The sequence below is a fragment of the Eulemur rufifrons genome, chromosome 14 (assembly GCF_041146395.1).
Source record: "Eulemur rufifrons isolate Redbay chromosome 14, OSU_ERuf_1, whole genome shotgun sequence".
In the NCBI taxonomy this organism is placed as follows: Eukaryota; Metazoa; Chordata; class Mammalia; order Primates; family Lemuridae; genus Eulemur; species Eulemur rufifrons.
In genome coordinates, this window is record NC_090996.1 from 763,852 (window position 1) to 824,405 (window position 60,554).

The following is a 60,554-nucleotide window of genomic DNA, read 5'->3' on the forward strand; positions in this document are numbered from 1 at the left end:
AGAAGGGTCCCTGGGACCATCGTGAACAGAGGATGGAAGGGATGGGTCAGAAAACCAAGAAGGAAGTCTCAGCAGGCCTCTGGTGAGGTGTGAAGACGGCCTCAAGAGAAGGAAGGGACCCAAGAGGCATTGGAAGAAGAACCAGCTGGACTGAGTGCCTGGGGACTGAGGACAGGGAGAGACTGGGGCTTCCTGATGGCTCTAAGGTTTTGCCTGAGCCACCAGATGTGCGACGCTACGCCCCTCTGCTGAGGCCCGGACAACAGGAGCGGAGCAGATTTGGGTTTGTGGCTTCCCTGCTCCTTTCCAAACTAGATTCAAACTCCCCAGCCCTGCGCTGCCCGGCTCCAACCCCTCCTTCCGCCTCATGCCACACTGCTCTCATCAAACCAGACACAGCACGCCACCCCTTTGAACAGCCTTTTTACCAGTATTTTTTCAAACTGTAAAAGTAGTAGATATTTATTGTATAAAATTTGGAAAAGACAAGAAAGTATAAACAAAATAAAAACCACATATAAACCCACCAACTTAGAGATAATAACCACAGCTAATTTGGGGTGTTTCCTTTTTTTTCCTGTTATATATGTTTTTGAATTTTTGTTGCAAAACTAGAATCATAGGTATTTACAGATTAGTAACTTACTCTTTCCCCCACTTAACATTATATTGTTGGCATTTTCCAAAGTCATTACACAGTTTTTGAAAACATGATTTTTAGTGATGGTAAGTACAAAAACTGACAAGTACAATAACTGATATATTTGGCCCTATCATCATATGTTACATTTCCTTATTGTTTCTCTGTCTCCTTTGTTTTTGGTCTTACCATATCTACGTAGCTTCCTTTGCTTTGCTTTTCCCTTTAGAGAATGGAAAAGCATCTATTCCTCACTTGCTCAAAAAGGATTCCACACTGAACTGCTCTGCTTTGCTTGTCAGGTTTTTGCACCTGCCCTCCCCACTGCCAGGGGTGCCGTTCGCTTTCCCGAGCCTTCAGATCTCTGAAGCGTCCTCTCATTCATTCACTCAAATGCATATTCACTGAGGACCTGCGGCAGGCCAGGCGTGATAGCCCCCAGGAGTAAAGCAGTGGGTGTGACAAAGGCCCAGGACAAATGGCAAACTCAGGTGAAGCCTCAGACCTTTGTCCAGGGGCAGCATTTCACTGTCTTCCTTTGGTGCACTCATAAAATTCTGTTTGTGCCTCTATTTTTAACACTTAACAAGATATTTTGATACTTTCTGGACTCTGGAAGCTCTGTTGGGTGCCTTACCACCCCTACCCTACTGCCTTCGGGATTTGCCCGGGAAACCAGTCATGGTTCAGAAATGACTGCATCTATCCATCGAGCGGCGGAGCTGATGACCTTGGAGTTCAGTGGCAGTGTTTTCTAAACTTGAAATTGGGGCACTTGGTTTGACAAATCCAAGACAACAGTTGCAGAATCTCTAACAGACTTTTGCAACTCACTTCTGTCGTTCCCGGGCTACAGTTAGTCCAAACAGCACCTTGTGAGAAGTAGCAAAGGGTGCCTAGACACAGCCCCATGGGTGCTCAGCGTAGTGAGGGGGACGGGGGGAGGCTGGGTTCCATCTGGCTCAGCCCTTCCCCCCAGAGCAGGCCACTTTCTGCCCTCCTCTCCCCTCCCCACCTGGCCCTTGCCCATCTCCCACCCAGGCCACAAGGCAGTCACACACACGTGGGTCCCATGTCTCTTTTTGTAGGTCAGTCTGTCAGTTCTCAGCCACTGCACCCTCTGACTCAACAACTTCCTCTTTGCAAATTTCCTCTTTGCCCTGGGGAAACATCAACCCTGTGCTTCCTTGGGCAGCAGCCTAGGCTGTTCTCAGGGGAGCACGGCTGGGTCTGGCCCCCTCCTCTCCACCCCAGACCCACAGGGGAAGTCCCTGCTCCCACTGAACGAACTCACTGTCACTGATTCCCCTGGAGAAGGGAAGGTGCTCAGCCCCTGAGTGAAGAGGAGACACACGAAGACTAAACACACCACAGGGCGAAAGCGTCAGTGAGACCAGTGGTTTTGCAGCCCCAGTTCCCACCACTGGGCAGACTCCTCTCCGCGTGCGCCTGTGTGGTGTCCACACGGCATGTATGGAGGGAGGGAGCCTCTGAGGAAGCGACACAGTGGCTGAGCTGAAGACCTGGGCCTTGGGTCGCACGTGTCTCTCTATCAGGACGGGCATTCTTTACTGGGCCACAGACGGAGGTAAATTTTCTGCTGTGTCTACCCCATCTGAGCAAAGATGAGGACACGTATGTTCTCAGGAGTCCTGTGTCCCCCACCCTCAGGCCGGCATCTCCGCAGTCCCTGCACCCCTTCCTGCCCCTCGCTCACACCGTCTGTTCTCACTACTGCCCTTCGCAAACGTCGCCAAATCCTCACTTCTTACCCACAAACTGCACCCGTGGACGGTGGAGGGACTCTGAGAACTACAGGTGGCCAGAAACTCTTCTCACCTTCGCCCTTGGGAGGAGAAATAGCAAAGCCTCTGGCTGCCTCGGGCCATAGGTGGGGAGAGTGTGGAGGCTTAGGCGTGGGCCAGCCTAGAGTCCAGGTGCTCTGGGAAAGGCCACAGGCCCAGCCTGGAGCACCAGGTGAGCCAAAGGAGGTTCTGGGCTGCCCCAGGGGACAGCCCTTCTAACTGCGGGGCCCAGCGCGCTTCAGAAAGTTCATAGAAAGTTAGTGATAGGTGGGAGTTTGCTGGGTTGTCATTTCTCCTTCTTTCCAGACTCTGATACCCCTGGGGATCCTCCGAGAAATCACAGGTCAAGTGAGTCTGGCATTATGGGGTCCCGGCAGCTGGTTGCAAGGATTAGAAAGATGGAGAGAAGGTGATGGGGAGAAGCAGCGGCTGCTGGGGAAGGTTCTTGCATTCGGTCCGCAGATGGCCAGCGGCGCGGGCAGGGCGAGGCAGGCGAGGCAGACGCAGAGCGCAGGAGCCAAGGAGCCGCCGGGCGGCCGCGGGGAAGCGCTGGGCGCCGGAGGGACGCGGACAGGGCCGCTCCTGCTCCTCACGAGCACGGCCGCGCTTCCGGCCCATCAGAAGTGCGGTCCTCCCCGGCCCCGTCCTCACTGCCCACCAGCGGCTCTTCCTCCCCTCTTAGGCGGGGGCCTGACTCAGACTGCAGCTCCTCCAGTGCCAAGGAGCCCTGGCGAGACTTCCGTCTGCCGAAGAAAGTGGTGAGCGTGGGCCGCGGGCCGGACTCCTCCCCATTGGGGACCCCGGGGCCCTTGTCCTCCCCGGGCCCTCCCGCTGTCGCTGTCACGGCTCCCTCCTCGGGGACGCGGGCTGGCCCAGCCCAGGCATCTACCACCCCATTGCGCTTTCTGCCCGCGCTTAGCTTCAGGGCCCCTGTGCGCCGCTTCTGCCGGTGGCGCCACAGCAGGAGCAGAGCTATGAAGGCTACGACCATCAGCAGGGCCATGAGCACAGGCACAAGCAGCATGCCCTTCGACCCCCCATGTGGGTTTGGGGAGGGCATGATGACAGGAGTAACCACTGTGGATATTTTTACACTGGAGATGGAGGAGTCACTGGCCCCGTTGGAGGTCTCCAGAGAGCTAGTTGCCGTGGTGACAGGGGGTCCACTGGCCCCGTTGGAGGTCTCCAGAGAGCTAGTGGCCAGGGTGACAGGGGGTCCACTGGCCCCGTTGGAGGTCTCCAGAGAGCTAGTTGCCGTGGTGACAGGGGGTCCACTGGCCCCGTTGGAGGTCTCCAGAGAGCTAGTGGCCAGGGTGACAGGGGGTCCACTGGCCCCGTTGGAGGTCTCCAGAGAGCTAGTTGCCATGGTGACAGGGGGTCCACTGGCCCCGTTGGAGGTCTCCAGAGAGCTAGTTGCCATGGTGACAGGGGGTCCACTGGCCCCGTTGGAGGTCTCCAGAGAGCTAGTGGCCAGGGTGACAGGGGGTCCACTGGCCCTACTGGAGGTCTCCAGAGAGCTAGTGGCCGTGGTGACAGGGGGTCCACTGGCCCCATTGGAAGTCTCCAGAGAACTAGTGGCCGTGGTGACAGGGGGTCCGCTGGCCCCACTGGAGGTCTCCAGAGAGCTAGCAGTCATGATTCCACTGGTCACATTGTGGGATATTGCTGTGGGAACAGCAGGGTCACTGGTTGCATTTGAGGTTTCCAAGAGCATTGATGACTTCTTGGGGGAGACTTCCTGGGAGACTGTTGGCTCAGACACAGGGGGGTCAGTGCTGGCACCAGCGGGAGTCCCAAGAGGGGACACCTCACTGGCAGTGGGAGTTGGAGGTGGGCTTGAGACCTGGTCCCCAGTGCTGTCATCCTTGGGGTCCTTTGTCGTCAAGCTGATGGACATCGCTGAGTTGAGGTTCAGGGCCTCGGAGTTACGTGAGACCGAAGAGGACCCTCCGGGGCTGGGCGGCTGCAAAGTCGTGTGGTTGCCCAGAGCCTCTGGGCTCACCACCAGGGCCCAGAAGAGGAGAAGCAGGGCCATTTCCAGAGCAAGGCACACGCAGAGTTGGGCCCTGAGGTGAGAGGGGCTTGGAGAAACGGAACACCGGGGAGCTGAGGGAGGACCCAGCCAGGCCCTCCCTCCTGCCCACTTCCCTGCCAACGGCCAGGCCCGGCTTGTGGTTTAACGGCTTTTTCCACCCTTGCTTTTATCATTATCAGAAATAACAAGGGAGCAGATGCTGGAAGCTGCCCCATCAGCCCCATCCCGGGGCCCCCACGAGCCTAGGCAGTTCGGACTCCAGCAACAGCCACCCCCTCCCACCCTGCCCTGATCCTGTGCAGCCCTGTGGCCCCTGGTCCTCTTTTCCCATCACCTGTCAGGGTCTTTTCAAGCCATAGGCACATTCCCAGGTCCACTGAGGCCCCTGCCCCACCAGGCCACCCCACCAGGTCACACCCCCTTACCGGCTCAGTTGATTAGGGCACAGGTCTGGGGCCAGGCCACTCCAACTCCTCCTGAGGCTGGGGCAGGACTGGGGCAGACCGGGCCCCAAGGGGAAAGGAAGTGGGGCCCTGGCTCCACCCACCCCACCCTGCATCCTGCCCCACCCACCCTGCTCCTGCAGCTGCTATGTGAGGACAGCACCCTCACCTGCTCCTTCTGGGGTCTGGCATGGGGCTGGGGGGCTCTGGGGCTCACTGAGGTAGGAGGGATGTGCGGGGTCTGGCATGGGATTCCTGGGTCTTAGCTGGGGGATAGGATAGCAAGGGATGATGCCGGGGCAGGCTGGAGTCAGAGCCAGGGTGACGGGAATATGCACTTGAGAACTCAGGGTGCAGAGGAGGGTGATTTCCTTTCCATTTGTGGTCTCCGAGCTGTTAGGCCAAGACCTGGGTGGCACCATTTCCTGTCCCAAGAGCTCCCAGGAAGTAGCAGGGCAGGGGGAAGCCCCCGAGCCTGGCTGAGGCCGTGAGAGCCTTTGCAGGCGGGGGAGCTCTGGACTGCATCACAGAAGCTGTGGGTCCCCACGACGGCCCTCAGCAGCACGCTTGACTAAACCGAGGTGGTCACTAAGCACTGGGTAGGATATGATCCCATTTTTGTAGAAGACTCGTAAAGATGCGGGAATCTAGATGGAAAATAGGGAAGATGTCTGCTGAGGGGTTAACCAAATAGTCTTTGGACAGATTAATAAGGAAAACGCCCATCTATTGCTTGGCCCAGCAGCCGCCTGAGATCCCCACCCCTCACGGAGGACCCACATGAGCATATCACTAACCTAACATCTGGCACATCAGCATAACACTAATCCTATTGCCTTGTGCAGACACTAACCTTATTACCTGGCGGGCACTGTCACCTGAGACCCCCCTCCCCTTGGATCACCCCAACTTAATAAAAATGGGAAAAATTAGGTAGAGGGGGCTCAGAATTTGGTGGCGAGACCCCCCTGAGCCCGCTGGCGAATAAACCTTGATTCTCCGACTCCCCGTGGGCCGCTTGGTTTGTCCTCGGGACCACCCGCTGTAACACTTGCCGTAGCAAGATGAGAGCAGGGAATTCTTTATTTCCCTCTGTGAATGATTTCTGTTTCCTGACTTTCCTGTAATTAGTATGCTTTAACTCTTGGGATATGTATTTTTTGGTCTTTGCCTTTTTTGGGAAAAAAAAAAAAAATCAGGCTGGGTGCAGTGGCTCACGCCTGTAATCCTAGCACTCTGGGAGGCCGAGGCGGGAGGATCGCTCAAGGTCAGGAGTTCAGACCAGCCTGAGCAAGAGCGAGACCTCGTCTCTACTAAAAATAGAAAACTTAGCTGGGTGTGGTGAGGGGTGCTTATAGTCCCAGCTACTCAGCAGGCCGAGGCAAGAGGACCTCTCAAGCCCAGGAGTTCAAGTTCAGCTCAAGCAACATAGCCAGACCTCATCCTAAAATAAATTTTAGGCCGGGCGCGGTGGCTCATGCCTGTAATCCTAGCACTCTGGGAGGCCGAGGTGGGCGGATCGTTTGAGCTCAGGAGTTCGAGACCAGCCTGAGCAAGAGCGAGACCCCACCTCTACTAAAAATAGAAAGAAATTATATGGACAGCTAAAAATATATATAGAAAAAATTAGCCGGGCATGGTGGCGCATGCCTGTAGTCCCAGCTACTCGGGAGGCTGAGACAGGAGGATCGCTTGAGCTCAGGAGTTTGAGGTTGCTGTGAGCTAGGCTGATGCCACGGCACTCACTCTAGCCTGGGCAACAGAGTGAGACTCTGTCTCAAAATAAATAAATAAATAAATAAATAAAATAAAATAAATTTAAAAAAATTTTTTAAAACCAAAACTGATTTTTATATTGTAAAAGCAACTCATGTGCATAATAGAAAATTATATCAGTTTCATGGCAGTCTGGGACTGTATCGTACTTAGAAGCTGACAAGTTAGTCTGACCCAAAGACACGAGACTCCTGGGTCAGAGACATAGGAATCCATCACTCACCGCACAGCAAGCAACAAGAGCATGAGGTTCGCATCAGTTCTCCTTACCCCCCAGTTCCACAGGAGCTACACAGAAGGGCCCAGACTGATGCCAGGCACACAGTGGGCTTGCACTGCAGCCGAGGAACACTGAGCCTGGGGGCAGCTGGCAGCAGGCAAGCTTGCTGTGTTCGGAAGGGAGGCACCCCGTCATCCGCCAGGGTGGCTGCTCACAGCAAACACAACACTGAGAAATGGCTTAAGTAAAGAGTAGTTAGTCAGGTCCTGGCATTCTTGGCACACCCAGCAAGAATGTGCAGGGATGCTCAGGGGTGCCCACGGTGGGCTGCTTCTCCAACAGTCAGCAGAGAGCAAATGAAAAGGCTCCGTACCTCCGTGCCCACCACCACCAGACAAATACTCCCAACAGCGCCTGTTTGCACAAGCACGTATCATGTGTTTCATTGTATACTCTCTTCTGCACTTTTCTTTTGATACTCAACAATATTTTGGGGACATGTTTCCATATGAATAAAATAGCCGCACTGAATGTTTAGATTGTTTCTAATATTTCATTATCACTAATACTGCTGCAGTAAATATCTTTGTTTATTTTTCTGTAATTGTCACATATTTTTTCTCTTTTAATAAGAAAGGGATAGAGGGAGAGAAAGAGGAAGGAGGAAAAAGAAAAGAAAAGAAAAAAGGATCCATTCCACTGTCAGACATCTAAATTGTTTCAACCTTTTGCTATTGAAAATAGAAAAGCAAGAATAATTGGCTGCAAAGTTAGTGGAGGTTAAATTGTTTTTTAATTCTAGAAAATAGACAAAAATATTGAAAGACTGCACAAGATTCCCAGCCTTTAAAAAAATTCCCAAGGCGGTGGCCGGGCGCGGTGGCTCACGCCTGTAATCCTAGCACTCTGGGAGGCCGAGGCGGGTGGATTGCTCAAGGTCAAGAGTTCGAGACCAGCCTGAGCGAGACCCCGTCTCTACTAAAAATAGAAAGACATTATATGGACACCTAAAAATCTATATAGAAAAAATTAGCCGGGCATAGTGGCGCATGCCTGTAGTCCCAGCTACTCGGGAGGCTGAGGCAGTAGGATCGCTTAAGCCCAGGAGTTTGAGGTTGCTGTGAGCTAAGCTGACGCCACGGCACTCACTCTAGCCTGGGCAACGAAGTGAGACTCTGTCTCAACAAAAAAAAAAAAAAAAAAAAAAAAAAAAAAAAATTCCCAAGGCGAAATTCATTTTCGACAAAATTGTCATTTTGACCGAATTGTTTCTTTTTTTAACTTTTCTTTCTTTCTTTTTTTTTTTTTTTGAGACAGAGTCTTGCTCTGTTGCCCTGGCAAGAGTGCCGTGGCGTCAGCCTAGCTCACAGCAACCTCAAACTCCTGGGCTCAAGCGATCCTCCTGCCTCAGCCTCCTGAGTAGCTGGGAGCACAGGTGTGTGCCACCACGGCTGGCTATTCCAGATCTTAAAAGAGTAAAGAGATATGGGGTCTTGGATTGGGAAAAAAATATGCTATTAAGGACACCACTGGGGCCAGTAGATCGTTTGAGCACAGGAGTTTGAGACCAGCCTGAGCAAGAGCGAGACCCCGTCTCTACTAAAAATAGAAAGAAATTATATGGACAGCTAAAAATATATAGAAAAAAATTAGCCGGGCATGGTGGTGCATGCCTGTAGTCCCAGCTACTAGGAAGGCTGAGGCAGGAGGATCGCTTGAGCCGAGGAGTTTGAGGTTGCTGTGAGCTAGGCTGACGCCACGGCACTCACTCTAGCCAGGGCAACAGAGGGAGACTCTGTCTCAAAAATAAATAAATAAATAAAATAAAATAAAGGACACCATTGGGATAATTAGCAAAATTTGAATATAGACTATAAAGTAGATAATAATAGCATTAACCTTTCTGAGTTTGATAAGTATATTATGGTCATGAAAGAGAATGTCCTTGTTCTTCAGAAATACCTGTTTGAAATAGGCAGAAGAAAAGGGTTACAAACTTCCTCTTAAGAAGTTCCACACACTCAAAAATAGTAACAGTAAAAATAATAATATAGGCGATAAAAAATAAAGCATATGTGGCAAGATGTTAATAGGTTGTGAAGCGTCTACAGATGTTCGTTGTATCATTCTTGCAACTTCTCTGAATTTTGAATTTTTCAAAACAAAACAACATACTGAAAAATAGAAAGAACTAGAATCTGACCCCTCTTCTCCCCTACCTCACTGCTACCGGCCCCCCGCCCCCCCGGGCCCAAGCCTCCAAGTTCCCTGGCCTAGACCGTGGGATAGTCTCGTCCGCCTCTGGCTGTTTTCCAGGGAGGAGCCAGAGGGACCCAGGTGAAACATCCATCCCGCCCCCCTCTGCTCTGAACCCTGAGGCAGCCGACTCAGGGTCGACCACACCTGATCTGCCCTGCAGACCTCTCTTACCAACGCTGCCTCTGCCCCGCCACCCAGGGCCCTTTTTGTTCCCGCAGACGGCAAGCCTGGGGCCTTTGCACTGTCTGTCGTGCCTGCCCACCCCAGGCTCTTCCCCCAGATACCTGCAAGACTCCCTTTCTCATAGTCTTTGCCGGAATGTCACCTTCTCAGAATGTCTTTGCCTGGCCACCCTATTTCAACTTGCACCCCCTCCCCAGGCCTGCACCCCTACCCCGCTCCTGCTTTCTCTCTGTAGCACCTCTCACTTTCCGATGTACTGTGCGACTGACTCCTCCTCTGTTCTTTCTCCCCACTCTGGCATGGCCTCATGGCTGTGCACATCCGCTCACACTGTGCCCACGGCACCTGGAAAGTGCTTGGTACACAGTGGGCTCTGTGAACGAAAATAAAATTTTAAAGCTCACCCCCGCACAGGCTGACGGAATGGACCCCCTCGTGGCCAAAGGAATATCCTAAAACTAAATTGCCTGCCAGCAGGAGGGAGGTCAGACGTGCCTCATCATGCCCCCGTCCCTTCTGGGGGACATCCTTTGTAACCCATTGACAGGCCTGAGGGTTTGCGAGACACACCTGCAGGTCCTCAGTTTACACAACAAATCTATGTCGGTGGCTCATCTCTGATAAACAGCTCCTTGTCTTAAAACATTCCAAGCCTTTAGACAAAGCTTCCGGTCTTTAACCCATTACAAGCCAAAGAATCTTTAAACCCACCTATATAACCTGTAAGCCCCTCCCCACCTCCCACCCCCGCCTTAGAGACGGCCCACCTTTTCGGGCCAAACCAACGTAGGCCTTCCACATATTGATTTATGACTTTACTTGTAACCCCTGCCTCCCTGAAAAGTATAAAAGCAAACTGTGACCCAGCCACAGCAAGGCCACTTGCTCAAGGCTTCTTGGGCATGGCTCTGGGTCATGGTCCTCATATTTGGCTCAGAGTAAATCTCTTTAAAATTATAGAGTTTGGGGCAGGGCGCGGTGGCTCACGCCTGTAATCCTAGCACTCTGGGAGGCTGAGGCGGGAGGATCGCTCCAGGTCAGGAGTTCGAGGCCAGCCTGAGCAAGAGCGAGACCCCATCTCTACTAAAAATAGAAAGAAAGTAGCTGGACAGCTAAAAATATGTAGAAAAAAATTATCCGGGCATGGTGGCGTGTACCTGTAGTCCCAAGTACTGGGGAGGCTGGGACTCCAGCCCTGGCTCAGACTCTGTCTCAAAAAAAAAAAAAAAAAAAAAAAAAAATTACAGAGTTTGGGTTGTTTTCCCCCGTTAACAGCGCTCTGTGATGTTTATTGGCTGAAGACTTCTCAGGCTGAAGAACTGAGTGGGCAAAGGCGAGGAGGCGGGGGGGGGGACCACAGGCGGGCAGTGGGAGGCTGGGGTGCCTGCACTGCGAAGGCCCTGCCCAGCCGGCCTTGAGGAGGTCACCAGAGGTCTGCCTGTCTCTACTGAAATGACAGCCCTGCCCTCCCCAGGGCCCAGGTGCCTGCAGGCAGGTCTTCGAGGGGCCTGTTCCTAGCCAGACACCAAGGCCACCAGGAGCTGAGGGAAGCCTAGGGCCAGGGAGGCCACGGAAGAGGGGTCAGGCAGCACAGTGTGACTCCGGGTGCATCACCTACTCTGTGTGGCCTGGAGTCAAGCATGTAATCTCTCTGCCTCAGTTTCTTCATCTGTAAAATAGGCGTATTAATACTATTTTTAAAGTTCTTGGGTGAATTAAAGTAGACAGGGTGGGGGATCCTCAGTAAGAGCCTGATACGACCGGCTGCTGTCCCGAGACAGGGGCTGCTGTGGGGAACGGCACAGGTCTGCTCCATCCAAGCCCCCATTAAAAAGCCTGCCAGGGAAGCTCAGCGCCAACAGGGAATTTGTTTGTTCCAGCCAACACACAGCGGACCCATTTCTTAGAGCATTTACTACAAAAGCCTTACAAATATAAATACGCATGTCTTGCAACCAGCAGCAGCTCTCTAGGACGCAGAGCCATTCTCTGAGAGTTGCCTGGGGGAGTCGGGGAACAGAGCCCTAACTTCCCTGGCTGCCAGCCAGCGGTGGCCTCTCCCTGCACACTGAGCAACCCTTGTCCTTTTGCCCTTCTCCGACCCTTCTGGCCCAGCTCCCCGCTCCCTCATGCGCTCTTTAAAAGGCTCAAACCAGCCCTGCATAAACCAGGACAGAGCTCGCTCTTTCCCCACCTTTGGTGGTTACTGAATAAAATCTTGTCACCACTTTAACTATGTCTGCTCACCTCTGACGCTGTCAATGCCCTTTCTGATCCTCCGGGGCCTGGGGCCCTTTCTTCCACCCACAACCCTCGCAGGGAACAAGACTGACAAGTCATGCAGTCCTTGTCCCCTGGGGAACAGCCATCTGGTCAGAAAGATGTTTAGGGACTAACTTAGTCAATGACAACTACTGGGAGGTGGCGGCGCCTGAAGTCCCAGCTGCAGGGGAGGCTGCAGTGAGCTAGATCAGGCCACTGCTCTCCAGCCTGGGTGACAGAGCAAGATCCTGTCTCCAACAAATAAACAAAGTAAAATTAAATTAAAATTAAAAAGAATTGTTTCTTAACTTTTATCAAAGTAATACATATTATAGGCACAGAAGGGTTTACCATAAATAGTAATAATCCGCTCCCTTCCCCTCGAGTCATGGTCTCAAAAGAAACCATTTTAACTTTGTCTGGTCTCAGTTCTTCCGGAGGGTCCACATTCCTAAGCACTGTGCTAATTCTGCTGTTGCCGCCTGCCATCCTCTCAGATGAGCATGTGACCCGCGGCCCTGCCCCAGCCAGGTCCCACCTCCTGGGCCAGTTAAATCCCTCTCTTTGAGGCCCTTTGTAACTGGGACAAAAGTTGCTTTTGTAATTTTAAATAGTACCTCTCTGTGATCATTTTTGATATCAGTTATCAGACCCAGCGGGACACAGTGGGTTAGCGAGCAGACTCAGGCCAGACTTCCCGGGGCCAGGCGGGGCTCAGCGTGGGACCTTGGGGGACAGTACAACCTTTCTGTGCTCCTCTCCGTTAGCTCCTCTGTGAGAAAGGGATTGGGATAACAACCCCTGTCTGGCACCGTTACTGTGGGGATTCAATGAGTTAGGGAGACCTTGGAACAGTGCCCAGCACCCCTGAGTGCCGGGTAAATACTGCCTTGATAAATTCTTGTCACTTTGTGACAACATTGGCATTCTCTTGCTCCTATTGTCTAGAGCCACACTATCCAATATAGCAGCCACTGGCCACAGGAGGCTATATTCATTTACATGAATTAAAATTAAATAAGATTCAAAACTCAGTTCCTCACCTGCAACTAGCCAGCCGCATTTCAAGCACTCAAAAAACCACATGTGGCTAGTGGCTGCCGTACTGAATAGCACAGAATATTGCCATAATCTCAGATATTTGAGATCAACGCTATCTGGTCCAGAGTTTGAATCTAAAAACTATTAATTTTCTCTGCTTTTTAAGAGAATGTAAATATTACTTAGTGCACAGCCAATAATTTCCTATGATTACCTATCCTTTGTTATATAGCTTTTAATTTTTCTTAGAGTTCTAACGGATTTTCCTAATTCCTTGCCTGGGGATTGCCTACCTTCTCCCCTGCTACACAGCTTCGTCTTGGGACCAGCAGATATTTCTCTTCTGGGTGGGATCTCCTATTTCCTGTACCCAACGTCCTCCTCTTTCATGGCTGCCCCTCTCGACTTTGCTGAAGCATATTCTCAAGTTGCTCCCTAAGAAAGTGACCTCCCTAAGAAGAAGGTAAATTTTCTAAGTAATCTTACACCTAAATATGTCTTTATTTTATTTTCACACTTGATATAAAAGTCCAGCCTTCAAGTTAAAAAGCCCTAATCCAGCACTGAAAGCTCCTATTCGCCTTTTATTGGCTCACTCTGAAGTATGAACGGACTTTAAAGAAATACCAGTCACAGAGAGAGCTTGCGACACGAAAGGGAAGCACACAGATAACCCAAGCCCATCGCCCACGCTTTCTCCGTCCGTCCCAGCAGACCCCAATTCATGGAGGGGCCTCCCTCCAGACGCATCAGGGACTCCGACCCCTCCTTCAGCTCCAGGAGAAAGTCTGCCCCTGGCCCGTGACTGCATCAGGAAAGGGCATGTGTTCCAAGTCCGGCCACTGAGATGCCAGGAAGGGAGCTTTCTCAGGAAGGCTTCTTCTTGCTTTTACTTTATTTTATTTTTGAGACAGAGTCTTTCTCTGTCACCCTGGGTAGAGTGCACTGCATAGTTCACTGCAGCCTCACATCATAGTTCACTGCAGCCTCACACTCCTGGGCTCAAGCCATCCTCCTGCCTCAGCCTCCTGAGTAGCTGAGACTACAGGTGAGCACCACCACACCCAGCTAATTTTTCTATTTTTTGTAGAGATGGGATCTCGCTCTTGCTCAGGCTGGTCTCAAACTCCTAGGTTCAAGCAATCCTCCTGCCTCAGCCTCCCTGAGTGCTAGGATTGCAAGCGTGAGCCACTGCTCCAAGCCCTTCCTTACTGTTAAAAAGAGAACCAGGGGCAGTGACTTTTCCCTCCCACCAGTCATGATTAAGGACAAATTCCACAACTCTGAGAGGAACTGGCCCCAGGATAACGAAAACATTGCAGGGTTCTGGGCAGGCAGAGACGCACAGCAAGGGATCACTGAGGCCTCCAAAAAGTTTCTTATAAGTTGGATTTTTAGTTATTTATAGCCAGAAGCATATAAGTAGATAAAAAATGAAAAGGAATCCTGGAGGAATCAGAATTTGTCTAAATAAAAAGAAATAAAAATCTGATATTCTTAGAGAAATTTGAGAAGATGCTGCTTCCTTAAAATAAAAATAGGGTGTTATGAAAAAGAAATAATTAGAGGCCAGGCGTGGTGGCTCACGCCTGTAATCCTAGCACCCTGGGAGGCTGAGGCAGCAGGATCGCTCAAGGTCAGGAGTTCCAGACCAGCCTGAGCAAGAGTGAGACCCCGTCTCTACTAAAAATAGAAAGAAATGATCTGGACAGCTAAAAATATATATAGAAAAAAATTATTCAGGCATGGTGCCACATGCCTGTAGTCCCAGCTACTCGGGAGGCTGAGGCGGGAGGATCGCTTAAGCGCAGGAGTCTGAGGTTGCTGTGAGCTAGGCTGACGCCACGGCACTCACTCTAGCTGGGCAACAGAGCGAGACTCTGTCTCAAAAAAAAAAAAAAAAAAAAAAGAAATAATTAGAGCGAAAGACTGAATTCTTAGAAATTAAAACCGTGATACTGAATTACTAACAACATTGGAATAAAAAGCCAAGGAACTATCCCAGAAAATAGAACCCTAGAAAAGTACAGGGGTGGGGGAGAAAGTCCGAGAGACAGCAGTTCTGCGCTGCCGTAACAGGGATCGGATGATGCGGCGGCCTAAAGAACAAGGCAGATTATTTCTCTCTAACGGACAAGCCCACGTTAAGTGCTGGTGGTTGGGAAGGAGGCTCTGCTCCTCACATCATTCAGGGGCCCAGGTCCCTTCCCAGTCACTGCTCCGCCATCTACTAGGGCACCATTGTCATCTGGATGTTTGAGTCTGTTCTCTGGAGTTCTAACTAGCAGAAAGGGAAAAGAGCATGGAGCTGGCTCACCTTCTTAAGACCTAAGACATGAAATCACACATATCACTTCCATCACATTCTATTGGTGAAAACTTAGTCATATGATCATGCCTGGCTGCAAAGGAGGCTGGGAAATGCAGTGCAGCCATGTTCCCGGGGGAGAAGGGATCATTGGATTTCGGGGGACAAAAAGTAGTCCTCACCAGAGAGACACAGTGGATCAACCCAAGAGGCCAAAGGCCAACCAATAAGAGTGCCAAGAAGAGAGAACCATTAAAATGGAAGGAGGAGAATGAGCAGAGAAATATCATATGACAACTTCACTCAGCTGAAAAACATCCATCCTCAGGCGGAAAAGCCCACCTAGTGTCTGCCCAGTGAAAGAAGGCCCATGTCCCCACACGTCCGAACCCCGAAGATATCAAGTACAACCGACTTCTTTCCTAAGGAACAGGAAGCAGCTGGTGATGAGGTTTACATAAACCAAGGAAAAAATTCCGAAGCCTCAGAAAGGCCTGATAGAGTCACCAGCTCCTCCTTTGGCTCTGAGCTCCCTGGGGCTGGTCCTAAGAGGAAACACTTGCATGAATTCTTAAGTCAAAAAGGAAGGAACACAGTAGTTCCTCAGAGAAGTCCGATGTTTTCCTGGCACTCACTTCTAAAACTAATTTTCATATGACATACGTCATGCTGGTCGATGTCGTGGATGTGACGGCAGAGGCAACGCGCCAGTCACGAGCAGGGGCCTGGCGTTGCAGCCAGACTGGCCTGAAGGCAGACACCACTCATTAACCGTGTGCCCTCGGACGTTTCCAAGTCTCGGTTTTCCTCACCTTTAAAATGGGAATAGAGTACCTACCTCACAATAGTATTAATTTGTTCATTTATCCCACAAACATTGTTGAACACCAACCATGTGTCAGGCATAGGAATATGATGATGAGTGAAATAAAGTCCCAGTCACCTGTCCTCCTGGACGTGACCTTCTCCAGACTGAGGCAGACTCTAAACAAACATGCTGCAGGTATTATGGAGGAACACAGGCAGTAAAGGGGGAGAGGGACTACTTTCTACAAGCAGGCCTCTCAGAGGTGACATCTGAGCAGAGCCCTGAGGGAAGTGAGGGAGGGAACCATGCAATACCTGGGGAGGGAATTCCAGAGGAGGCCAAAGCCAATTCTCAGGCCCTAAAACTGAATCATGTTGGTGTGTTCTGGGCACCCCGAGGAGCAGATGTGAAGGGGAGAGGGTGGGAGGGGAAGTCAGGGAGGAAAGCGGGCCATCGGGCATGGCCTTAGGTCATCCTGGGGCCTTTACTCCAAGTCAGTGGAGGGCTTCGACTTTGAAAGGCTCCCTCTGGCTGCTCTGGGGGTGACAGACTGAGGGGCAAGTGTGGAAGCAGAGAGGGCAATGAGGAGGCCACCAATCCAAGCCAGGGGACGGGGGACCAGGTCTGTACCAGGTGATAGTGGGGAAAGAGGTCAGAAGCCGAGCATCCTCTGAAGGTGGAGCTAACGGGATTTCTTAACAGACTGGATCCTAGAGTGAGAGAGGGGATCAAGGACAACACCAAGGTTTTGGCCAGGCCAACTGTAAGACTAGAACTGTCATTTTCTGACATGGGAAGGCTGGGGAAGGAGCAGGTTTGGGGGAGAAGATAAAGAGTTCACTGGGGACATCAACATTTGGATGGTGCTCAAAGCCAAGAGTCTGGACAAGCTCACCTCAAGGGTGAGTGTGGATTAAGAGACGACATGTGAGATGGGTGCTACCCCCTTACGGAGAGGGCAACGGCCATGCAGAGAGGTTAAGTGTCTTGCCCAAAGTCACATAGTTGGTTAGGGGTATATTTGTTTTTGTTTTTTCTTTCTTTTTTTTTTTTTTTGAGACAGAGTCTCACTTTGTTGCCTGGGCTAGAGTGCCGTGGCGTCAGCCTAGCTCACAGCAACCTCAAACTCCTGAGCTCAAGGGATTCTCCTGCCTCAGCCTCCTGAGTAGTTGGGACTACAGGCATGCACCACCATGCCCGGCTAATTTTTTCTATATATATTTTTAGCTGTCCATATAATTTCTTTCTATTTTTAGTAGAGATGGGGTCTTGCTCTTGCTCAGGCTGGTCTCGAACTCCTGAGCTCAAACGATCCGCCCACCTCGGCCTCCCAGAGTGCTAGGATTACAGGCGTGAGCCACCACGCCCGGCCTGTTTTTTCTTTTGAGACAGAGTCTCACTCTGTTGCCCAGGCTAGAGTGCCGTGGCATCAGCCTAGCTCACAGCAACCTCAAACTCCTGGGCTCAAGCAATCCTCCTGCCTCAGCCTCCCGAGTAAGTAGCTGGGACTACAGGCATGCGCCACCATGCCAGGCTAATTTTTTCTATATATTTTTAGTTGTTCAGCTAATTTCTTTCTACTTTTAGTAGAGATGGGGGGTCTCACTCTTGCTCAGGCTGGACTGGAACTCCTGACCTCAAGCGATCCTCCTGCCTCAGCCTCCCAAAGTGCTAGGATTACAGGTGTGAGCCACGGCGCCTGGCCAGTAAGGGGTATATTTGGAATCAGAATTCAAAACTAGGTGCAGCCGGGTGCAATGGCTCACGCCTGTAATCCTAGCACTTTGGGTAGGCCCAGGCGAGAGGATCACTTGAGCTCGAGTTCAAGACCAGCGTTTTTCTTTTTCTCTATAAAAAGATAAAAAAATAAAAAATAAACTAGGTGCTAGTTCAAACCCTTTGTATTCCATTAGAGTCATCTATTTAGGTTTCTGTTGATCTGATTTGACCCACAGCTGTAATTTAGAATAGTGAGAGGGCTTAACTAGGGAGCACTCAGCCCTGAAGATCTAGGTTGTTTCTCAGCTGGGCTTTTGAGAAGAGCTGGAGAATCAGGAGTCCAGGACGTGCGCCTGGGGGTCTGATGGGATTCCAGCATCCCAAGTCAGGGCTGATCGGTGTGCCTGGCAAAGCCACAGGTGGTGGCAGTCATCACAGATTTCCAAAGCCAGAGGCCGTGGCCAGCCAGGTATCGGCCAGAGCACACACAGCTCTAGGCCTGTCCCAGCCCCTGACCAACTGACGGAGCACCCAGCATCGCACCGCAGGGCCTTCCTCCAGTCCTCCAGTGCCAAGATAGGTGTCCCCGACTGCTCCTCCTTGTCCCAGCTCTAAACTGAAGGCAGTGGTGCTGCCTTCTCCAGGACAGTTATGAAGTTAAATGAGAAAATATCAGTAAAACTCCCCCAAACCTGCTCCTCCCCAGCACAGAGGTTTTGTTTTTGTTTTCTTTTCCTGCCTCAGCCTTTAAGAACTCAGCAAAGATCCCCGAGAAGGGCACTCGAGGGGTCCCACCTGCCCCTGCATCTTTCTGTTCAGTTTCTGTTCAGTTCGATGTGTTCCACCTAGGAAGTGGTTTCAGATAGGGCTCCTCAGAGCACTGGGGTTTAGAGGTGGTGCTTTGGGGTTGTCACCCTGGGCTGGTTGCCATCCGCCCCCACCCCCTGGACCCATTCTCTTCCCTCCTCTCTGCCCTGGAGGCTCCCTTGCCTTCCGGCTTCCCCTTGGGTTCAGCTAAAGGGAGGAGCGGCTGGTTTACATATTTCGGAGTCCAGTTGAAACTGTCATTGATCCTCAACTATTCTAACAGGTATTCAAGACATAACGTCTAACCCTTATACACTGCTGATGGGAATGTGAAATTGGGCAGCCACTTTGGAAAACAGTCTGGCAGTTCCTCGAAATGCTAAACATAGAATTACCATATGTTCCAGAAATTTCTTTCTTTTTTTTTTTTTGAGACAGAGTCTCACTCTGTTGCCCAGGCTAGAGTGCCATGGCGTCAGCCTAGCTCACAGCAACCTCAAACTCCTGGGCTTAAGCGATCCTCCTGCCTCAGCCTCCCAAGTAGCTGGGACTACAGGCATGCGCCACCATGCCCGGCTAATTTTTTCTATATATTTTTAGTTGTCCATATAATTTCTTTCTATTTTTAATAGAGATGGGGTCTCGCTCTTGCTCAGGCTGGTCTCGAACTCCTGAGCTCAAACGATCCGCCCGCCTCGGCCTCCCAGAGTGCTAGGATTACAGGCGTGAGCCACTGTGCCCAGCCAGATAGCAGCATTATTTATAATTTCCAAAAGTAGACACAATCCATGTGTAAATCAGCTGATGAGTGATAAACAAAATATGGCACATCCATAGCATGGATACTATTCAGCCATCAAAAAGAATGAAGCACTGGTACATGCTACAGCATGGATGAAGCTTAAAAGTATCACGCTAAGCACACTGTATGAGACCTGGAAAAAATGATTATGCTATAAAACAAGCAAGTCACAAAGGACCACATAAGTATATGATTCCATTTGTATAAAATGTCCAGAAAAAAAGCAAATCCATAGAAATAGAAATAGAAATAGATTGGTCATTTTTCTAGGGACTAGGAAGGTGAAGGGAGGAATGGATATAGGGTTTCTTTTTAAGGTAATAAAAATGTTCTAAAATTGATTGTGGCAATGGTTGTACCACTCTCAATATACTAAAACTCATTGAATTGTACACCTTGAATGTGTGAATTGTATGGTACATACATTATATAACTCAATAAAATTATAAAAAAGACAATGTCTGACAGTGATGAATTTTTAAATAGCAGTATGTTATTAGAAACACGGAGGTAAATACCAGCAGAAACAGCTAAAAAGAGTTCAGAGTTGTTGTCTAAGAAGAGAGACCTGGGGCTGGGCGCTGTGGCTCAAGCCTGCAACCCCAGTGCTTTGGGAGGCTGGGTTGGAAGGGTCACTTGAGCCCAGGAACTTGAGACCAGCCTGGGCAACATACTGAGGCCCCATCTCTACAAAAAGTAAGAAAAATAGGCCCAGCGAGGTGGCTCACACTTTTAATCCTAGCACTCTGGGAGACGGAGACAGGAGGATTGCTTGAGGTCAGGAGTTTGAGACCAGCCACAGCAAGAGCAAGACCCCATCTCTACTAAAAATACAAAAATTAGCTGGATGTCGTGGCACATGCCTGTAGTCCCAGGTACGGGGGAGGCTGAGGCAGAAGGATCGCTTGAGCCCAGCAGTTTGAGGTTGCAGTGAGCTATGATGACACCACTGCACTCTACCTGGGGCAACAGTGCAAGACTCTGTCTCAAAAAAAGAAAAAAAAAGAAAAGAAAAATTAGCCAGACATGGTGATGTGGGCCTGTAGACCCAGCCAATTTGGAGGCTGAGGCAGGAGGATCACTTGAACCCAGAAGTTTGAGGCTGCAGTGAGCTAGATCAGGCCATTACACTCCAGCCTGGGTGACACAGTGAGACCCTGTCTCTAAAAAAAGAGAAAAAGAAGGTACATAGTATCAACTGCCTGAGTTTAGAGACCTGTGTAACTGTGTAACTCAAGACAATGATTTTCTTTTTCTTTTTTATTATTGTTTTTTTCTGTACCACAAGTCATCAGGCAAAGGACATTTTCATGTAAACAGCCTAATGTGAGTCAGCAGTCTGCCTCATTTCCACTGAGGGACAAACACAGTGCTCCGTGAGCCTAAGGACCAAATAAATCTTCACGGGAGAGGACGGGAGGAGGTCCGGGAGAGCTCCGTGGAGGGGTCTGGAACCAGCGTTCCGGGAGGAGGGAACCACCCCAACAAAAGAGGGAGACGGAAAAGCACCAGTAGTGTCTGGCCTGGCCCGGGGTTGAGGGGGCGGGGTAAGGGGGAGAAGGCGGGAAACAGGCTGGCTCAGAGCTCATGGCATTCGGGACCAGAAGAGGTTTGCTGAGAACCCTGATGGCAATTCTCAATTTGTCATGGTCCCCTGGACCCCAGTTCTGAGCTTCTTCCCTTGTGTGGTTGTCTGTCTGCTAAGACTGTGGGGCTCTAAGCAGACGGGGCCTCTGCCCCAGACCACTCTCTGCCAGCCTCTGCCACCCAGGAGCCCTTTCTAAACCCCTCTCAACAAGTATTTGTTGAGTACCCACCAGGCACCGGGCATGTACGCAGCGCTGGAGACACGCAGTCTCCCGTGGTTCCCATCTCACGGCCATCACTAAGAGTTAGGACAGGGGCGCACAAGGACCCAGGGGGCCACGTAACAGGAGCCCCTACCCAAATCTGGGTGTCAGGAAAGGCTTCCTGGAGGAACTAACGCCTGTGCAGGCGCCTGCAGGACGAACAGAAGTCAGCCGGGCAGACGGAAGAGGGAAAAGGACTCCGGGAGGAGGGAAGGGGGCAGCCGAGGCCTGGGATGAAGAGGCTGCTGGAAAGCTCAGTGGGGCTGGAGCGTGGGGTGTTGGGAGATGGCCCGAGACGTGAACGCAGGCCTGTAAACTCTTGTTAGGAGAGGTGATCGCAAACCTGCCAAGCTTCCTACTCTGTCTCAGCCACACTGGAGCTTGCAAAGACCAGCACCTCTGTGACGGCTCCACGGGAGTCAAGCCTTGTGGGTACACACCAGCACAGCGGTCCCAGTTGTTCAAATGCTGAAATAGCTCCGCACCTCTTGGCAAATAGCCGCTGGCCCAAGTGACCCTCCAGGCCTCGGCCTTCCCTCTGGCCACTCCTTCAGGGAACCCCAGGAGGCCCCATGTTCCGGCACTAAAGGGTTCACACCTGCACAACAGTAGTACCCCCTCGTATTATCACGAGGACTAAGGGAAGGAAAACTTAGCCTAGTGCTGAAGCGCACGTTAGCCATGCTTAGTAAGCGTTAGGTATTATGATCACCACCACAGCAACCTCAGGAACAGTCAGACCAAAGCCCATTCCCCAGAGACAAACCTCCAGGAGCCCCTGGTAGATGTCATGTGTCCTGTCTCCTTGTGGATACCAGATTAGTTGGTGGCAGTGGGGTCACAGGGAGCCCAGGGCCATGCCATTCAAGGCCAGGCCCATCGACTGCCGGGGCGCACGTTGCAGGACTGCTCGTGAACGCGGAGAGCGGCGCCCCCTCCTGGCCGCCATGGAGAACTGCAGGGAGATTTGGGGAAAACCGGAAGCGCCCCCCACAGCGGGGCACAAGGTGGCGCTGGGTTGGGGCACAGCATACTGTAAGCAGGAAGTCTAAGGGGGGCCTCCGACCAGGATGGAGTAACAGGGCCCAGATATACCCATCGTCATCGTCAACAACTGAAAAGACGTCCAAAATCTCAGCCTTTCAGACACTGGCCATCAGCAGCGCTGGGCCCTGAGCCCTGAGAAGAGAGAAACAAAGGAGACCAGCCCGGCTCTGCCCAGCTTCCTCGCTGGAGAGAATTTCTAGGCCATGGCACAGGAAGAGGGAACTCAAACAGGGTCCAGCAGTCTCCCTGAGTTGCGGAGACAGAGGTCAGGTTTCGGGAGGCCAAGGCAGGTAGGATTCACAGGACAGAGTCGTGAGTAAGGCGCAGAGAGAGAACGCTACACGCCTGCAGGGGTGCCACAGCCGCTGGCTGAGTGCTGATAGCACGTGTGTGAGGCTGGGAACGAACCGCCCAAGAGCAGGCAGAACAATCCCCAGGGCTCACACAGGGCAGGACTAGCTTGTGGTCCACCAGCCAGAGTGGAAAGACCACCAAACGCACAGGCATCTCGTGGAGGACCCAGAGCCCGCTGCTCAGGAGTGGGGCCAAATTTACTCGAGACTAAAGGCGAGTCTGGTCCTGCGTAACAAGTTTAAAAGCAAGCCCTGAAAAGATCAAATTATTTCCAAGGCATTAAGATCCCCCATACTCCTCAGCCAAGTAACCTAACTGCTTCTCAGAACAAAGCTCAAAAATATTTAAAGAAGGATTGGCTGACCTCCTCACTCTCGGCAGATCCTCTCCCCCAAAAGCACCTACGAAGCAGGACAAAATGGACGAACACATTTCAGGGCTCTGAAAATTGACCAAAGGCATACAACAGTCTGAGAAGCACATGCACCTGAAAGCTGTCTGCGTCAGACAGTGGGAGTGTGTGGTGTCCTCGCCTGGGTCTGCTCCCATTTCCCCTCTTCCAGGTGGGTAGGAGCAGAGGTTCTGCCAAGGTGGGGCAGGCCTTGAGGACCAGCAGCTTCCCTGCTTAAAGGGGGCTCGTTCAATTCGGAGAAGCAGCCGACGCCCATGCCCAGCCACATCAGTGGAAGTGCCGATCTGAGTGGCAAGTGAGTAGAAAGACCAGTGGCTCTACTGGCCTGATGCAGTTGCAGTTGAGGAAAGCATATTCCTAGCCGAAGCCGTGTGCACTTGCAGGAGAAAGCAAAGAGAGCCCAGCTATCCACACACCCTTGGCTGGCCCTGAGGCTGCCTGCACAGAGGGGATCCCAAAGGGCCCAGTGGAAAGTAAAGCCCAGCAGACTTGAAGACGGCCCGAACTTTGTGCTCTCCCACCCACACACGGATCGCACTGGCTCACGGTGACCGATAATCGGCTGAGCTAATGCTACACACACACAGGGGTATTCCTAGAAGTTCAAATTTAAAAAGAATTTTTTTAAATGGGCAGAGACATTAGTGGCCACACACCATGGCAAATTAGTAAACAAACACCAAGCAATGACAACAACCACCTTTGAGGGGCATCAGAATCCAGTCTGAACTCAAGGGAACAAAAGTAATCAGTAGAAACTGTCTCTGGTCTCTGATCATCCCCAGATGTTGCATATAGCAGACAAAGACTTCGAAGCAGCTATTAAAAATATGTTCACAGAACTAGGATAAACCATGTTTATTATTTAGACTCAAAGGAAAGCATGATAAAATGAATCAAAAACAGATAATCTTGATAGGAGGATAGAAATTATTTTTTTAAAAGGAATGAAATTCTAATACATGCTACAATGGATGAACCTTGAAAACATTAAGTGAAATAAGCCAAACATAAAAGGACAAATATTATATGATTTTACTTATATGAGATACCTGGAATAGGCAATTTCTATAGAGACAGAATAGAATAGAGATTACCAGAAGCTGAGGAGAGGGAAGAATACGGAGTCACTGTTTAACAGGTAGAGTTTCTCTTTGAAATGATGAAAAAGTGGTTCTGGAAATGGATAGTGATAATGGTTGCACAATATTGTGAATGTAGTTAATGCCACCGAATTGTACACTTAAAAATAGTTTAAATGGTAAACAAAAGAAAGAGAGAGAGAGTGGGAAAAGGGAGGGAGACTCCAGAGTTGAAAAGTACGGTATCTAAAATGAAAAATTCACTACAGGGGCTTAACAACAGGTTTGAGGTGACAGAAGGCAGAATTAGTGAACTTGAAGATCAATAGAAACTATCCAATCTGAAGAAGAAAGGGCAAAGGGCAAAGAGCAGTGAATAAAGACTCAGAGAGCTGTTGGACACCACCACCAGCGTCACAGGAGTCCCAGGAGGAAAGGAAAGAGAGAAAAGGGCAGAAAAACATCTTTGATGAAATAATGTTAAAAAACGTCCCAAATTTGATTTTTAAAAAATTAATCAACACATCCAGCCGGGCGCGGTGGCTCACGCCTGTAATCCTAGCACTCTGGGAGGCTGAGGCAGGTGGATCGTTTGAGCTCAGGAGTTCGAGACCAGTCTGAGCAAGAGTGAGACCCCATCTCTACTAAAAATAGAAAGAAATTAGCTGGACAACTAAAAATATTTAGAAAAAATTAGCCGGGCATGGTGGCGCATGCCTGTAGTCCCAGCTACTCGGGAGGCTGAGGCAGGAGGATCGCTTGAGCCCAGGAGTTTGAGGTTGCTGTGAGCTAGGCTGATGCCACGGCACTCTAGCCCGGGCAACAGGGTGACACTCTGTCTCAAAATAAATAAATAAATAAATAATAATCTACACATCCAAGGAACTCAATGAATACCACACAGGATAAAAACAAAGAGATCTATTGCCATAGTCAAACTGTTGAGAGACAAAAAGAGAATCATAAAAGCCACAAGCAGGAGGCAGATTTATGTATAGGGAAGCATCCGTGTGGACATGCAGCCGGTTCTTATCTGACGTGGAGGCCAGGAGGCAGGAGGAGGGCACATTCAAAGTGCACCAAACAAATTGAAAATAAAATTAGGAAAGCAATTTCCTGAACAACTTTGTGCCAATAAATTCAACAACATAGACGAAATGGAAAAATTCCTTAGAAATAATAAACTACCAAAGTGTACTCAAGAAGAAAACTTGAATAGTCTTATATATAATTGTGAAATTGAATTTGTAGTTAAAACTCTCCTGCAGGATTAATTTGACCTCTGTGCCTAAAATAAAAGGTTTTTCTTTTTCACTCTCCGAGGTGCTCTTTTATCAAACAAATTTTTTTTTTTGTCTTTTAATTAGCCAACTTTAAAATATTTGGAAGCAGAAAGGATTCACTCTCAGATTTCTCATAATTGCTTTGCTGGCAACCTTGGTAAAGTCAATTGAACTCCTTCATGTTCCCGTAAACTGGAGATAATAAATAGAAATATTAAGGGAAAAAAACTTTTCTATGAAAAAAAACTCTAGGTACAGATAGTTCCACTGGTAAATTCTACCAAACATTTAAGGAAGAAATAATATCAATTCTACATAATTTTAACATTATCCCAATCAAATCCCAGCAGGGAGTCTAGAGAAATTGACAAGCTGATTCTAAAATTTATATGGAAATGCCAAGGACATACAATAGCTGAAACAATTTTTTAAAAAGAAGAAAAAAGTTAGAGGATGTGCAGTACCTGATGTCAAGACTCACTAAAAGCTACAGTTGTCAAGACAGTACGGTGTTGGTGTAGAGATAAACATGCAAAAATCAATGGAATAGAATAAATAATCCAGAAATAGATGAAGATATATATACAGTTGTCAAGACAGTATGGTATTGGTGTAGAGATAAACATGCAAAAATAAATGGAATAGAATAAATAATCCAGAAATAGATGAAGATATATATGATCAATTGATGTTTGCCAAAGGTGCCAAGGCAATTTGATGGGGAAAGAATAATCTTCTGAACAAATGGTGCTAGAACAATTGGATAGCCATATGCAAAAGTGATTCATACACAAAAGTTAACTGAAATGTAACATAGACCTAAATGTTAAGAGTGAAAACTACAAAACTTCTAGAAGAAAACATAGGAAATCTTGGTGACCCAGGGTTTGACAAAGATTTCTTAAATGGGACACAAAAACCAAAACTGTAAAAGAAAACAATCAACGAGTTGAATTTTAACAAAATGTAAAACTTTTGATCCCCAAAAGACACTGATAAAAAAAAATGAAAAACCATCGACTAAGAGAAAATATTTGCAAAACAGTATCTGACAAAGGACTCGTATCTGGAATATATAAAGGTCTCTTACAACTGATCAAGAAGAAGACAAACAACCCAACTTTTAAAATAGGCAAAAAATATAAACACAAACTTCACCAGAAATTCTGACTGGACGTTAGAGTCACAAAGACGTGGGTTAAAATCCTCCCTTTACCGCTCTCAGGCTGTGACATTGGACAGGTCACCTCATCTTACCTCTGTGCACCTCATTTTTCTCATCAGCAAAATGGAGGAAACATGTAACTAATTAGGTAGTCAGGAAGATTAAACATAATATTCTGAACTTAGTCAAGTACTTAATAAATGCCAGACGGCCTCCTCTTCCTTTGTCAAACAGAGGTGGGTTTGGAGGCTAAGCCTGTGGAGGGCGGGGCCAGGTAAGAAGCCACAGCGTCCAAAGCCAGAGAGCAGATGCTCAAATTGTGTCCAAGGGAGTACGAAGTGGTTGAGACAGAAAAATGTGTACAAAACAGGGCACTGGAGCTGTAGGGCCTAAAGCCACTGAGGAGCTGCAGGGCAGAGATATATGGGGCAGGTAGGGGTTGGAGAACCAGGAAAGTGAGAACAAGTATGATAGCATCAGAACAGGAAAACCAGAGCCTACCCAAGCCAATCTCAAACAGCACCAGCATCTGTGCTGGCTTTATTTTTTTTTCTTTAGAGACAGTATCTTGCTATGTTGCCTAGGCTAGTCTTGAACTCCTGGGCTCAAGTGATCCCCCTATGTCAGCCTCCCAAATAGCTGGGACTATAGGAGCTTGCCACCACACCCAACTCGCTGGCTTTTATAGGCCAGTCCCATGCAGTGTTTGCACGGGTAGCTAGGGGCTTATGCAAAGGGGGGCTGGGCCAGACAGGCCTCCTGGGGAACAGGGGCCTGGTGGGGACAGGGTGGCAGCAGCCCCCAGCCAGCTGGCTGGAGACGTATGGTGGGCTGGCCCCCAGAAGGGGGCTGAAGGTGGCTGGGAGCTGCTGAACCCACCACTGAAGAGCACACTCCGAGACTGGGGGATGGCCAAAAAGGACCAAGGGGAGCCTAGTCTCCATGAGGAGTCCAGAAGTGGCTAACTGACTCCATAGAGCACGATCTCCACCCTTGGGCCCCGTGCAAAACATCTGCTTCTTTAGCCAGGTGTGGTGGGGCGCACCTGTGGTCCCAGCTTCTCAGGAGGCAGAGGCAGGAGGATCGCTTGAGCCTAGGAGTCCTAGGCTGCAGCGAGCTATGGCTGCACCACTGCACTCCAGCCCGGGGAAAGAGAAAGACCCTGTCTATAATTAAAAAAACAAAATCTCCTGAATGCATCCTTGACCTTCAGGAAAAGCTGGGCATTTGCAGGTCTCTAGTGCAGATCTGGTCGGGAGCAGAGCAGAGGGCAAGCTGCGCAGGCTCAGGCTGCCCCACTGCCCGGGAGCCTGGGTTCAGTGACTATGCAGTCGGTCAAGCCAGCTGGGTGGCTGTTCTGGATCTGGGCAACTGGGCCACCACCCACAGAAAGGAGTGGCAGATGTGTCAGAGGCATGAAGAGCCCCTAACTTCTCGGGTTTGGTGGGGCCTGACCTTGCGCTTATTTTAACCCCCTTCCACAGTCCTTGTCTACACCCTGGCCCTCCACCAGGAGTGCCCAGACTCACCTTCCTGCACCAACGCCTGCTGCTCCTCTGGAAAATGGCCTGGCCAAAGGCAAGAGGCTGCATTTCAAAGGGCCAGGTGTCCCAAATGCAGTGATGTCATCTGCAGCTTTGACTTTGAGCCCTTCCTATAAATTCTCCATGCCTCAGTGATACCCCTGAGCTAGAATGACCCTAATGACCCCTGGCCCTACCCCTGGAGACACTCTGGGGTCTAGACACCTGTACCTCCACTCTCAATACACACCTGTAGGCTGCCCATTCAGGCCACACCCCGCCTCCTTCTGGGGCTGCAAAGACAACCAGCCCACAGAGCCCCCCTCTCAGGTCTGGCGCAGGAAGGGGCCGGCCCAGAGGACCAGGAAAGAGTTGGCCACTCCCTTACGCATTTCCAGCCCTGAACCCGTCTCAGGCTGCCGGGCAGACAGACAGGGAGAAGCTGCTGCAGCGGCTGGGTCGGACGCCTGTGGGCCGGATACCGCGGACGAAGCACCGAGCAAGCCAGGAAGTGGGAAGTGGGAATCACGGGCCTCCGAGGAAAGCGAGGCCTAGAGCCAGGTCACAGCAGGCACACGGATTGGGCTTTCCCAGACAGAAAAGAGAGGAAGGCATCACCGGCCAGGCCTGGAGACGTGAAGTGCTCGCCCTGCTCGGGAGCAGGCTGGGGCCTGCGGTGCGAGCCGAAAAGGCAGAGGGAAGCAGAGGCGGACGTGGGCCGAGGGGCTGCTGAGCCGGGCGGTGGAAGACCTTCCCAGTCAGCGTCGAGGCTTTGAATTTTATGTTGAGGGAAACAGGGAGCTATTGAAAGTTGTAAGTGAAAAGCAAGGGACACTCTGTGGTCCTCCTCCCTGAAACCCATAACCCAAATCTAATCATGAGAAAAATATCAAACAAACCCAAATTTTAGGAGTAGTCTACAAAATACCTAAGCAGCACTCCTCAGCACTGTCAAGGTCAGCAAAAACAAGCCAAGTCTGGGAAACTGTCAGACAGAGGAAACTAAGGAGACGTGACAACTAAATGTCGTGTGGTATCCCACAAGGAATCCTGGAGCAGAAAAAGGATATTAGGGAAAAACTAGTAAAATCCAAATAAAGTGTGAAGCTAATGGTAACGTACCATGCACCCAGGCAACGCGCTATGATCAACACGAAAAAGAATGACGTCCTGTTCCGTGCTACATCAATGAAGCTTGAAAACATTGTGCTAAGTGGGAGAAGCCAGACACAAAATACCACGTTATTAACACATGATTCTATTAACTGAAATGCCCAGAATAGGCAAATCCAGAGATAGGAAGTTGACGAGTGGCTGCCAAGGCCAGGGCTGAGGAGGCAGAGGAATGACGGGGAGGGACTACCAACGGCTCAGGTCTCTTTTATGGTAGGAATAAAAGGGTTTAAAATTAGATTATAGTGATGGTTGCAAACCCCTGTGGATATACTAGAAACCACTGAAGTGTACACTCTCAATAGGTGAGTTAAATCTCAATAAAGCTGCTAAAAAATGAAAGCCAGGAATGTTGGCTCACGCCTGTAATCCCAGCACTTTGGGAGGGCGAGGCAGGATTGCTTGAGGCTGGAGTTCAAGACCAGCCTGGGCAAGAGCGAGACCCCCATCTCTACTAAAAAAAATAGAAAGAAATTATCTGGCCAACTAAAATATATATAGAAAAATTAGCCGGGCATGGTGGCGCATGCCTGTAGTCCCAGCTACTCGGGAGGCTGAGGCAGGAGGATCGCTTGAGCCCAGGAGCTTGAGGTTGCTGTGAGCTAGGCTGACGCCACGGCACTCACTCTAGCCCGGGCAACAAAGCAAGACTCTGTCTCAAAAAATAAATAAATAAATAAATAAATATTTAGCCTGGCCTGGTGGTGCATGCCTGTAGTCCCAGCTACTCTGGAGGCTGAGGTGGGAGGATCGCTTGAGCCCAGGCATTTGAGGCTGCAGTGAGCTATGGTTGTGCCACTGCACTCCAGCCTGAATGACAGAGTGAGACCCTGTCTCTAAAAAAACAGCAGCATTGGTTCGTGAGTTGTGACTAATGAGCCACTGTAAGATGTCAACAACAGGGAAAGCTGGGTAAACTCTACTTTTGTAAATTTTCCTTATAGAAAGCTTACTCAAAAATTACATTAAACATATATAAATTACATATATAAAAAATATATATATTATACAGTTTTTTAAAAAAGTGCTAAAAAGACCACCTTGGCAAGAGGCTGTTGCAATCTTAAGTCCTGACAGGGACTTGAAATAGGGACGTGGCCACGGGTAGAACTTAGCGACCACGTGGGTGGTGGTTTTCGAGGCGACAGGCATTCAGCTGGATGGGTGTTAGTTGCCTGCTGGCACTGTAATGACTCACCACAAACTTAGAGGCTTAAAACCACACAAATGTATTATCTTATCTTGGTTCTAGAGGTCAGAAGTCCAGCATGGTTTCCACCGGGCTAAAGTCCTGTCAGTGGGGCTGCATTTCCCCATAGAGGCTCTGGAGATGAAGCTGTTGCCATTTCTAGCTTCTACCGGCCACCTGCCTGCCCTGGCCCCGGGCCCTTCCGCCTGCACAGCCCGCAGCGCAGCACCTCGCCCATCTCGCTCACCCTCCCAGCCCCTCTTTCGCTGACAAGGGCCCTCGTGATCATACCGGGTCCACTCAAAATCCCTCATCACAGCCGCTCTCCCGCTGGCCAAGTAAGGCAACATTCACCAGCACAGGGGGTGATCAGTGAGGGGCACTCAGGAGGCTGGGAGAAGTGAGGTCAGCTTTGGATGGGGGGAGCTGCCCCTTGGCTTCCTTCGTCAAACACTAACACCTCCCAAGAGACGGTCACGGGGATGTAAAGGTGGATTTCACTGGTCTCAAGACAGTTGCTTTTCATTTCTGAAATTAACATGCATCTTTTAATGGCATTGTACAAGTGTAACTGGCAGGCTCTTTCTTTCTTAGTGACACATAAAGTAAGGTATCTTACCACCGATGACTTCTTGGAGTCAAGGAAATTCCAGTCTGGGCTGGCACTAGAGTGGGCCTCACCAGAGCGCCAGGTACCCCCACCCCAGCCCTCCACTTTCCTAGTTCCTAGCCTGCGGATCCCACACGTCCTGAGGCTCTGATGCTCAGAACCCCTGTAACTGACTGACTCCACCAGAGCCACACACATGCTCAGCTCTGTGACCACAGCAGGGCCCAGGACCACCCCTCTCCCCAGGAGATTCCAGGGGGGAGCCAAGATGGAAGTGTACGGAACAACCCAACTAGGGGCCAGGGAGGACAGGCCTAAGGCAGCACCGGTGGGTGCTAGGCCCAGGCTAGACGATTACACCTCTCTCTCCCATGCCCCATCCACTACACTCTGCATTCCTAGAAGGGGACCAGCCCAGTTACCTCAGTTTCCTCAAGGCACTAACCCTGTGCCAGGCACGCTGTGAGAGCCCAGGGAATGTAAGCTGCAGGGCCTTAAAGGACAGGCAGAAAAAGCTTTGTGCCAAGAAAGGTCTGGGAAAGAAGCCCACTGGCTCTGGGCCAGCCCTCTGATTCACTGTGTGACCTTCAGAGAGTCACTGGCCCTCTCTGTGCCTGACTGGCACCTTACCTAAACTGGCTCTCGGAATCTTGGGACTGGAAGTTCTTGGCCCACCCATCCCACCATTTCTATCCACCATCTAGGGAGCTTCCTGCTCACCCCCAACAGGGTTCCAAAGTCTTCTAGATGTCCAGCCCTTCCAGGCCTAAAATCTCCACTTTTGGGGCTCTATCCCCTGGTGGCTGCAAGGACAAAGAATCGGAGGTCCTGAAAACCAAAGACCTGAGAACAGCAAAACAAGAACCCCCAGAGAAGACTGGACAATAGAATGTGAGTGAAGGGATGTCTCATGGTGGGCAGAGTCCAGGTGGCAAGGCCACAGGACACCTGACAGGCTCTACCCCTAACAGTGGTAAACAAAGGTGAGGTGGTTCAAACGCTGGAGAGACACTCCCAAGGAGAAACTTCATGGGAGAAGACACTCAAGGACCGAGGCAAGTCCAAAGGAGCTGTGGCGAAGGCCCTTTGCTTCTGGCCATCAGCACAGCCAAGTCCCTAATACACAACTAGAGGCTTTTATTGGGAAAGGGAAGTTGACTGAAAAGTGGCCTCCAACATCCTCACTGCCTGAGGCAGCTGGGGCCTCCTCCACAAAGTCCAGGAAAGAAGGGGCCACCAAATTGGGCCTCCAGCAGGCTCAGGTGTAGAGGTCAAAGTCAATGCGTTTGGAGTTGTAGAACTGACCACCAGGGGGGTCCAGCTTCCGGCAATAAACACCATCTGGGAAGTAGCCTTCACTCACCCAGGTCTGCAGGAAGAGAGGGCAGAACTGGGTAAGAAATGGTAGCAGCAGGGGAAGGGAGGGACCAGGCAGAAGGAGAAAGGGGCTTACCTGCATCTGGGCGCTGGTGAAGGGCCCGTACAGCTCAGCATCCCCTGTGTTCTCCCACTTATATTCCCACATCACATCCACCAGACCATCTCCTGGCGACTCTGCTTCTAAAATAACAGGCAAAGCCACCTGGGCCTCAAGTGCCCTGCCTCCTGCCCTCTATGCCCCTCCTCTGCCCTCCAAGCTCACCTCCTCTTTGGGCATGGGCTGCGGTCTCCAGCTCCCCCTCTGCCACTTCCTCAGCGAACATGTCCAGGGAAGGTGGGGGTGTGGGGTCCTGGGGTCCCTGGGTCCGGCACCCCAAACCCTTCAGCCGCATGGCTAACCGTTCCCTTGTTTCTTGGTATACGCCAAGGTTGCCCCGGGCCACCATCTGGTCAGCCAACCCGGAGAGCCGGTCCAGGCGCTGGGGGGAACTGGGCCGCCCAGGCCCCTTGCTACCCTCTTTGCCTCCTCCTCGGGCCCCCAGCCGCCTCAGTGCCCCAGCCACTGTTTCCCGAGGCAGGAGGAGCTCCAGAAGTCCTTCCAGGAGGGCTTGGGCACTCATTGGTGTCTGGCCCAAGCTGTCCTCCTCCTCCTCCGAGTCTGAGGCCTGACGCTGATCAGGTGGCCGCTCCCTGATCTTCACCTGTAATGGGAAAACAGGGAGTTATTTCCTACAAACTGCCATGGGTGCGTAGGCCCAGCATTTGCCACCCCCAGGCTCCAGCCATGCCAGTCCCTGGGCCACACCCAGTCAATGTTGTCCAGCCAGCTGTCTCGAATCTGAGCATCCCGGTTCAGGAAATAGTTGCCATCAGCATCAAAGTGGCCCTCCTCCATCTCTTCCTGCAGGTTGAAGGGTGTGATCCGTACACCCCCCTCGCTGGGGAGAGTGGCTGCTTCCTGACCTGCACCAAAGATACAGTTGCCCCATGCTAGGCATGCAAAAAAAAAAAAAAAAAGGCAAGGGATCTCCCTTGCTCCACACCCCCACAAGTCCCTACTTATCCCTCCAGCAGCGTCAATTCTTGGGTATAGCTCACCCTCTACATCCTCTGAGGCCAGGATGTCATATTTGCTGGACCCCTCATCATCATCATCTTCCTCATCGCTGTCCAAAGAGTGTTTGCCTTTGAAGCGACTCCCAGGACCTCCTGCCCCAGCCACAGGGTCCACCAGCTGTGAGCAGAAACCAGACAGTCAAGAAATGCAGGTTACTGGCTACTTTCCAAAATACTCCAGGATCTGGACCCAAATTGAAAATCCTCCAAACCCATTCCTCAGAGAACCTGGAAAAACTAACCCTTTCTTTGCGCCCCAGCTTCACTCCTCTTCAAGCTTCTAGGTCCTCTCTTTCCCCCACCCCTCCCCAGGATGTGGGTGTTTGGCCCCCTCACCTCCTTCTTGGGGACGCTGATTTCATCCTCATCATCTTCATCTCCCACACCTTGGAAGGTCACTTTCCTCTTTGGCATGATGGGACACGGAAGTCTTCCTCCAGCTGAACCGTGGAAAAGGATGCAGAGGAAGGGAGCTGGGTGAGAAGGGGACTCGCCGCCAGAGGACCTCCTGAACAACAAACATTTCTCCTGGTATGTGTCCCGTACAGTTTGGGAGGGGAGGGATCACAGAAGCAGGGGCTGAAAGGGGAGCTGGCAGCCAGGAGGCCCCGGGACTCGGTTTGGCATCCGAGTTAATGGAAGGGTGGACGCGCGGAGGATTCCCCCCCGCCGTGGACCCTATGGATACCCCAACCCTGAACGAAAGGAGAGAGGCTCCGCCACGCGATCACTCCCATACCCAGCCCCCGCAGAATGGGCGCGTTGGGGCTCGGTGGGTTGACACCCGTTCCCCAACCACTATCTTCCTCAGAGACCCGCGGGGTCCAGCGTGGACCCAGGAGCTGGCTCCCTGGCCGTCCCGCTCTTTCCTGCCCCGAACTCCCAATTCTGCCTAGTGACCCCCCAACTGTCCCGGGATGTGTGTACAAATGAAGGGGCGATAGAGCCCCAAGGATTTGGCCAGTGCCCCCCGCGCGCGCTCACCTGGGGATCCAGAGAAGGCAGAAGAAGAAAAAGTGAGAGGTTTTCGCTAGGGTTACATCCGGGGCACCCGGCCGCCATCACCCGGAAGAGGACTGCGGAAAGCCCTAGGGAAGGCCGGAAGTGGCTTCACTCCGGTTAGAAGACTAACTGGATGAGCGGGCGGAAGTACACGAAGAGAAAGGGAAGACACCACCCTTCTCTTTCCCGCCAGAAGTGACGTCAGTCGCGTGGGGTGACAATGGTGAGGAGGGGACGGGACGTATTAACGCTTAGACTCTGATCCGGCCTGAGGGATGGCGGGACGTGGTTTCGATTCCCTCGTACAGCAGTAGAGGCTCTGGGGGAAAAGTGGAGCGCACTCTACTTAAAGGGGCACCCAGGATCAGGATGGAGGGGGAAAATCCGAGCAGGGCCAGGGCGTTCTGCCCGTTTCCCTTTCCTGGGTCCGAGTCACCCTTCCCCCAGGACCGGCCAAGGGCTCTGCGCCCCCTACCATCTCATTAGAAATTCTACCTTCCCGTTCCTAACGCCTGGTTGTCAGCCTTCCCAGTCTGAGAGGTGCTCTTCTCCCTGAGGGCCCGCCACGGCTCTGAGGCGCGTTCAGAACCCAGCTCCCTTTAGGACCCAGGGGAAGTCATTTGCCCTACGCCCTTGGGCGGGTTCCTGGGCGAAAGAGGTAAGAGCCATCACAGAAGAGATGACATTGGCACCAGTGACCAGTACCCAGGCCAGAAGCCCCTTGTGCCCTGCTCTCAGGTAGGCCTGGAAAAGGGCAACGGTGCCTCTCTCAAACCACAGCTGCAGGATGAAGCCCCCACTTAGCAAACAGGGACCAGCAACGCCTGCCTGGGTAATGGAATCTACCCCAACCAGAGGTGGGTTGAAAGGAGGTGTGAGGGGTTGGTCCCTGTGTTGTGGGGACTAGACAGACCTCTAGCTCTTGAGGACACACAGACCCCGAATCCCCTTAGGCCAAGACTGTGCCCAGGCAGAGCCTGCTGGAGCCAGAAGAGGGCAGCATGGGAGTCCCCGCCCCCCAACTAACTGGACCACTTCTCTCTCCCCTCTGGGTCTCCTCCTATATTGGACCACCATGAAACTGCACCTGTACTCAGTTTCTTACATGGGCACAGAAGACAAGCACCAGACCAGAAGGGTATCTTGTTAAAGAAGGGGCCCCAAACACCAGCACCACTAATTCATTCTCTGGGGAACCTCCTCTTCCACGTGGAACACCAGGCAGAACACACAGCCCTGGGCCTCATTTTGTTGAACTGCCAGGTGGAGCGACACCTTAAGGCCACAGAAACTTATGCCTTTACCATTCCTGGGGTGGAGGGCACAGCCTACAAGCTGGCTGCAGAAAAACAGGAGGAGCTGGGAGCTGGCTGGGGTGAGCTGGAGGCAGCTGGCTGTGCTGCTACCTCCCGCCCCCAGGCCCACTGCCAGGAGCTGTGCCAGGCAGCTGGCCAAGAGCCCAGCTCAACCCCAAAGGACTGTGGCTTTTTAGCCACTTTCAGTACCCCCACCAGCTTCCAGGAGTTGCATGAGCACTTTGGGAAGGAGATCCAGGTGCTGCAGGTGGTACACAGAAAGCTCCAGGCCAGTGACAGTGGAGGCCGCAGATCCCAGCCAAAGCTGGAGCAGGAGCTCAACCAGTGTTTGTTGGTGAGTGACCAAGAGATGGACCAAAGACCAAGAGGCACCTACTCACCAAGCTCAGCAGACTGCTTCAATAGAGACCCAGGCCCTGGCTCTCTCCCTCCCTCTCTAATCCTTGCCCCAACCCCCTCATCAAATAACAAGGCAGGAGACCAAGGGTCCAGGTACACAGCAGGTTCTTTTCCGGTTCCTCAAAGCGCCTCATGGGCTGGGGCAGAGAGAGAAGAGAATGTAAACATTGGGTTCCACCCCCAGAGCTCAAGGAAAGACCCTTTACCCAGATAGGGGCTGGAGGGAACAAGGTGAAAGGTGGGGGTCCTGGTGAGACAAAGCAAGGGGAGGCCTGAGAATGAATACAGAGCAAGGTGGGTGAGGAAAAGGGAGGGAAGGAGGACAGTGGGGGAAGAGAAGTTGGGGACATTTCCTATTCCAGTGCATGTCCCCTTAAATAAACCGGAGTACAGGAGCATTGTGGAAGGAGAACCAAAGGACAGAAGACAGAGCAAGCACCCCGACCCCGGGCCAACCTGGTCCTCTGTACATAATTACAACACACAGATGTCCAGAAGTAGAGCAAGGAGAGCCTGAGCCTCCAGCCAGGACGGTGGGGAGACAGGCAGGGCTGAAGAAGGGAAAAGGAACCTAGCTCCACCTCGCGGGTAAGGGAGCCACTGGAGTGTAGGAATCTGAGAACTGCTGACTCCCATCGCCAAGAGTCACCCCTGTGGTGACAAGAGGCCAGTCAGGACAGCACCTGGGAGGGGACCCCAGAGGAAACTGGGGCAGGAGTGACAGAGACCCCAGCTGGGCCTAACTGGAAGTGAGAGGCTCCAGACTTGTTCACAGCTGCCCTGCGCACTGTGGCTGTCCTGGCTGTGTAGGGATCAGCAGCTGGCAAGGAGACAGGGAAAGCCACTTTCCTCAGAAGGAGGGACAGCCTGTCGAGGGAGCTGGGGACAGCACCCCAGGCCAGACCTGCTCTTGGCCGAGGGAAATGGGGGGGGCCATGCAGTCCAGCCCCAGGGCAGAGGTCAAAAGTAAGCGTCCTGTCGGGCCTCAGCTGCCGAGGACCTGTCCCCGCCATCGTGGGGGCCTGGGGGCCCATCTGCCTTTCGACGAAGCGAAAGCTTGCGGCCTTGAGCCTTCTTCTCCTGCTTCTGCCGCTCCTTCTCCTGCTTCTGCTGTTCTTTTTCCTGCTTCTCCCGCTCCTTCTCCTGCCTCTCCCTCTCTTTCTCCTGTTTCTGCCGCTCCTTCTCCCGTTCCTTTTCCTGTTTCTGCCGCTCCTTCTCCCGTTCCTTTTCCTGTTTCTGCCGCTCCTTCTCCTGCCTCCTAGCCTCCTTGCTGGGACCCAAGGGGGTGCTGTTGCCAGTAGGCGAGGGAAGGGATGGGTGCAGTCCCTCAGCGGTGACTACAGACCCTGGGGCAGGCCCAGCACTGGCCCTGCGTGCCAGAGGGGGTGGGGAGGGGGCCCCTCCAGCTGCCCGGGAGCCTCGGCTCTTGAGGCCAGGGAGGCTGAGGAGGCTGGAGGAGGGGCCCAGGGGTGGCTGCTGCCGCCGACGCTCCTCATGAATGGCCCGGGAGCCATGTAGTCGCCGTGAAGGCCGATACTGCAGCTCCCCCCGGGTTTCCCGCCACTTCTTGAGCTGGGCTGCATTCTCCCGCTCAATCAGTGCTTCTGTCACTGGGAGATTGGTCACCTGGACAAAGAGGAAATTGGTACCAGAATGAAAATGAGGGTAGGAATGGGCTGAGGCGGGGAGTGGGTATGCTGAGGCCCAAGGCCTACCTCATGCACCAGGAAATCCTCCTGCATGCACTGCTGGGGCAGGTTGCGCAGCTGCTCCATGGTCTCATACATGCCTTGGCAGGAGCGCAGCTTCTCCACCGAGCCCAGCGTGTGTCGCAGCAGCACCAGGGCCACCCGGAAGATGATCTTAACGCCTGCAGGGTTGGAGAGAAAAGAGAATGGGGCAACCAGGCCCAGGATCTCAGCCTGTCCCATTTAGGATGGACTCACAGCCCCAATCCCTACTATCTGCTGCCAACCTTACAGATGAAGCAACTGAGGCACCAGGAAGAAAATGAATTGCTGTGGGTCTCGGGTTCCTGGGAGGGAGAGCAGGCTCTAAGCTGGTGGCAGAACCAAGACCAGGCCTCAGTTTCTCCAGCCCCCAGGCTGCATACAGTGATGCCTCAGCCCAAAAGTACCTTTCGTCAAAGGACACCAGAAATGTGACAGGACCCTCTGGCAGCCACCATGGAAACCCTAGCCCCTCATGGCTTGGATGGCCACAGAAATACCTTCGCAGAAAAACATGTCCCAGACACGCAGCACTGAAGCCCAGGGCAGGGTACGGGCGAAGATGCACATGAACCATTCTGTCATGTAGAGCACGGGGTCAATGCGCTGTCGCCGCAGGTGCCGATGTGCCAGTGGGGAGGCTCGGCGCAAGAGCGCAAAAAAGATTTCTCCATCCAGCTGAATGGCCTCCTGGAGGTGGAATGAGCCATGAGAAGAGGGCTCAGTCCACTGTGGCCCTTGGGGTTCAAGCAGCTCTGACAGGGGATCTTCACCTCAATGGGGAGAGGCCCAGAGGAGAGGGACAGAAGGGCCAGCATCCTCCCTGCAGCCGTAGGGGAAAGTCACAGCCCCAGACACACCCAGCCTCCAGACACTCACCAGCCCTGCGCTGTAGTAACCTGGGAGGTACTTGTCGCAGATCTGCACCAGGCACCAAAAGGCTTGCTGAGAAAGGCAAGAATGAGGAGGGTCATTCCCATGAGCACACCCACGTGCTGATACCGCTCCCTGCTTACATCCCACCCCTGCCCGACCGGGACCACCTGTGCTGACCTCGGCAGGCATGTGCATGAGCAGCACCGCAGCCACCGGGGCCTGGGCCTGGCAGTAGCCCTCATCAGGCCGGTAGATGGTGTAGGCCTTCAGGATTCGATATAGGTCCTGTTGCCTGTGGGGAGTGCAGAAGACCGTGAGGGCAATCGCAGGAGCTGGGTGCTCTGACCCAAATCAGACCTGCCCGGACTCCTCCTTGCCCACATCCAGTTCCAGGTTCACCTCAGGGCTTTACCCCCACACTCCTCCATCCCCCTTCCCAGTCCTGCCTTTCAAGCTTCAGCCAGAGGTTCAGCATAGGTGGGGCATTCCAGGCTCAGGCCTCCCGCCCTTGGCTGCACACCCCGCATGCTCCCTACCATTCCCAGCACAGGCTGCGCCCTCTCCCTCCCTCTGCAATCATCCCATAAACCTTCAAGGTCATTTTCTCCAGGAAGCTGTCCACAGCCACAGCATCGGCCCTTCTCTAGCACTGAATGTGTTTATCACCCCAGAGCAGGAGCTCTCCCGGGACAGGGCCTGCCTTATCTTTCTCACTGGATTGCATGAGTTCTCCCCAGCACGTCCAGAGGATCCTGCTTATTGGTGAAGGCCTGGAAGCCAGCTGTGCCTCAGAGCTTCCTCCTGTCTCTACATCCAAAAGAACAAAGTCTCTGCCCTAGACCTACTCCTCTTTCTTGAGGCTGCCCCTTCACTGTGGCTGGGACTTCCATCCACTCACCCCACATCAGAAAAAAGCACCTTCCTCACTCCAAGCTCAAGAGATGCTGCATCCTGAATTCGATTTCCCATTCCTCTGTCCACCTCCGCAGCCACTTTGCAGCTCAGACCTCCATCCCTTGCCCAGAGAAAAGTCATGACCTCCCAGATCTCTCACTGCCTCCAGCCTTGCACAGTCCTGACCACTGCCTATAACTCTTCCCAAAACCCAGTCATTCAAGTGTGGTCTTCATTTGTATTTTATCTGCATACCACCCTTACTGTTATTTACTTTATATATTTTCTCCACCTTGCAAAACCATCCATGAAATGACAGGTTTGATATGCTGGTTATTTTACCTAATACATATTAAAATAAACACATAACTTCCACGAGCTCCCACGCTGCATCCGCCCACCTGCTTGCGTCTGCGTCCCTGCTTCTCCCCTGTTGCTGCGGGTGAACTGTCTGTGATCCTAGCCAAGCACAGCTCTTAACTTGGGCCCTGGATCCCATCCCCTCTCACCTACACAGGCCCTCACTCCAGCAACCCTCCCGTCCCTCCTGCATCATCAGTTCTCTCTCTCTCTCTCTTAGATCATTCCTATCATACTCACATGCTGCTTTTTCTTCTAGCTTAAGAAAAGTCTCTTGACCCCACTGTGCCCTCCAAATACCACACCATTTCTTTCCTCGCCTATTCAGCGAACCTCCTCCAGAGCAGACTCAATTTCCTTCCTGCCATTCTCCAGTTGCTTTCACCCACTGCTCCACACAGAACTGTGTTTAACCACGTCGCTAAGGACCTCGCAGCGTTCAATCCAGAGGTCGGTGTTCCAGCCTGACTTTACTTGACCCATCTGCAGCATTCCACATAGCGGACCCCTGAAGCCCCTCTTCACTTGTTTCTAGGACCACACTCTCCTTGTTGTCCCCCCCACCTCTAGCTTCTCATTCCAGTCTCTTTTACCGGTTCATTCTCAAAATGTTGGAGCTGCAGGCTCAATCCCCAGACATCCCTTGGGATCTACCTCTGCTGCCCTGGTGACCTCGTCCAGTCCCATGGGTGAGATTTGTAGAGATTATGTATAATCTACAACTCTACAACTCTTATAATAACTCTATAAGCTGACACATCTCAATTTCCAGTTTATCTCGTTTAAACTTCTCCCTATACACCCAACTTACTCACATCTCCATCTGGATGTCCAATAAGCATTTTAAACTTAATATTCTGAAACAGAGCTCCTCATATGCCCCCAAACCTACCTTTCCCTGTTTCCTCCATCCATATCAGTAAATAGCAACTCTATTCTACTAGTTTCTCAAGCCAAAAAGCTTACCAGTTATCCTTAACTCCTCTTTCCTCTACTCTCACACTCCAGGTCTAATCCATTAGCAAATCCCTTTGACTCCACCTTCAAAATATACCCAGAATCCAACTTCTCCCCATTATTGCCACTGCTACCATGCTGCTCTATCTGTCATTATTTCTCTCCTGGATTATGGAAAAAGTCTCCTAACCAGTCTGTGTCTGCCCTTGTCTCCCTATAGTCTGTTCTCAGCACAGCCAGAATGATCCTTTTAAAACATAAGTCAGTGCCTGTAATCCTAGCACTCTGGGAGGCCAAGGCGGGAGGATCGCTCCAGGTCAGGAGTTCGAGACCAGCCTGAGCAAGAGCGAGACCCCCGTCTCTACTAAATATAGAAAGAAATTAGCTGGACAACTAAAAATATATATAGAAAAAAAATTAGCCAGGCATGGTGGCACATGCCTGTAGTCCCAGCTACTTGGGAGGCTGAGGCAGGAGGATTGCTTAAGCCCAGGAGTTTGAGGTTGCTGTGAGCTAGGCTGACGCCACGGCACTCTAGCCTGGGCAACAGAGTGAGACTCTGTCTCAAAAAAAAAAAAAAAGAAAGAAAAAGAAAAAAAAAAACATAAGTCAGATCAGGTCACTTGTAACCCACTCCCACTCACATTCTCTATTCCCCTTTCCTGCTTTAAACTCCTGTTCAATACCACCATTTCACGTACAACATTCCTTTATCTGGTTTACTGTTTATCCCCACTAAAATATAATAAACCCATAAGGACAGGAGTTTTTGTCTTTTTGTTCACTGTTGTCATCTGTGACAGGACAGTGCCTAGCAGACAACAGGTGGGTGCTCGATAGATATTTGCTAAAGGATGAACTTATTGATGAAAAATGTCCATCTGAGAACCACCTAAGATCCTCCTGCATACTACTAGGGAACAGTATATATACACCGTATCTTGAGGAGGCTTGGCCTACGGAACAAAAATCCAAGAGCCTTGGCACAGCATTTAAGGGCCTTGGTGATCTGGCCCCAAACTTCTATTCCAGCCTCAGCTCCACCCAACCCCCACTTGCCCAGACACAGCACACATAACCCCCAGGCAAGAGAACCCTGTCCCTGTTCTCACTCCCATCTACCCTGCAGAACCCACTGCAGCCTCTTCAATGAGCCCTCGATGTGTCCCCACACATGTCCCCAGAGGCGAGTCTCCCTCCCAGCACAGCTCCTTTGACATGACTTCACACTTAATCCACTGCAGATCACTCTTCAAGAAGTAAGTCCTAGAGGGCAAGAACTGCTTCCAACCAGCCTGTGTCCACCTGGAGCCTTCAACCAAAGTTTGCTGACTGGCCCCCGTGGCCAGGCCACCTTACCCATGCCCCCCTCGAGCAGCAAACATCTCGTGGAAAGGGAACTGGCGGTGCAGATCCTTCTCAATCACATCCAGCCACTTGGGGTCCCCAGGAGCCCGTTCCAGCTCCTGCAGTGGGACAGCGGGGATTACCTCACGATCTGGGGGAACTGACACCCCTCACACAAACAGGGCCACATGTCCCCACACCCTGAAGCTGCACGCACCTCAAACTTGCCCGGGTTCTGCTCCAGGAGTTCCTTGCTATTAGACAGGTACTGCCAGGCCTTGGCTCTGAGGGAGGAAGGGATCCCCTTCCGGCAGCGCAGCTTCACCTAAGGCAAAGTAGCAGGCAGGGGGACAGCTTCAAGGGCTGGCACAGCCTCCAAGCTTCCCCTAGCAGTCCTCAGGCTCCCCCGGCCATTCCTCCCACATCCCATGGGCTTGACTCCACTGGACCTGGCCTGACCTTTTATCTTCAAAGCTACTCCTCCCCCAGGGCCCGAGTACCACCTATCCAGTGTGGCCCAGAAGGCAGATGTTATGTTTCTTGGGCTTCCCTGGAGCACATGCTGCCCTTCCCCCTTTGTGCATTGCCCTGCCCACCATTCAGCCCTCTCAAACCTTCTGGAAACGCCGTGACAGCCACTTATCCCAGTTACCGAACATCTCCAGCCATTTGAGCTCCCGCTGCCGAGCCACATCCACGGGAATGGAGCTCTCTCTGCAGGATAAGGGGAGCATGGAAGGGGTCAGTAGCCGTAGTGTAAAACATGGACTGCTAGGGGAACTGAGGCAAGCCACCTCCCCAGGCTCGAATGAGAAAATGGGTATTTTGTGAGCTAGCAAACATCAGAATTTCTGGACCACTTGGCCATCCAAGGTCCTACTTCACCTTCCTTCCCTGTTGGCTCTCTATACAGAAGTCATATTTAAATCCCACTTCAGACATATCCAAATTTGAGGAGACAGTACAGAATATTTAAGAGCCACATTTTACATTAGACCTGGATCCAAGTCCTAGCTTTACCATTTATTCATTGTGTGATCTTGGGCAATTTTTCAAAGCCCCAGATGCCTCATTTGTAAGGTGTCGAGAACAGCAGTATCTACCTGAAGGGGTTAGTTGAGAAGTTATATGAAATAACACGTAACAGGGGACCCAGTAAGTAATAACAATTATCATTCATAAAATAAAATACAAAATAAATGTACTTCTCTGTCTCCTTAGAAGAAACTGTCTGAGTTCTGTTCTATCAAACTCTTGAGATCCCTTGGGCCATCTGCAATTTCCTCTACCTCCTCCCTGAAATCACCCCAGGTTCCCAGGCAGATGAAGTTCTCCTTGCCTCATCTGCACAATGCTCTGTCAGAGCTTCCCACCCAAGGTGCCCCGTCAGTCTTGACACAGTTACTTGTAGGAGCCAGTACTAGAAGATGAGTGGAATGGAAGAGCAAGCTTGGGTCTTAGAAATCAGACAGACCTGGCTGGGCATGGTGGCTCACGCCTGTAATGCTAGCACTTTAGGAGGCTGAGGTGGGAGGACAGCTTGAGCCTAGGAGTTTGAGACCAGCCTGAGCAACACAGTGAGACCCCATCTCTACAAAAAATAGAAAACTTAGCCTGGTGTGGTGACATGTGCCTGTAGTCCCAGCTACTCAGGAGGCTGAGGCAGGAGGATTGCTTGGGCCCAGGAGTTTGAGGCTGCAGTGAGCTACGATGACACCACTGCACTCTAGCCCAAGCAACAGAGCGAGACCCTGTCTCAAAAAAATAAAAGAAAAAAATGGCCAGGCATGGTGGCCTGTAATCATAGCACTTTGGGAGGATCACTTGAGCCCAGGAGTTTGGGACCAGCTTGAGCAACATGGTGAGACTCCCATCTCTACAAAAAATAGAAAAATTAGCTGAATGTGGTGGTGCAAGCCTGTAGTCCCAGCTACTTGGAGGCTGAGGCAAGAGGATCACTTGAGGCCAGGAGTTTGAGGCTGCAGTGAGCTCTGATGACACCACCACACTCTAGCCAGGGTGACAAGAAAGAAAAGGAAAGAAAGAAAGAGAAGAAAGAAAAGGAGAAGAAGGAACGAAAAGAAAGGAAGGAAGGAAGGAAGGAAAAGAAAAGGAAGAAAAGAAAGAAAGGAAAGAAAAGAAAAGAGAAAGACAAGAAAAGAAATTAGACAGACCTAAACTCAAATTCCAGTTTCTATCCCTTAGAAGCTGGAAAGTCTTGCCAAGTGATGACCCGAGTCTCTTCCTCAGCTATAGAGAAACATGCCACCACCTACATCACCAAGTTATGTGAGAACTATTGAGAAATTGCATATAAAGACTGCATACAAAGAAATGTTAATTTCTTTTATCCCAAAAGCTCCTTAGACTGAGAGACCATCTCTCAATCTGTATCATAAGTCAGTTCCAAGCTCTACTAAGAGCTGGGAAGAGTAAGATATCATTCCTCCCCTCAAGAAGGTCACAGTCAAAGAAGGGAGATAACTGCAATAAGGTGTGGGACATACAATGACAAAGATACACAGAAAAAGTGCCTAATTGAAATAGGGGCAGTGGTTATCAGGGAAGGCTTTCTGGAGGAGGAGACATCTAAGGTAAGCCATGAAGAATTGAGTAGAATTTAGCAAACAAAGAAGGGGGAGAAGAGCATTCCTAGCAGGTGGGACAGCCTGAATAGGAAGGGGGAGAGGCTACAACTTAGTTCAGCAGGACCACAGCACAAAGTGCATGGTATGATGAGGAATGGTGGGAAAGACCTGGAAGGCTGGCAGAGTTGGAGAATAGGGAGCCTGTGTGTGGGCCAAAGAACTTGGACTTTATCATGTAGACAGTGGGGAGCCGCTAAGAGCTTTTAAGGTAACTTCAGAGGTACATAAGAGGGACTCTCTAAAATCAAATTCAACCCAAGTTCCTTAGGACAGCCTGGTATTGAGGAGAGAACCATTGGTCACACAGATCCAGATTATTTGAGGGCAGCAAGTCACTCAACTGCTCTGTTTCCTCGTCTATAAACTGAGTACAACAGTGCATCTTCACGCATGGCAAAGCACCAGGGTCAAACTGGTTTATAAACCTTATAAACCCTGCCTGTAAAACTGTCTCACAGGGCTTCCCCCACCTCAACACACAGCTATGACTAAATCCTACATATTCTTCATGATTCAGATCAGCTTCACCTGAATTCCCAGACTGGGGGAAAAGATCCCTTTCCTGGGTGCTCACAACACCCTCTGAAGTCTAGGCTAAACCTAACATATTGTATTGAAACCAACTGTTGAAGTGTTTGTCTCTGTCTCTCTAGGTGATGAGCTCCTTGAAAAGACTATTTGATCTCTAGTACGCAGTGTAAGGCCTCGCACCTGGGGTTTCAGGCAGTGCTGTAGGCTCAACTGACCAGCAGGTTAAAGGGGCACGGGAACAACCGGCAAGATCCAGAGAGAGGGAAGGAAGAAGTCAGAGGCGATCACACCCCACCTCAGGAGTGACTCAGGCCCCTCGGAGGGAACTAGGAAAGAGTAAGCCCAGCGGGGGAGATGAGGAAATGGGGAAGAGGCCTCCCCCACCCCCTTTCCTTCAGTGAAAATGCAAGACTGCCCTCTCTGTTTCACAGAGGGGCTCTGTCTTCAAAGTCCCCCTCCCAACAACCAGACTTCCCTACCTCACCACTCCATCCATCAGACCTAGGGCTACAGAGGGGAGGTGTCTGTGTCCCTTCTAGACTCTCTGCCCCTAAGGGACCGATGGTCTCTACCTGAATCCCTGTCCATTCAACACTCCGGAATATCTATGGGGCCTGTAGCTGGAGTTCCACATCAAGGAGCTGGGACGACCTTAGGTATCATCTCATTCAGTCTTTCACTTCAGGGCCAGGCACAGTGGCTCATGCCTATAACCCTAGCACTTTAGGAAGCCAAGGTGGAAGGATCACTTGAGCTCAGGAGATCGAGACCAGCCTGAGCAAGAGTGAGACCCTGTCTCTACTAAAACTAGAAAAATTAGCCGGCGTGCAAGCCTGTGGTCCCAGCTACTCGGGAGGCTGAGGCAGGAGGATCGCTTGAGCCCAGGAGTTTGAGGTTGCAGTGAACTAGGCTGACACCACTGCATTCTAGCAGGGGTCAAAGAGTGAGACTTTGTCTCAAAAAAAAAAAAAAAAAAATCCTTTACTTCAGAGGAAACTGAGGCATGGAAATGGGGAAGCCACTAGCTCAAGGGCACACAACATACCAACGGCAATGTCTAAGGCTCAAACCCAGATCTGACCGGTGGTCTGAAACTCTAACACGCTAACGCCACGGAAACCTCAGCATGCTCTAGGCATGATAGCTCCTGCTAGTCACCCCTGAGCCTCAGGTGTACCCACCCCGCTCCCCTAACCTCTGCTTCCCTGAGGCAATCCGGCTGCGTGCCCACTTGGTACTCACAGGCTGCCCGAGTACTGGCTGCCCCCAAGGAAGCCATACTTGTCGGTCTTGCGCAGGGCCAGCCCATTTATCTCCGAGTCTGAGCCCATGGAGCTCACATCATCCGCCAAGGACTCCAAGGTCCCAGACATCAGGCTCACGGAGTCCAAGTAACTCAGAGTGTCCGGGGCCTGCCCTCGAGGCCCAGAGATGCCAGGTCCCAGGCTGGACGTGGAGCCCAGGTCTTGAGAGTTTTCAGAGGGCTCCGGAGCTGGGGTCACCATCACAACAGCTACCGGAGCCTCGCAAGTCCCTGGAGGGCCTGTGCCAGGCCCTGAGGGGTCCTCAAGAGCCTGTCCTGCTGATGCTGATGTTGCAGCTCCATGTCCACTTGTCACCTGTCCTGCTGCACTCCGTACAGTCACTCCTGAAGCCACTGTGGTTCCCGGCTTGGGAGCAAGCGGGGGTTTGGCGGTCAAGGCCCCAGGAGCGGTTCTGGAAGGGGCCCTGGTGGGGGTTCCGGTGGGGGTCCCTGGTCCTGGGGCGGGTGAGGGTTGAAACTCCTCCGTCTTCGCAGAGTCTGTCCCTGGGGCCACAACCATCCACGTCTCGGCTCCTGTCACTGCCGTGGGCACGGGGGGTTCCGGGGCCGGGGTGTCCTGCGTCTTTGGGGTTTCGGATGAGGCCTCCAGAGTCAGGACAACCACAGTGCTGCCCGTGGCGGCCGAGGTCAAGGCTGGGGTCGGGGCCGAGGTCTGGGCTGGCCCCGGGACCCAAGCGGGCCGCGCCTCCCCGGGGGCCACCAGGGTGACTGGTGCCGAGGTGGCCGTAGTCACTGGCGGTCCCGGAGCCACCACCAGGACGGGCCCGGCCCGGGAGCCCCGGGGCGGCGGCGAGGGGGCCGCGGGGGCGCCATGACGGCGCGGCGGGGCCACCAGGGGCGCCGGGCCCGTCTCCATGGCCGCGGGCCGCCCCTCACATCCCCCCGCCGGGGAGGCCGCAGAAGGCGCCGCCCCTCAGGCCGCCCGGCGCGGCCAGCCGAGGCAGGAGAGAGGGCGAAGGGCGCGGCCCGGCGCGCGCCGGGGGCGGGACGCCCGGCGGGAGGCCCCTGGGCGCGCGGAGGCGGGGCAGGGGTCCGGGGGGCGCCTTGCGCCGGGGTCTTGCTCGCGCTCTCTCACCCCCTTGCGCGCGCTCGCCGCCGCCCCCTCCCTGCCGCTCGGGGCGAGCCACCGACCTTGCGCCTGCGCACACGCTACAGAGCCGGCTAAGCGGCCAGCGTTTCGGCGTTCCACGCCTGCGCGCGGAGCGGCCCATAGCGCTCCTTTTCTTTCTCCCGCCTCGTCAGAGGACTTGGACGAATAATAGGAGAGAGAGACTGGGTTTCTGCCAATCGTTGGAAGGGTGGGTGGGGCTCGAAGAGGGAAGAGGGTAGGTAATCTGGAAAGAGGAAACGGCGAAGGCGGAGGGAGAGATGACCAATCAGAAGGCGAGTGCAGGCAGGAGGAGGCAGAACGAAGGAAGTGGCTAATAGAAAAGCAGGAGTCTGAACCTGCTGGCCAATAAGCATGGCTGAAGAGTGACGAGCACGGAAGGGCGGGGAAGCAGGCAGGGTCTGGGCGAGTAAGAGGCGGGGCCTGGAGGCAAAAGGGAGCCAATGAAAAGGGCATAGGCGGAGGTCAAATTGACAGACAGTGATGTCTACTTGGGCGGTGACAGACAGCATCCGCAGTCAATAGAAAGAGCTGAGAAATTCTTTAGGTCTCCCAAGATGGTCCGGAAGGAATGACAGCTGGGAGGAGGCGGGACAAGCTTGCGATTAATTTGTCTCGTCAGCCAATGATTGCGTTCTCCCGCTTTAACAACAGGGTAGGAAGACAGATAGCTATCTCAGCCAATGGTAGCATCGAAAGAGCAGGGATGCTGCCAGCAGACGGTGCCAGCCCAGGGACAGTCGGTGACAACCGGAGACTAGCGCGAGAGGGGGGTGACAGTTGGGGACAGCTCGGAGAAGAGGCGAGGGTATTAGTGCAGCCCTTAGCCCATAAGAGTGCTGCGCTGCCCTTGAGTCCTTTCTGGGCTCCCATTCTCCATTCAGCTCCCGAGCCCCCCCACCCCGGTTGTCTGTGGAACCCTAAGCCCCACCACAGATGCAGCACCCTGATCCAGTGCTCACAACCTTCACCCTGTAATTATCCAATCCCTGCCCCCAACTAACCCCAACACTCCAATCCCAGGCAACTAGAGCCAGAGCCTCAAAATCCTCTAAACCATCCATCTCTCTGGATCCCCCATTTCCTGCAGGAATCCCAAGCCCCAAGTCCCTCTCCTCAGCTCCCATCTATCTGAGCTCCTTCCCACGACCCAGACTCCAATTCCTTTAAGTCCCCACATGACTTCTAATGGGAATCCCAAGCCCCAAATCCCACATAACAGGAACACCCCATATCTGTGTTCCTATTCTTCTCGGGAACTAGGACCCCAGTCCCATCAACCCCTCTCCCCTCATAGCCACATCTCTCTATGCTCCTCATTTTCTGCTAAGAACCCATACCCCAATCTCATGAGCTCCCCGGGTTGCCCTTAGTCCACAAACATACAGACCTGACATGAACACCAACCTTCCAACTTCTAAACACCCCCTTCTTTCTCTGACCCTCATTCTCCTGAGCCCTAGGATTAGAGGGCCCCAATTTCCATATAGTACCCACTATCTTGGAATTCCAGGCAGATCTAGCTCCCAACTTCCCAGTTCCTCCTTGGTTTCTGAATTCTCTGAGGCTCCTCACTCCTGACTCAGACTCAAAGCCTCTGAACTCCCATTCAGTGTCTGATCTCCTTCTCCTCACCTTCCACTTGACCTAAGCTTTCTGAGCACTCCTCCCATTCCCCTTTTTGGAGTCCTCCTCCCCTCCCAGAACCCAGTAATAAGTGGGCTCCTCCCTGGCCTGGACCCCCATGGTAACCGTATAAGGCAAGGCAGCTGTCATCTGAGGCAGGGAGGGGCCGGTGCAGGAGGCCAAGGGCAGCTGCTAAGTTTAGGGTGGCTCCTTCTGTCTTCTTAGAGACGACAGGTGGCTAGGCCCCCCAATGCCCAGAAAGGAAAATGTCTTAAAGGCATTGGCATGGGGCTGGAGGAGGGGGAAGGGAGAAGGCACCTTGCTGAGGACATCAGGTCCTAGAGGGAGCAGGAGGAGGAGGAGATGGGTGTCCTTGCCAACCTAGGGCTTCCTCAGCCACGATTTCCCCAGACTTCTACTGCATGGAGGGCACTGGGGCCCCAGAGGAATAGGAGAGGGGACCTCAAAGTCACACAGTCAGCTAAGCGGGTTCTTTCCCAGAATAAAGAGAAGTCACTGACTATCCCAGCCCCCTACAAGGAGGCAGCCAGCTAGGTTCCCTCTTGCTGTCTTTGCTTCCCTTCCTCTGAGTTTCAGCCTCCACACCGGTACTGAGAAAAATGATTCTAGACTCATACTATACCATGTCATTCTCCTGCTTCAAACCTTTCCAAGTTTTCCCCAGGGTCTCTTCCCTCAGCCTGCATTGAGGGCCCTCTAGGGTCTGGTCACCAGCCCCTTGCATCCTCTGCTCCAGCCCCATCACGATTCTGGACACCTGAACACCTCTGATCCTTCACTCTCCAGGCCTTTGCCTGTGCCTGCCCCTCCTCCACCTTCACCTGCTCACTTCTACTGGCCTTCAGGAAGCCAGCTGCATACCCCTAGACAAGGCTTCTGTGCCCTCTACTTCTGGGCTCTGCCCAGCTGGTACATCATTTTCTGCATTCATTCCTGTCTCTATGGCTAGCCTGTAAGCTGCAGCAAGGCAGGACATAATTATTAATTATAATGCAAATTCTGTGGGATGGGAATTACATCTCCACTTTATAGAGGGGAAACCAAGGCCCAGTGGAGTTGAAGCACAAAGCCCAAGATCACAGAGCATCTTCCCTCACAAAATCCCCCCTCTCTTTGAGGGGGTATAGGAGACCCTCCTGATCCCCCAGCCTCCACAGATGGCTCTCTCCCACCTTTAAGCTCGGCCACTACCCCCATGCATACACACACTTGACTGTAAACTCCACCGTGTGGGGGAACTGTGTTTGCCAAAGTGCATCCACAAAGCCCAGCCCAGCACCTGGCATGCTGTAGGTGCTCAATAAATGTTCATTAGGTTTAAATCTGGGCCTACCCCACTAGGGACACAGGCCCCTCATTCATCTCTCTCCAAGAACTGTGCCTTGGCTTGGGTGTCCTCTGAACCCTGGCATATTCCAGCCCCCTTTTGGGAGAAAGAACATCCCTTCCTGCCTAGGCCCCACTGAGACATGCATCCTAGGACCCACACCCTCCTCCCTCCCTCCCTGGGCTCCAGCTGCTTTGGGCCCTCCAAGAAAGGAGAGGCCCTGAGCCGGGCTATTTTGGTATCTGGGGTGGGCACTTGCAGGGCTAAGGTTACCCTGGTATGTTAAGGGCTCCCTGGGGCAAGACTATATAACCTCAGAGGGACTGCCCCAGGCTGACTCTCTGCCTCTTTCCAGCCAGAGCCACTGCCTTGCCCCCAGGAGACAGAAGACATGGTAAGTGAGAAACCTCCAACCCCTGCCCAGATCCCCTAGACTTCAGGGCAGCCTCACCCTTTGAGAGAAAGTGGCTGGTTCCCAGTCCAACAAAAGGTAAAGAGGTGACTCCTCACTTTCTTGGCATCACTAATCAAGATAAAGACAGAGTAATGGCTAAAGGACCCAACCAAACATAATCTACCCCAACTCTCCACTCACAGTCCCTAATCTACTCCAGTTCCTCTCAAAGCCTGCTCCATCCCTTCTTATACTCCAACTTCCTAAAGTCCTCTGCGACCAGTCAGACAAGGATTCCCACTCCATTTAATAAATGAGAAAGTAGAGGTTCAGACAGGGCAAATGAGTGGATCAGGGTCACAGCAAATGTAGGGCTCAGGAGAGGCAGGCTCAGGGTACTGAGAAGGGAAGTGTCCATCTGTTGGGTAGGATGGAGGGATGGGGACACAGGAGCCACTGTGGGAATTTGGGAAATGCAACCAAAGCAAACCCCCTCAGCAAAGAGGTCCCAAGGAGTAGGAGGCCCAGGCCAGAAGAGTTGCTTTAGAAGGGTCTTAAAAGCCTGGACAACATAGCAAGACCCTGTCTCTACAAAAAATTTAAAAATTAGCCAGGCATGGTGGCAGATGCCTATAGTCCCAGCTGCTCAGGAGGCTGGGTAGGAGGATTGCTTAAGCCCAGGAATTCGAGGTTACAGTGAGTTCTGATTGGGCCACTGCACTCCAGCCTGGATGACAGAATGAGACCCTGTCTCTAACAAAAGAAAGAAGAAGGGAGTTAAAGAATGCTAAATCTAATCCGTTGCCCCCAGATAGGTGTAGGGACTGGCCCATGGACACCTTTGCCCAACCCTCACCCCCCAGGCACCCAAGAAGGCCAAGAGAAGGGCAGCAGCAGAAGGCGGAAGCTCCAGTGTCTTCTCCATGTTTGACCAGACTCAGATCCAGGAGTTCAAGGAGGTGAGTAAGGGGAGAGGGAAGACTGAAGACTGACCAAAGGCACCCCTTCTGCCCCTCCCCCTGGCCCCCTTCGTGGAATGTGCACCTGTTTGGAAGGAGGAGAAGGATTTAGAATTCTTTCCTCCCCTCCCTGCTTGGGGTGGGAGAGGACAGCTGGCTGGGGGCCAGCATCTGATTTGGCTGGGGTAGGGATGCCGAGTGAACCCTGGCCATGGGGGACCTAACCCCCTCGCCACCCCTGCCCTCCACAGGCCTTCACAGTAATCGACCAGAACCGTGATGGCATTATCGACAAGGAGGACCTTCGGGACACCTTTGCAGCCATGGGTGAGCCCCCACCCCATCTATAAATATTCAAAGCTGCAAAGTCTAGGGAATTCAGTGTACCCATCTGAAAAACGGATGGAATGATCTGAATTTATGGGAAGCACAGCCTGGCCCAAGGAGCTGCTCTAGCCCATGCTTCCCCCAACCCCCTCCAGGCCGCCTCAATGTGAAGAATGAGGAGCTCGATGCCATGATGAAGGAAGCCAGTGGTCCCATCAACTTCACCGTCTTCCTGACCATGTTCGGGGAGAAGCTCAAGGGTGAGTGAAGTGTCCTGGGTCCAAGCCTTCAGCTGCCTCTTCCCAGACCCTGCAGGGGCCCTTAAGTCTCATGTGCCCTCTGACCCCCCCCAGGTGCTGACCCTGAGGATGTGATCACTGGAGCCTTCAAAGTCCTGGACCCCGACGGGAAAGGCACCATCAAGAAGCAGTTGTAAGTGCCCGCCAGGTGTTCCCACACAGAAAGCCTCCTTAAATTCCAACCAAGGGTTAGGCACTGCCAGAGGTGAGGGAGAAGTTAGAAAATGGGCGGTAGGATTGCATTTTCACATATATGGGTGGGGGGGGGGGGGCCAAGAGGCCAGAGCGCTTAGAAAGCCAATGAGGGCTCTAGAGTGACCCTGGTTTCCAGGGGACGTTAGAGGTAGCAACGGGGATGAGGTGGGAGGGGGTGGAAAGGAAGCATGAACCCAATCTCAACTCCCCATGTCACCTCTCCAGCCTGGAGGAGCTGCTTACCACTCAGTGTGACCGCTTCACCCCGGCGGAGGTGAGTGGGGGAGGGGCCGGGAGAAGCGACGGGAGGGAGGGTGGGGAGAGGAGCTTAAAGGCCGGTAGCTGTCCCCGCGTCTACCCACAGATCAAGAACATGTGGGCGGCCTTCCCTCCCGACGTGGGCGGCAACGTAGACTACAAGAACATCTGCTACGTCATCACGCATGGCGACGCCAAGGACCAGGAGTAGGAGGTCCTCTCAGGCCTCAACTGGCCCATGCTTGCGGCCAGTCCGACCCCCACCTGACTCCCAATAAAATTCAGCTGGTCTTTGTTTCTTACCGGCGCGCGCCGCCCTGTTTGTGCGGGAGGGCCGGGGGCGGGCGGGGAGCGCCCGCGAACGCAGGAACGCGCTACGCCGGCCGCCGGTCCCCCCTAGTTAGGGGCAGACTCGCGTGGCCTCAGGGAAGCTCGGTTTTTATTGAAGACAGAGCTGGGGTTTAGAGGGGCGACCTGGACAGGAGCGGCCGGGGGTGAAGTGGGCGGAGGGCGGGCGGGCCGGAGTACAACTCAGGCACGGGTAGAAGCGCGCGGCGGCAGGGCCCGCACGGACCCGGGCAAGGGCGGCCGGCGGCTGGGGCGCGGGGACTGGACCCGGGACGGACTGAGGCGGGGCCGGGCCTCAGAGAGCGTCCGACTGCTCGCCCGGAGCCTGGCTCTGCTGCATCTGGGCCTGCATCTTCTCCAGCATCTCTTGCATGCGGCGCAGCTGTGCGGGGCGAGATTGCAAGCCATGGGACAGGGCGAGGCCAGAGAGGGACCTCGAAAAGGACCTGAGGCATTGGTCGGGGGAAAGCGAGGTGCTTGCTCACCTCTTCGTCTTTCTCACGGATCAGCTTCTCCGTCTCAGCCAGAGGCAGCATGGGCAGCGGGATCTCTGTGGCGCTCTGGCGGGAAAGCTTACTGGGGGGTAGTGGGAAGGGGACAGGGATCAAGAAAAGGACCTGGGGTTGTGGGGGTTAGGGACGGAGACAAAAAGGGTGGAGAAAGTCTGGGAGAGAGGTCTGGGTGGTGAAGGCGAGGTCACGCAGGGTGAGGACCGGGCCCGGGAGGCGGGGTCACGGGTGGGGGCGGGGCCTTGGAAGCGCCCGGACAGTTGGCTCCTGCTCTCACCTGCGGCTGGCTCGATCACGAGCCCCAGGCCTGGCCAGGCTCTGTAGACAGCGGGCCCGGTAGCCCTCATAGAGCACATCGTGCGTCACCTCTTTCAAGTCCTGCAGGTGTGTCTGCACCAGCATTCGTCGCAGATTCAGAAAATCGCAGTGATGTGGGTTCTCCACTGGGGGGCGGACCAGCGAGCGTCAGGGAGCTTTGGGTCCAACCCCACCCATGGTGTCGGGTCTGCGGGGAGTCCTGCCGCCACCCTAGTGGAGGGGTCGCACTCTGCGGCCCAAGAACCCATCTTTTGGCTCCTATGACCCGCCCCCAGTCCCAGAGCCCACCCCCCTTCACATGCTGGGTGCTGTTGACTTGGGGCAGCATGAGCTTCCCTGCTGGTCTTACCCTCCACAGTACCCCAGGAGTAGCGGCGTCCCCTCATCGGTCGGTTCCCGCCGTCCCTCACCACCTCGCAGGAACCCACCACTGCAAATGGGATGCTTTCCTAGAAGGCGGGGGTCAGGGGTCACTGTTGGCCCCTCATGGGCAGAAACCTCTTTCTCAGATTCAACCTCCACAACCACCTCTGCTTCTCTGCCCCTTCCTCCTTTGCCTCTCACACCTTCATCTGCGCATCCTGCCTCTTGAAGTCTTCATCTTCATCAGAGTCACATTCCGGGAACTGGTAGATGTTGATCTCCTCCTCTCTCAACTGGTCCCGGATCTCAGAGGAGAGATATAGAGACAGTGTGAAACACAGAGGCCATGATGACAGACAGACACATGGCCAGAGCCGGCGAGACACAGAGATACTGGGTGGTCAGAGACAGAGAGGAAGACATGAAAGACAGACGGTGACAGACAGACATGAAGGATGACTGAAAACAAAATCTCAGAGACACAGATGGTGCGGAACCAAGACAAGATTCTAAGATGGGCACCCATTAAGACACCAGGAGAGAAGGCAGCAGGAACAGTGGGAGAAGGCTCTGAAGACACTGTGGTGTGGGGCATCAGCATCCTGGGGCCAAAGGGAGGCCATGATGTCCTTGTGTCTTTGCCCCTGCCCTCCAGACAGGCCTCAGCCCAGCGTCTACCCCAGGGGCTGCATGCACACCCTATTCCGAGCCTTCAGAGACATGGCTACCTCTGGCAGCTTACTACCTGTCTTCCTCAGACACTTTCTCCCACAGTCTAGCTGGCACATCATGCTCCCAAAAGGCCACCCCAAGATCAAAGAAGTCAAAGCTAAAATCAGGTTTGGTCATAACTTTTGGCCTCACTTGGGGCCAAAGGTCAGAGGCCACCACCTACCTTCTGCTTGAGGGCCTGAGTTTCCTTAGGCATCAGGGCATCTGCTTTGCCGATGACCGGGATGATGTTGACTTTCTCGTGTACTGCCCGGAGGAAGGCCACATCTAGGGGCCGGAGCCTGCATTCAGGGATCGGTCAGCACCCAGCCCCAGGGCGCAGAGACCCCCATCCCTCCCCAAATGCCCCAACCCCCAGGGGGCTCCCCGACCCCCGGCCGAAGGGTGAGATGAAGTAGAGGCAGCAGTGGACTCGGGAATCCTGGATGTTCTTCCGGTTGAGGCCACTCTCATCCCTAAGGTACTGCTCAAATTGCTCCTCGATGAAGCGCACCACGGGCAGCCAGCTGGGGTGTGAGGAGAGGGCATGTCGTCAGAGATCAGGGCCACAGGGACTGGGCAAGGCTAGCCAGGACTGTGGGAGTGGGAAGGAATTTCTTTGGTTCCAACCAAAGACATCAAGGGAGACTGGTGGGGGCATAGGGGAGACAGCAAGAAGCACAGAGCATCTTGGAAGCAGAGCACCGCCTTTTGGGATAGGGAGCCAGGACAGACCAGCCCTGCAACTGACCCTTGGTCTCCACAGAGTAGCCATGTTGAGAGGCTCAGCCTCCATCCCCTCCCCTCCTCACCAGTCCGAGCAGTCCACTGAGTCCCCAAAGCCAGGCGTGTCCACCAGGGTGAGCTTCACCTTGATACCCCCCTCCTCGATCTCCACGCCCCGGCGCTCAATGGTCAGCGTTTGTGTCAAGCGAGCTATGGGGACGGGGAGAGGTCAGGGAGCTGGGGAGGGGTCTGCAGCAGGACTAATTTCCCTTCTCAGTATCACAGTTAATCCCACCCATTTCTCAGGGGAGGAAACAGTCCCAGAGAAAAGCAGTGAGTGAGCTGCCTGAATTCCCAGATGGAAAGGACAAGTGCAGCCTGGGGACATGGGGAGGGGCAGAGGGCAGTGCCTGGAGGGGGGGGAGGGTCTTACCACTGGCGTCTGGCACCTGCCGATCCTCATAGAGGTTGGTGAGGAACAGGCTGTTGATGAGGGTGGATTTCCCCAGGCCTGACTCCCCTGTGGACGGGACAGGCCCAACAGGTCAGGTGAGGGGACCTCCAGGGTCTCTTGAGCACACCCCCTCCCCAGTCCCCTCTGCAAAACCCCCAGACCTGCCACCATAAGTGTGAAGTCAAACCCCTTCTTGACAGACTTGCGGTGCAGCTGATTGGGGAGGGCGGCGAAACCCACATACTCCTTGTCCTGTTAGTGGGGGGTGGACAATATGAGGTTGTTGGAAGTGGCAGGCAGGGCCCCCGGTATCACTTTTCCTAGCTCAGGGACTAAGAAAAGTCAGCCTACTGTGGGTCGACCTGGGGACCCCAGGAACAGGGGCCTGGGGGCCGAGATGCCTGGGTTCCTGGGCATAAGGACTCACCATGGCTCCGCCAGCTGTTGCCGCACCTGCTATGCTGCCCACTTCCTCTGGCGGGACAGGAAGCTGAGCGCGGCAAACAAGGGGGCGGGCGTGTAGGGAGCTGAGATGCTAGGCTGGCCCGGGCCCAGAAAGGTGGGGAAAGCCAAGATCAAGAACACCTGGGATTCCCACCGCCTGTATCCCTTTGCCCGTCCACCCTTGTGGGAAGCTCTAACCCCTCCATTCTCCACATACCTCTATTCCAAGCCCCTCTGTAGCCTATCACTGTGGTGAGAGGTGGGGTAAGGGCAGAGAGGAAGGAAGCAGGCCACTCTCTTTAGCAGGTGAGACAAAGGCTTTAATGAGATGGTAAAAAAAAAAAAAAAAAAGTTCCCAAGGTCTAAGTGGACCAAAAGCCATAATGGGATTGGGGGTAGGAGAGGCCATCAATTTTCAGCTCATACGGTGGATTCAATGGATCCTTAAAAGGACTCCAGGTCTTTGGCTATCACTGCCAGAGACCTTCCTTCAGAATCCTATCCAAGGAACTCCCCTGCTCAAAACACTTCAGGGACTCCCCAGTGACTCAGAATCAAATTCCGAATTCTTCTCTGACTGCCAAAGCCTCCCCCAGCCGGCCTCATCACCCCATCTCTCACTGGTCCAAACATCCTTAGCTCTCTGACTACACTGAGCTTTTCCTTTTTCTGTACCAGCTGAACTCCTCTTCGTCCTGAAGGATTTGATTCAAAGGGCTCTGCCTTCTCTGTGATATCTTCCCCAACTACCCCAGGCAGAGTATTCGCCCTCCTTTAGACTCCCCACACCTTTCCCAGGCCCCTCCAGTGCCCACATCTGCTCACCTGGCTGTCTTCTGCTCCTGGCTGAGCTCTCTGAGGACAGGGACCACGTTGTCTTAATTTCTATATCTCCAGTGTCTTGTACAGGGCCTGGCACAAAGAAGGTGCCAATAAATAATATGCTAGATGCATGAATGCATGAAAGAATGAGTAAACAAAGTGAGTCAGACACAAACGCTGGGAGGCTGCAGAACATATGAAAAATAGCCTTGCTTCGGAGTCAGAAAGAACCCACCAAACCTCACCTCTACCACTTACTGTGTGACCTTGGGCAAGTCATTTGACTTCTCTGAACTCCGCTTTCCTCATGGTAAAATGAAATACACACATTTCAGCTTTGTTACCAGGACTCAGAGTGGTTTGAGATGACATGGGCTTTGGAGTCAATCAGTTATATATACAAACCCTGGCTTTAGCATTTATGAGCTGGATGACCTTGGGTATGTAAATTAACCTTTCTGGGTCTCCTTACCATGGCCTACAAGGCCCTGCTTGATCTGGGTCCTGCCTACCTCTCCAACCCCATTTTCTTTCTCTACTTCTTTTGGTTTTATTATTTCCCTTTTAGCCCCTGTTATGGACTGAATTGTGTACCCCTCAAAACTCATATGTTGAAGCTCTAACCTCTATTAAGGAGGTAATTAACATTAAATAAAGTCATATGGGTGGGGCCCTAATCCAATAGGACTAGTGTCCTTATAAGGAGAGGAAAAGATACCATGTGCTTGAAATCCCTGCTACATGAGCCCAGGAGGATCCCTTGAGCCCAGGAGTTTGAGGCCAGCCTGGGAAACATAGGGAGACTCCCTCTAAAACAAAGAAAAAAGGAAAAGACACCATCTTTGTCTGTGTGTGCGCGTGCACAGAGGAAAGGCCATGTGAAGACACAGCAAGAAGGCAGCCATCTGCAACCCAAGGAGAGGGACCTCACCAGACACCAACCCTGCAGACACCTCGATCTTGGTGGCTCCAGTCTCCAGAACTGTGAAAAAATAAATATCTATTGTTTAAGCCACCTGGTCTGTGGCATTCTCTTACGGCAGCCCCAAGCAGACTAACACAGCCCCACGGTCCACTCCTTCCCCCTTCCTGCCCTAAGGCAGCCACTCTAATGTGCTCAGCGTGTACTTTTTTTGGTTTGTATGCATTTCGAAAAATGTAATGTACAGCAGGTACATTTTAATGTACATGAACAACATTTATACAAATGGTCATTCAGTTAATTTTTTCATTCAGCATTATTTTTTGAGATCCATTCACATTGCCATGTGTATATCTTATCCTGACTTCAACCTCACGTCTGGTACTGTTCACCCTCCTTTAACCTTAGAAGAGTTGCTTCTCTGGGCCTTTCTTTCCTCGTCCATCAGATGCATTGGAAGCACCTGGCATGCTGAAGTCACAGAGGTTTTGCAAAGTACATGTGATTATAGAAATATATAGTCATTAAAAGCTGTGTAGGCCGGGCACAGTGGCTCGTGCCTGTAATCCTAGCACTCCGGGAGGCAGAGGCAGGAGGATTGCTTGAGGCTAGGAGTTCAAGACAAGCCTGAGCCAGAGTGAGACCGCATCTCTCCAAAACATAGAAAAATTAGCTGTGGTGGCAAGTGTCTGTAGTCCCAGCTACTACAGAGGCTGAGTCAGGAAGATCGCTTGAGCCCAGCAATGTGAGGTTGTAGCGAGCTATGATGCCACTGCACTCTACTCCAGGTGACAGAGAAAGACCCTGTCTCAAAAAAAAAAAAAAAAGAAAGAAAGAAAAATAGAGCTGTGTGATTTGGGGCATTTTACTGTAACTTCTATGTTCTCTGTGATTCAGCTTCTTCATCTGTTAAATGGCACCATTAATAACTCTACATCATAGGGTCATAATGAAGATTATATGGGTATACAACCCCCCCACTGCTAAATTTGACTGACTTTAAAAAAAAATAAAATAATTAAAAAAAAGATTATATGGGTTAATACTGCAGTCCCCAATCCCCAGGACACAGTCCAGTACCTGTTACAGGTCCTGGTCCGAGGCCCGCTAGGAACCAGGCCGCGCAGCAGGAGGCGAGCATCGGGTGCGAGAGCAGAGCTCGTCTGTATGTGCAGCCGCTCCCCACCGCTGGCATCGCCCCCGGAGCCCCGCGTCCCGTCAGATCAGCAGCAGCGCTAGATTCTCACAGGAGCAGGGCCCTGCTGCAAACGGCCATGGAGGGATCCAGGCTGCGCTCCTCATGAGACTCTAATGCCTGACGATCTGTGTGGAGCTGAGGCGGTGATGCTAGCGCTGGGGAGCGGCTGCAAACACAGATTCTCATTAGCAGAGCGGTTTGACTGCACAATAAATGTAATGAGTTTGACTCATCCTGAAACCATACCCCCTCCGTCTGTGGAAAAATTGTCTTCCAGGAAACCGGTTCCTGGTGCCAAAAAGGTTGGGAACTGCTGGGTTAATACACATAAAGCTCCTAGGATATGAGATGAGCTCACACCAAATGCTACTTAATACCATTACAAGAGCTATGGAGTGTGACAATGCCACCAGCTCAAATCGCATGACCACTCTTCTTGATTAGTTGCTGAGCATCCAGACAGGGTGAATCAAGTCACAGTTGCAGCTGTCTGAGGAGAGAGACAGCCACAAGTAAGTGTGACACACAGCATTCGTGCTAAAAGTGCAG

At 52.4% G+C, this 60,554-nt stretch overlaps 5 protein-coding genes across 7 annotated transcripts; 1 reads left to right on the forward strand and 4 right to left on the reverse strand.

Annotated features, from left to right (window-relative positions):
* Nucleotides 1–1,576: 1,576 nt before the first annotated feature.
* Nucleotides 1,577–4,933, reverse strand: SPN (sialophorin). Its single transcript, XM_069485879.1, has 3 exons — nt 4,906–4,933; nt 3,818–4,511; nt 1,577–3,574 (listed from the first exon to the last, which is right to left on the reverse strand). The coding sequence occupies exons 2-3, from the start codon at nt 4,478–4,480 to the stop codon at nt 3,035–3,037; spliced, it is 1,203 nt and encodes a 400-aa protein (XP_069341980.1). The 5' UTR covers nt 4,481–4,511; nt 4,906–4,933; the 3' UTR covers nt 1,577–3,034.
* A 25,307-nt stretch (nt 4,934–30,240) lies between these two features.
* CD2BP2 (CD2 cytoplasmic tail binding protein 2) lies at nt 30,241–34,388 on the reverse strand. Of its 2 annotated transcripts, none has more exons than XM_069485642.1 (7): nt 34,277–34,388; nt 33,629–33,732; nt 33,275–33,410; nt 32,982–33,139; nt 32,439–32,877; nt 32,250–32,356; nt 30,241–32,165 (listed from the first exon to the last, which is right to left on the reverse strand). In XM_069485642.1, exons 2-7 carry the CDS (start codon nt 33,704–33,706, stop codon nt 32,055–32,057), a joined length of 1,029 nt encoding a protein of 342 aa, XP_069341743.1. In that variant the 5' UTR covers nt 33,707–33,732; nt 34,277–34,388; the 3' UTR covers nt 30,241–32,054. The 2 variants fall into 2 exon arrangements, with proteins under 2 accessions (XP_069341743.1, XP_069341742.1); XM_069485641.1 differs by having other exon boundaries at nt 33,629–33,800.
* Nucleotides 34,389–36,098: 1,710 nt separating this feature from the next.
* Nucleotides 36,099–47,924, reverse strand: TBC1D10B (TBC1 domain family member 10B). The gene is made up of 9 exons (XM_069485986.1): nt 46,595–47,924; nt 42,788–42,887; nt 42,391–42,498; nt 42,186–42,292; nt 38,793–38,907; nt 38,619–38,684; nt 38,240–38,429; nt 37,725–37,879; nt 36,099–37,635 (listed from the first exon to the last, which is right to left on the reverse strand). The coding sequence occupies exons 1-9, from the start codon at nt 47,530–47,532 to the stop codon at nt 36,970–36,972; spliced, it is 2,445 nt and encodes an 814-aa protein (XP_069342087.1). The 5' UTR covers nt 47,533–47,924; the 3' UTR covers nt 36,099–36,969.
* Nucleotides 47,925–51,093: 3,169 nt separating this feature from the next.
* MYL11 (myosin light chain 11) lies at nt 51,094–53,492 on the forward strand. The gene is made up of 7 exons (XM_069486096.1): nt 51,094–51,152; nt 52,016–52,111; nt 52,363–52,438; nt 52,594–52,698; nt 52,792–52,870; nt 53,158–53,206; nt 53,297–53,492. Exons 1-7 carry the CDS (start codon nt 51,150–51,152, stop codon nt 53,399–53,401), a joined length of 513 nt encoding a protein of 170 aa, XP_069342197.1. The 5' UTR covers nt 51,094–51,149; the 3' UTR covers nt 53,402–53,492.
* Nucleotides 53,493–53,613: 121 nt separating this feature from the next.
* On the reverse strand, nt 53,614–57,941 carry SEPTIN1 (septin 1). 2 transcript variants are annotated; one of them, XM_069485798.1, is made up of 11 exons: nt 57,889–57,941; nt 56,781–56,871; nt 56,599–56,685; nt 56,252–56,375; nt 55,832–55,966; nt 55,624–55,741; nt 54,932–55,033; nt 54,715–54,814; nt 54,325–54,490; nt 54,024–54,114; nt 53,614–53,920 (listed from the first exon to the last, which is right to left on the reverse strand). In XM_069485798.1, exons 2-11 carry the CDS (start codon nt 56,788–56,790, stop codon nt 53,834–53,836), a joined length of 1,020 nt encoding a protein of 339 aa, XP_069341899.1. In that variant the 5' UTR covers nt 56,791–56,871; nt 57,889–57,941; the 3' UTR covers nt 53,614–53,833. The 2 variants fall into 2 exon arrangements, with proteins under 2 accessions (XP_069341899.1, XP_069341898.1); XM_069485797.1 differs by lacking the exon at nt 57,889–57,941 and adding an exon at nt 57,047–57,076.
* Between the last annotated feature and the right edge of the window lie 2,613 nt (nt 57,942–60,554).

What these genes read in the sequence shown, in the direction of transcription:
- CD2BP2 (XM_069485642.1), bottom strand. Translation starts at nt 33,706, where the DNA reads ATGCCAAAGAGGAAAGTGACCTTCCAAGGTGTGGGAGATGAAGATGAT. An exon ending in GGCTGGACAACATTGACTGG is followed by an intron (nt 32,878 to 32,981) that starts GTGTGGCCCAGG and finishes TTCCCATTACAG; the next exon opens with GTGAAGATCAGGGAGCGGCC. An exon ending in TCACCAGCGCCCAGATGCAG is followed by an intron (nt 32,166 to 32,249) that starts GTAAGCCCCTTT and finishes CTCTTCCTGCAG; the next exon opens with ACCTGGGTGAGTGAAGGCTA.
- TBC1D10B (XM_069485986.1), bottom strand. Translation starts at nt 47,532, where the DNA reads ATGGAGACGGGCCCGGCGCCCCTGGTGGCCCCGCCGCGCCGTCATGGC. An exon ending in AGCCAGTACTCGGGCAGCCT is followed by an intron (nt 42,888 to 46,594) that starts GTGAGTACCAAG and finishes CTTATCCTGCAG; the next exon opens with AGAGAGCTCCATTCCCGTGG. An exon ending in AGAACCCGGGCAAGTTTGAG is followed by an intron (nt 42,293 to 42,390) that starts GTGCGTGCAGCT and finishes GTCCCACTGCAG; the next exon opens with GAGCTGGAACGGGCTCCTGG.
- SEPTIN1 (XM_069485797.1), bottom strand. An exon ending in CGTGATCGAGCCAGCCGCAG is followed by an intron (nt 54,115 to 54,324) that starts GTGAGAGCAGGA and finishes ACTACCCCCCAG; the next exon opens with TAAGCTTTCCCGCCAGAGCG. An exon ending in TCCGTGAGAAAGACGAAGAG is followed by an intron (nt 53,921 to 54,023) that starts GTGAGCAAGCAC and finishes CGCCCCGCACAG; the next exon opens with CTGCGCCGCATGCAAGAGAT.
- SPN (XM_069485879.1), bottom strand. Translation starts at nt 4,480, where the DNA reads ATGGCCCTGCTTCTCCTCTTCTGGGCCCTGGTGGTGAGCCCAGAGGCT. An exon ending in ACGGGGCCAGTGGACCCCCT is followed by an intron (nt 3,575 to 3,817) that starts GTCACCATGGCA and finishes AGCTCTCTGGAG; the next exon opens with ACCTCCAACGGGGCCAGTGA.
- MYL11 (XM_069486096.1), top strand. An exon ending in AGATCCAGGAGTTCAAGGAG is followed by an intron (nt 52,112 to 52,362) that starts GTGAGTAAGGGG and finishes TGCCCTCCACAG; the next exon opens with GCCTTCACAGTAATCGACCA. An exon ending in GGCACCATCAAGAAGCAGTT is followed by an intron (nt 52,871 to 53,157) that starts GTAAGTGCCCGC and finishes TCACCTCTCCAG; the next exon opens with CCTGGAGGAGCTGCTTACCA.